The 56206-nt window shown below is 41.7% G+C and overlaps 2 protein-coding genes across 3 annotated transcripts; one reads left to right on the top strand and one right to left on the bottom strand.

The window, feature by feature from the left end:
* Positions 1-847: 847 nt before the first annotated feature.
* LOC124128275 (histone acetyltransferase KAT8-like) lies at positions 848-2852 on the bottom strand. Its single transcript, XM_046491654.2, has one exon. It carries the CDS (start codon positions 2817-2819, stop codon positions 1470-1472), a length of 1350 nt encoding a protein of 449 aa, XP_046347610.1. The 5' UTR covers positions 2820-2852; the 3' UTR covers positions 848-1469.
* A 244-nt stretch (positions 2853-3096) lies between these two features.
* LOC124127862 lies at positions 3097-40715 on the top strand. Of its 2 annotated transcripts, none has more exons than XM_048399777.1 (17): positions 3097-3370; positions 4521-4656; positions 13939-14140; positions 14710-14865; positions 16599-16686; positions 17506-17630; positions 18810-18868; positions 22286-22358; positions 27728-27812; positions 29017-29092; positions 31870-31950; positions 32837-32977; positions 34694-34863; positions 35026-35176; positions 35673-35746; positions 37396-37500; positions 37965-40715. In XM_048399777.1, exons 1-17 carry the CDS (start codon positions 3116-3118, stop codon positions 38085-38087), a joined length of 2100 nt encoding a protein of 699 aa, XP_048255734.1. In that variant the 5' UTR covers positions 3097-3115; the 3' UTR covers positions 38088-40715. The 2 variants fall into 2 exon arrangements, with proteins under 2 accessions (XP_048255734.1, XP_048255733.1); XM_048399776.1 differs by having other exon boundaries at positions 32834-32977.
* Positions 40716-56206: the final 15491 nt, after the last annotated feature.

Below are 56206 nucleotides of genomic sequence, written 5' to 3'. Positions count from 1 at the left end.
TAAGAAACAGTGAAAAAATTGAAAATTTATATGACCGGCGTGAAGGGAATTTTTATTTGACAGTACACCTGAACTTTATACATTGGTATACATTGTGTATCTTCCAAATTACAAAGTAAGATGTAAACCTGGTTGGCAAATTGGGAAGAAATTGTAATGTTCAAAATTGGATTTTTGTTTTTATTAAAGCTCTTATCATCATGATCATAACTGAAGCCTCATCCTCCTTATTGTTCCAATTATAAGTGAAATTCAAGTCACACCAGCCAAGACATCACATTTGTGATCACAACCATATTAACATGGGAAATGTTTAATTCCCACCTGGAACTTTGTCCTGACCGTGACATTTGCTACAGACTTAGGGCAGAATATTGTTCTCTGAACAGGTCCAGATCTAACTAGTGATATTTGATATCCATGTTTGACCACAGATGTACCTAGTTTAGATTTGTCTTTGAAATAAGGAGTTTGGTTTAAAATGTAATCGGTAAAGCTGACAGCATCCATTAGTTGACAGTATTGGAGATGGTCAGTATGTTGAACTTCTAGAGGGAGAAGCTAAAAGACCATGCAAAGTATTTATATCATGGCCTGATATTAATATTACCCACAATCATAGACTTTTTGTGTGACCAAGGGATGCATCTCAGCACATCCAATGTGTGGCACCTTAGACAACTTGGACACCTGTTCCCCCTCACTACCTAGTCTTGAAGTTGATAGTCTTCACCTTAAGGACAACTTTGGTGCTTTTTTGTGTGACTTGGAAGTGAGCAACACCATCCCCAGAGGAACCAAGAGTTTGTAATCCCTGTGTCTTATGTTTGAGAAATAACAAATATCGGACATTTTATACATATTTATTTAATCTTATTTGTAACAAAACAAAACAGAAATCATGAACCCACAGTGTTGTGATAATACCTCTCCTTAAGACATGATCTAAAATGTTTTAGAAGCCATGCTAGTAGTTCAAATATTCCACATTAATAGAACTACAGCATGACAATTTCAATATGGAACATTTTGAATGTGCCGTGTTAATGTTACCATGATTACTGTAATAATCATGCTTGGACAAAACTGACATTGTTTACATCAATTTCAAACAATAAAACTGATGAATCATGCATTAACATCATAAACACAGTTAACATTTTTAGATGATAACATCAGTCATTCTATAAATTGTTACAAATACCACAGGATTATTGGACTGTCAATAAACATGTAACAATCTGGAGAACCAAAGAGAACATTTTTAATAGCCTCTTGATAATATTCAGTTGTCCAGAAGATTTGAATAGTGTAATTCTCAAAAAGGCACAAGATCCATTCTCTATTCTGTCTTTCGTGAATCTGCCAGTGTCCAATAAGAGAAATTGAAACTCTAACATAAATATCTACATCAATTCATTTACTCAATTCTTACACAACTGAGCTTTATCATGATTTATTGATTATGTTCACTTTTTGGCAACTTTAGCAATTTTACGGGGAGGTTCCCAACGTAAACATGGTGCTTCTATTGTAATCGGAGGACGTTTGTACTGGGCACTCTTTAAATGCTCTTCTACTAGCTTGGGTGTCACACAAATCACATGCTGCCCTTTCCAGTACTTCACCATGTTGAGTGACTGCAATGTGCTGATAATGTCATTCTGGGTGATGCTTGTCATGCGACTCAAGTCACGAATTGAAAGGGTTCCACGGAAATCTCGCAAAATCTCCAACAATACCCATGACCAGTAACTTCGGTAACTCAACTTTCCAAGATCTGACAGGGGCTTTTCCGGTGAACCAACTGTCCCTTCCAGTTTTGACAACTCATAGCTGAAAGCAATCAGAAACTTTCCATACCCTTTCCGTTGGAATGGTGGAAGGGTGAGTATACAGGCAACATTGTTACCATCAGGAGATTCTTTTTCTTTGGAGAAGTATCCCACAAGATGACACCCTTGTCGATCAACTTCTGTCAAGATGTAGAAAAGGAAGGGTTCTACATCAAAATACAGAGTTTTGTGATCAAGAAACATCTTAGCAAGAAGGCAAAGGTTCTGGCAGTAGATTTTGGCATCTTTTCCGTCAACCTCAAACAACGACACTGTGCCTTTTCTGTAGATTTCCTTTCCAGGAGGATAGCGCCACGTGCACTGGGTTTGATGGTATCGGTATGTTTTCTCAAGACGCATATATTTCAAACAGTATTCACAAATCCATAATTTTGACTGCTTTCCATACTCTTCTGGGTAAGGTGAAAAGTACCAGGCATCGATTTCATATTTCCCAATTTGAACTTTATCGATATATTTCACTTTCGTGATTGCTTCGTGTTCCTTTTCTAAAGCCGCCGTTGTTGGGTCCATTTCTGCGTACGTTTTCTGGACATGGTTGATCTCATCATGCTTTCTTTTCTGATTTCTCGTGATCTTTCGATCGGTCCCGTCGCTCAAATCAGTCAGGTTAATCGTAAGATCTTTCACCTTACTTTGCTGGTCGTCAATTTTATGAGACAAATCAAACTTGTCTAATTCCACCCATTCATCTAAACGACGATTGAAACCGTCGTAGTGAACATAGAATTCCTTACCGCCAACATCAGTAAGTCTTGTTTGAATTATTTCCGCAACATGCCAAGAATTGTCCGATCGTTGCACTAGAAAATGATCTCCAATATCGGGATTAATCTCTTCAGTATGATTGCTATCCTTCCGTTCGTCTCTAGCCATACCTGGTGTGTTTTTAGCATTCGTATGGTTAGAATTTAACTGAGAAGACGCCATTTCATACAAAGCTTTCTTCTCAATATCCGCCATGATGGGTAACCTACTTTGATGTATACTACTTAGGGCACAACTAACAATATTTTTATTAGTGAAATGATAAGAAAATGTGATTATATATTTCTCTAAGATACAGAAGACTATAAACAAAAATATATGACAATTAATTCTAAATATTATGTACATGATTATACGATACTGACACGTATTATTTCATAAACAACAGATATTATGTCCCCGACCTGTATGGCGGATACGCATAGCAGTATCCTTCTAAAAATAGATTACATGCCTGGCGATTCACTGCGGACTTAGGCTTTGTTGACAACATGGCGGAAAATGGACTAGACGATAAGCTGTTACAGAAAACAGCGGTCGACATGAAGGCGTCAGGCGACATATTACAAACACGGTTACCTGATTTATATTCTCACCATCTAGATCTGCAAGGCCGACCTGGATCGCAGTTGAGCGATAGATTGACGTTCACTGATAAGAAAGGCAATTCCGTCTCTGCTTATCCAGTGATTGTTGATCTCCGACGGCTAATGCAACTAGGCACAACTGAATCAATGATCAAAGGGGTAGGGTACAACATGAACGCTTTCTTTTCTGGACTTGGCAGTATTATTTATGTTTTCTTTAACTCTTTTGAATGATTGCTTTAAACTGTTATGTCAGTCTACCAAAATACATTTTCTCCCTAGGTTTTATGTATCCTTTATTCGATTCCTGCCAGTTGAAGTATTTGTTTGTTTGTTGATTAACGCTTCAGTGAGCAATATTCTACCTATATGACAGCGGTCTGTAAATAACTGAGTCTGGACCAGTGATTGATATCATGAGCATCGACCCTTGCAATTGAGATACAATGACATGCATCAACCAAGTTAGCGAGCCTGACCACCTGATCCGGTTAGTCACTGCTTACAAGCATGGGTTGCAGAAGACCTATTCTAACCTGAATGAGTTAACTGCTGAAGTAGCTGAATAATTATTATCTCATGCTTATCTATCAATGATTGCCACTATTTTTTCCACACTGGAATATTGTAGGAAGTAGGGGGCAAACTGTGAACATCATTTTGCTTTTACTTTTGTGGTTTAGTAAGCATCTACCAACAATCATCTTCCCGAGGCAAGGGCGTTAACTGACTATTAAAGTCCAGTTTCCACCCTTGCTGAATAGTCTGGAATTCTGGAGTTACATTTTGGCTGGGCTAAATTTAATTAGTCTAGGCACAGTCCAATCAAAATCACATGATGAACTAGACATCCGTTTCGCAAGCACCATGGATTTCAACATGCAGGTTTCAGTTGAATGCAGGATTTGTAAAGGATGTGTACCGCCAACTGATATTTTGCAAATCTTTTCATGTTTTTAATCAAGTTATTTTAATGCACTTTGCAATGTTAGACCCGTTCTATTGCAATATAGATTTTGATTATTGATCAGGTCGTCTTTGACTGGACGCCACCATTTTGTTTGAAGCAACAGCAAGTAATATGAGAAGGGGAATCTGATTGGTCAATAGGAGGGACATAGAAGGGACAATAGCCAGTAGAATTGAGCCTGGCAGTTCCAGCTTAGTTCGGCAAGGGTAGAAACTGGACTTTTACTGTCAGTTAACATCCTTGCCTTTGGAAGATGGCCAACAATAGATAATGTCACTTGTTCCATAGCAAGTCTGATTAACATTATCCAAAATACATTATATAATTATTGTGTTTCAGGTTTCCAACAAAGACCTCTTGCATGCTGTTGTAGCTCTGTATGATGTGTCCCTGTCGGAGATGACACCAGATGTGTTGTATGCAACTGTTTGTGACAAGTGGGCCCGCACAGTTGTACTTGTCAGGGATATCAAAGGTGGATTTAAAAGCTTAATAATGCTAAATATCAGTAATAAGCTATAATCTCTTGCAAACTTCATGTCCATTATTCCATCATGTAACAGGTTTCCTTTTGGATGCAAGTACTGACCAGTGGTGATTAAAGTTACTATTGTGCTCATGAACATATGGTTTCCAGTTACCTTGACAATTGAGGGTCATGCAGACTTCATTATTATTTTTTATCTTTTCCTGCATTACTACCTTAATGCCACTTCTGCTGTTCTTTGACTAGGACTTAGGAGACACAGCTGTGAGAGGTCCTGGCTACAGAAATTGTTGTACCCACCAGTTGTGTGGCTTACTTCCTCCCGCAGCCACCATCACATATAACCACATCACTACTGGTCATTGGACTGTACAGACGTTTAAGAATAAAGCTCCCCAGTTTGAAGGACCAGACAGAATTCTTTCCTTATCCCTGATAACTGATACATTCTCAGTTGTATATATAATAGCCTACCTTAGCGTATATCTCGGCTGATTTTGGCTCTTTCCTGGGCTTACATTGCGCATGTGTTATCCGCCATCTTGTTTTGCCATGTTGTCACGTTTGCATGTCTTGTGCCTTCATAGTTCAATGTGTCTATCTCAGCTTATGACGACATCTGTTACTCTGGCGCTATCTGCGACCACAGCAGTTTCAAACATTAGATAATCAGTATACCTCTGGTGCCCCCGGCTTGCTCTCCTGTGCTAAAAGCACCTGATACATAGCATATGCATACGCCTCTGTTGCCAATAACTACTACTACCTCACGTCCGTCCAGGGCTCCTTTGGAGGACGCCTTAACACCTTTGCAGCCTCATACACATGCCTCTATCTCTCCCACGTCTTCTTCCTGTCATACTTCCAGATCCTCACACTCTAGACGTTGCCGATTCGTCTTACGAGTCAACTGCGATGGAGTTAGACACACACATGGGACTTAACCAAGTGCCGGATTGGATGGCGGACTGGTTGGCTTCGGTCGCTCCCTCCCCGGCTCCAGATGTTGACACAATTTGGTCCTCCCCTAAATCCATCCCATTGGATCCCATGCTCACAGATTTGATATCAGCCTTGGATGATGATTTCTCCAAACTGTCCCTCACTTTGGCTTTTAAGGCACCTCGTTACAAGAAGCTAGACTGGAATTCGGTGGTTGCTCAAGCCCTTATCTGTCTTGGCCTCGTCTGCCAGAACCATTGATCAGGATCTCATTGAGGACAATCCTAATCTGGTCTATTTTTTACGTACTATGATGTCATTTCAACAACGTCAAATCGACCATCTACGTAATCATATCCGCATGGCTTTGACGGAGATCATCACCACCAGGTACCTTGGTTATCTCGCCTTAAGGGTTTGGGATTCTGAGGTCAAGAGGCCTTGGAGTGCATCCTCACTATTCAATTGCGCTATCTCTGAAACCCCAAACGTGTCTCCAGCTTTGCCTGTGATGGTGTTCCAGCGTTTCGGCCTGCCACATATCAACCTATTCGCCACCAGCCAGAATGATCAACTCTGGACCTTCATCTCCCCGTTCCCTCTGGCTTGGGCGTTCACACATTTAGCATTCACTGGGTGCTTTTCCGCCACCTGTACTAATTACCAGGGTTCTGCAGAAGACTAAAAACACACTGAATCTATCACTGCTTTTGGTCATGCCTTGGAGGCTGGCATGGAATTGGTTTGTCGATCTTCAAGACATTGCCAGTCGCGACCCTCTTGAACTCCCAGGGTGGCCACATCTACTGGTCCATCCCCTCAGTCAGTTGCCACACAAGTTTTGACTCTTACACCTCGGAACTGACCCTGTGACCTCCCTGATAGTAATTACCCCGGACTTGGGGGTTTCATGTTTCCACTTATTCCAGCAGCTTGAATCAGAATTTAGAACTTGGCCAACTCACTTTTCTACTGTTCCCTTTTCCATGACTGGATTTCACACCTCCTACTCTCCCTATGGCCCTCTCTGTTCCATCTGATAAAAATGCATTAAGATGAGAAATGCAGGATAAGATAAAAAAAACTTTTTACATTTGGATACTTATCCAGCATAACTATGTCTAAGGTGCCCTCCGAAGGCTTTGCTACCTCCCCAATGAGTTTCAGATGTCCGTTACTGGCAGTGATGTGGTTATACGTGACCTCGCCACTTCTGGTCATGTGTTGGCTGTGGGAGGAAGTAAGCCACACAACTGGTTGGTACAACAACTTCTGTAGCCAGGACCTCTCACAGCTCTGTCTTCCTAGTCAAAGTACAGCAGTTGAAGATTGATTGATTGAATGATTCTGCCATGGAGTTAAAACTACAGCTGGCTTCTTGAATCACTGATAGTGATGTAGACATGGATTCTCTTTCTGATTAAATCCTCCTTGGGGCACTTATTGCACTTATTGCATTTTCCTTGCTCAAGAAAATCTATATGACATAGTTGTAACCATTTTCCTTAATAAAAAATGTTACCACACAAAAAACTTCGTTTTTGTATGATATACGACCACCCTTACGGGGCCTCACCCCCAACGGCGCCTCACGCCAGGGGGAGCAACTCTCACCCAAATCACTTTCCTTATGTCATCTGTAAGAGACAGACGTGTTGATTTTTCACACAAGACAAAAATAAGAGAAATCTATCGTTCGACAAGAACCATGGCTGACCAAACTGTATGTATGGTACATTTCTTTCTTTGCAAAGGCGTAATACCTCGCATTGTGAAGTTATAGAGTTGTAATAATACGCCACGTGCACGGTACCTTTGAATTCAAATGGCCGTAATGGCGTCCATATTGTAGTTCCACGGGCTGATACATGTAACACCAAGGCCATTAAGAAACGGCTTGGGGTTTTGTTATATCATACAGCATTGGTCTACAATTTTTTCCTTTACAAAACCCAAGGTGGTGTGTTAATTCATAAACTACACTTACCTTTTTTACGGGTTTTTACACCTTAGCGCGTAACACGCCCCTTTGGTGTTATAATTATACTACACATTGGCTATTAGTATCGCGTTACAAATCGCATTCTACATTACGCCTTTGCTTCTAGTTTCACAATTTATGCACGTTTCTTTCCGATCTTTATATCGCACTGATACACGTTGATACCCTTCCCGCCCACCTCAGAAATTACGGTCTTGTTTACAAGACCTTCAAACTGTGTACGGGTTGTTCTAAGACAGGCACGAACGCTGCCGAATATGTCTGGCGGAGGACATTGCCTTTACCCCCCGGGGCCCCCAAAAGAGACAAGTTGACTTGTTCCACTTTAAAGAGGTCTATTAAAGGCGGGGGTAGATATCAGATCTACTAAGACATCCCCCCCTCCCCATCTAAAAAGGGTAAAAAAGCTGCCGAGATTGTCTCCCCCGCTCCCTCTCCGGGGGCCGGGGGAGAAGGCTCGAGGGTCCCCGTAGTAAGCACTGCACCCTCTCCTGCACTGTCTTTGGCAGACTTTTCTGCGTTACTTAAGTCGCAGATGGCGTCGATGATGGAGGAGGTAAAGTCTCAGCTCCGAGAGGAGATGCGGACCGAGCCTTCCCCGTTGTCGTCGCCGGACGCGGCTTCGAGACCTTGTGATATGCCCGGCGTCGGCCGAGGCAGGCAACTTGGTCTCGGGGACGATCTCAGACCGGGCTTCGGCGCCGGCTCGAGGTCGCTCCCCAGCGGAGGGGTGGCGGGCGCCGGCCCGTGCACTACCGACGCACAATTTTTCCCTAGCGGAGCCAGACGCCTCTTCCGAGGCCGAGGCTTTCACTAGTGGATTCGTAGCCCGGAGCCAGGGGGGTTCCCTTGGTCTCGGGGACGATCCGAGACCGAGCTTCGGCTCCGGCTCGAGGTCGCTCCCTAGCGTAGTGGTGGCGGGCACCGGCCCGTGCACTACCGACGCACAATTTTCCCTAGCGGAGCCAGACGCCTCTTCCGAGGCCGAGGCGTCCACTAGTGGATACCTAGCCCGGAGCCAGGTTGGTTCCCTTTGTCTCGGGGACGATCCGAGACCGAGCTTCGGCTCCGGCTCGAGGTCGCTCCCCAGCGTAGTGGTGGCGGGCACCGGCCCGTGCACTACCGACGCACAATTTTCCCTAGCGGAGCCAGACGCCTCTTCCGAGGCCGAGGCGTCCACTAGTGGATACCTAGCCCGGAGCCAGGTTGGTTCCCTTTGTCTCGGGGACGATCCGAGACCGAGCTTCGGCTCCGGCTCGAGGTCGCTCCCCAGCGTAGTGGTGGCGGGCACCGGCCCGTGCACTACCGACGCACAATTTACCCTAGCGGAGCCAGACGCCTCTTCCGAGGCCAAGGCTTTCACTAGTGGATACCTAGCCCAGTGCCAGGTGGGTTCCCTTGAACCTCCGGCACCTCGGCACCGGGACTCGGCCTCGGGCCGGGTGCAGAGACACGTGCGGGACAGGATTGTCCATGTACTGCCTCAGGTTGCTGCGCCCATGCCAGAGTCGGAGACACCCAACTTGACTAAGGTCAAGCAGGGCCGGCGGTTGCCACCCCTTTCCCGTGTGCGGTGCGGAGTTGAAGGCTGCTTACATATGCTTCGAGGAGCAATATCATAATGCATGCCAACAGCTCCGTGTGTCCGTACACTCCGCGTATCTGTCGGCTGTACAGAGGGAGTTAGCGGGAGAGGGGCCGGCCGACTCTTCGGAGTTGGCCGCGCAACTAACATTATCTTGCGCGGGACGCTATTCGTAGCTGTGCATCGCAGATGATGTGCGCTGTTATGTGCATGCGCAGGCGGTGGATGTCGGTATCTAAATACTCGACTTACACACGCCAAGACCTACTTGCTTTGCCGTATAAGAGGGTGCCACCCTCTTCCCTGGGGCTCAGCAGGCGGTCCGAGAGGCTGCTCAATTGTATACTTCCATCAAAGACTCATAAGGCCTTGTTGGAGGTACCAAGCGTTAAAACCGCGTAAGCGGGCCTCTCCAATTGTCCCCTCCTACGCTAACGCACGGGTCAGACGTCCACACCTGCTTGGAAGCCGCCGCTTCCTTCAGGTATAAGGGCGCCGTGAGGAGCAAGAGAGGCACGGGCCGGGGCAAGGCAGCTGGTCGAGGCCAACAGCTTTTTCGCGGGGCTGGGAACGATGGGTTCCCATTAGCGCCCGAAGAGCCCCGGGTGAACCCATAGTCGCAAGTTATCGGGAAAACTCATCCGCTCCTCCACTTTTCCGGGATAAAGCACACACCGGTGCCTGCTACCCGAGAGAAGGCGGAATTCCTCCGTGCCGAGGTCGACGCACTTCTTATGAAAGCTGCGATCGAACCGGGTCCCGAGGGACAGGAAAGCGAGGGCTTCTACTCGACTTGTTTCCTAGTCACCAAACAGTGATCTCAACTGTCGAGACAGGAGAATGGCTAACGTCAATAGACTTAAAATACGCCTATCTCCACATACCAATACATCCAGAGTTCAAGAAATACCTGAGGTTTTCTTTCGACGGGAGGTGTTATCAGTTCAGGGTTCTACCATTCGGGATCTCCACGGCCCCGAGGGTGTTCACCAAGCTGATGTTGATTCCCGCCCAAGTGGCCAGGTCAAAAGGTCGGTTCTGCCATCCGTACCTCGACGACTAGGTTACTAAGAGCTCTATTGCAATCCCTGAGTCAGATAGCTACACAACAAGTGATAGATATTCTGATCACTCTAGGGTGGATGGTCAATCTCAAGAAGTCAGATCTGAGCCCCACTCAGAATCTAGTCTTCCTAGTGGCTAATTTCAACACGGTGAGAGGACGTGTATCTCTGTCACAAGATATCAAGTCCCTTAAGCGCAAGTCACACTGCTCGTACATGGCTCCAGTTACTGGACAACATGGCGGCGACAGTGGATTTGGTCTGGCGGGCGCGCTTGAGAATGAGTCCCATTCAACAAGCACTCCGTCGACTTTGGGCGAACTCGGAAGATCTCGAGACTGTGCTCGAGACTCCGTAGTGGCTCATTACACACCTCCAGTGGTGGACCGAGGTCGGGAATCACTCCCGTTCCGTCTCTCACAGTTCAAACAGACGCGTCACTCTCCGGCTGGGGAGGCGTTCTGAATGATCACACTGCCTCGGGACTATGGTCCCAGCAGGAGATCAAACTGCATATCAATGTGCTAGAACTGAGAGCGGTCAGGTTGGTGTTCCAACGCTTCCCGGATCTGCTTCGTGGCCAAGTGGTTCGTCTAGAAATGGACAACCAAACGGCGATGACTTACATCCGGAAGCAGGGGGGAACGGCGTCTCCGTCGCTTCGACGAAAGACGTGGCAGTTCCTACTATAGTGCGACTCTCACGATATCAGGGTGCTACCTGTTTATCTCCCGGGGGTGGACAACGTCCGTGCGGACGCTCTGTCTTGCCGGATCCTCGCTCCTCACGAGTGGAGGCTCGACCCGGGGATATTCGGGATTTTCTCCCTGTTATACAGGTCGTTACAGGTGGATCTGTTTGCGTCTGGGTTAAATAACCAGACACCAACGTTCTACTCCCGAGTCCACGACCCGAGGTCGGTGGCACCGGACGCCTTTCAGCTAGATTGGACGGACAGTTCTGTGGGCATTCTCCCCAGTACCTCTGATTTCCAAGGTCCTGTCTCAGCTAGGCACTCAGCCTGCGCGACTAATTGTGCTCCTGGCACCTCTTTAGTCGGCGCAGAGTGGGTTTCCAGTAATACTCAGGTTTCTGGCTCAGCCTCCTGTTATATTACCTTTACGACCGGACCTCCTATCCCAGAACGGGGCCCTCCACCCGAATCTCAGGATTCAATGGGTGGCTTGGCCACTGTCAGGAATCGCCTCCAGAAGAGCGGTATTCCTGCACGAGTTGCAGACACAATACTGGCTTCGCGGAGGGATTCGACAAACGTTCAGTACGATAGATAGGCCTGCTATGCGCCCAGGTGTGTCGATAGAGGGATTGCAGATCTTTTTTCTGCAGATCTCGTATCCGTGCTTGAGTTTCTCCAGTCGCGACTAGATGACGGCCTGGCCGCATCAACAGTCCGAGGGTACTCTACAGCTATCGCAGCTTTTCACGTCCCTGTCGACGGGGCACTTCTGGGTGCACACCCATTAGTGCAGCGCTTTTTAGCAGGTGTGGACAGGATCCGACCGCCAGTCCGGCGGATCAGTCCCCCTTGGGACTTGTCAATCATTCTAGATTGGCTGTCCGGTCCTTCCTTTCGGGATCTGTCGTCTCTCTCTCTTCAGCTGTTGAGCTGGGAGACGGCGTTCCTTGTGGTGGTAACGTCCGGCAGACGGGTAGGCGACATTCGTGTTATGTCAGCCGATCCCAAAATAACTGTCTTCCATGGGGTCGATAAATATCACCGGGACAGTCAGTTTTCGTCTACCGGACTATTACCGTCCTAGGGTCGCACACGATTCCACGTGAACGGCTCCTATTGAGCTACCCGCTCTTTCACAGCCTTCCTCGTCGGGGACCACTGCAAGACATGCTCATGTCTTGGATGTCTGCACGACTCTCAAGGCCTATATCAGCAGAAATATGGGTGTCCGTAAGGATAACCAACTATTTTGCTGTTACTGCGGTAGGAAGGTTGGCTCACCTGCGAGTAAACAATCTATCTCGAGGTGGATAGTTTCAAACATTTGTACAGCGTATACGCTTACAGGCAGGGACCCCCCTACCAGGTTGTAGGCTCATTAGGTTAGAGCAGTGGCTGCGTCAAAAGCGTACGCCGCGGCTCTGCCCATTGAGCAGATCTGCTCCGCGGCTATTTGGAGCCAGCCGAGCACGATTCATCAAACCTTACCAACTCGACAAACACTCAAGCGAGCGTACTCGGTTTGGTCAGTCAGTTCTCCGAACTGGGCAAAGTTCTAATCTCTAGCTGATTGAGCATTCGAGATTTTAGACAGTCTTCCGGTTATACTGCTCAGTAATGGTCCGGATTTTATCTTCTGCGGTCGATAAATATCAGTCGTTACTACTCGATAATACTCGTATTTTGCGCACGCACTCCTTCGATCCTCGGGGACCCTCTGGCCTAGCTCAGCGCTGGTTATGGTCTCTCGTGATCTACGCCCTTATATCACTTGTTCAAAAAAGTGTGGGGGGGTGGGAGGTGTTTCGAGTTCTCAACTTATGACAAGCCGCAAAAACAGGCTTTATCATAATATATGGTCGACCACGCCCTGTCTCTAGCCCCCGCCTTTCGACGGTGGTGCCTCACGATAAGGTTGGTTCCATTTATTGAACTCAATATTTTATTCTGTTGAATAATCAAATACGATGTATTTATTTACGCCTGTTGCTGACGGATGCCACTTCCTAGATTATCTTTGGGAGTCTGTCTTGATGCAATAAGTGCCCCAAGGAGGATTTAATCAGAAAGAGAATTTTACAAACCTGTAGAGGTTATGAATTCTCTGATGAAATCCTCCTTGGGGCACGGCCACCCACCTCCCCACATTCCGTCAGCATTTGACATATGGAAAGTGATTTGGGTGAGAGTTGCTCCCCCTGGCGTGAGGCGCCGTTGGGGGTGAGGCCCCGTAAGGGTGGTCGTATATCATACAAAAACGAAGTTTTTTGTGTGGTAACATTTTTTATTAAGGAAAATGGTTACAACTATGTCATATAGATTTTCTTGAGCAAGGAAAATGCAATAAGTGCAATAAGTGCCCCAAGGAGGATTTCATCAGAGAATTCATAACCTCTACAGGTTTGTAAAAATTTATATATAACATTTTATATTGTATCAGAGGGTCTCTATTACTGGCGGGAGACAAAATAAACAAAAGTTTTTATGTTTAATTTATTTCTTGGAGTGGCTGCTGTTCAGTAGGGATGACAGGCCTAAACATTTTGTTAGTTATATAGTCAAAAGTCATAAGAAGTATATTGTACAAAAGGCCTCCGGCCGATATACACAAGAGAAAGTTAGGCATATAAATATATTCATAAATGTTACACATAGGGATGGATATACATGTTGTTTAATTTGTTCATTTCTTTGGCCAATGCATGTTTAGTATAATGAGCGAGAGAAAAATATGTAGTGATGTTTTTTCATTTATTCATTTTATTGTTGTTTAAGCTTCAGGACACTTGTTCTATTCTATTCCTATAATTAATGGGCATATGCTGGACCTGGTCATTTGATCTACCGGGTAGTCAGTCTCTATTGAGCTTGTGACAAACTAAGGTTGAGTTTTATACTCATTACACCTAGCATGCCTAGTGGACATTGGTCCGGTCTGCAGCAGCTTCTTCACGGGAATTCATCTTCTCTCTTTCACTAGAGACAGAGGAAAGTCTGAATACAGCTAAACAGAGTGGAGAGAAAGACAGAAAGGTATCTGAGGCTGATGGAGACAAGGATGCTGACAAGTCTCATGTGATAGATGAAGAAACAGACACCTATGAGGGGGAAGATGCCACGACCAGTGTATTTGCTGACATCTTTAGTGACAGTGAAGAGGAAGAGGAGGAAGAAGAGGAGAGGTGAGAAAAATACTTTTTTTGTAGTAAACCTGTATACACATTCAATCATCTCCATTACATCTTTTATCATATGACATGTAGACATATATATACCAATCAGTTAATTACTCTCAGAGGTCTGCAGACTAGACATTGTTTAACTGGAACTTCACTACAGCACATGGCAGTATGAATGTTGAGTGTTTCTGCAGATGATATTTAATGATAAGTGTGAATTGAGAAGTTAGTTTTTATATAACAAATAGGACCTAAGTTCAAATTCCTTCATCTCCAATTTGTTCTGAAGGAGAATTTAATAAAATGCGTTGACACTGGTGACTATTTCTTTGAATATGTTTCTTTTCTTTGATCACTTGAAGAATATAGTTAACACCTGAATGTGGCTTTGTTTTATGAGTGATTTTCCTGACACTTCATATAATGTACAGTTAAAAGTTACAGTATGTCCTGGGATCCTTGAGGATTTCTGCAACAGTACTTTAATCTAGGATCCCCAAATGTTATGACTTTGATTGCCATTCTTTATTTCAAACATGGCAAACAATAGACCCTTGATAAAACTGTTGCAGTGATGAAGAAGACTTCTCCAAAGGCATTGGTACTTTCATAAAGACAGTGTCTGAGAGGAGAAAGAAGCGGAGGACACAAAATAGCCGAATAGAGTCGGGTCAGATTGGTATTGAGAACAGACTACTGGCATGTGCCACATTTGAGAAGAAATTTGTGTAAGAGTATTTATTATTTGTGTATATGTTACAGTCAATAGCTATAATCAGGCAATATGTATATTGACTAAAGATTTCTGTCAATATGTATCTTGACTAATTCAGTCAGGCAATGTACATTTTGAAAGAAATTTTCAGTCAATATGCATGTTCCCTGAAAAATGAGACTGGATTTTAGACAGATTGACTGAAATAAATTAGACTCCCTAATTTAATCTCCTTATTTTAATTTGGATCTATTTTTATCTAAAATGATCAAAGTAACTTCACTAAGTATGCAGTTTACACAATATATTCAAGGCAATCATATGTCATCTTCCCGAGGCAAGGGAGTTAACTGACTATAAAAAGCCCAGTTTCAGGAACAAACAAGGCTGGAATTTGGGGTGGGTTTAGTCAAGGGAGGAAACTGAACTTTTCGTTTTATCAAAATCAATCATCAAAATAGCTTAAAGAGCCTTGAATTTGTACAAAATGACACATACTTTTTAATCAAAGTGAGATTTATCACAGTGATATATTTGTGTGCCAAACACCCTGAAGAATTCATGATAGGCTTAATTTATTTTTTTGTTGGATGAAAAATATGTCTTGCTGGAAAATGTGTGATGGTCATACTGCTTTTTAGGTGTTAAGACCAATAGTTAGTGTGCTTGATTTAATACAATACTGACAGACTAAGGCTAATGGCCGAACTAAAAAAGCCTTAAAGATTACAGTTGGCAGCCTTGAAAAGGTCCTGAAGTTTAGTGTTCCATATCTGTATGATCATGGAAGATGTCTGATGTTAACAAATGTTAACACATCACTAATTATGTTGTGTATTTTTAATTAATAAGAAGTAAATCTGATAAGAGCTAATGGGTTAATTATTCAAATAATTAGCAGTGACCTAAAACAGTCTTCTCATCATATTCAAATAAGCTGATTAGAATACAGATGGTTACAATAGTTCACGTCAAAGCCATAGGTGACAGAGACCTACAAAATCATGTGGACAGTAATATTATACCATTGCTCTGTCTACTTTTGCAACGGCTACCTCAGAATTCATATCTTTATATCAAGGATATGTTTGCCATCATTAAGTAAGGTCATGTTTCAACTGGTCATGGTAGTCGTGACAAAATGTTGAAAGCATTGACTAAATATGCTAATATAAATCGGGAGATAGTAGAACAGTACGACATTGAATGTCAGAAGACACGTAAACAAAGTACAACAAAAGGCATAGTTGTTAAACCCATCCTGTCCAAGGACTTTGGATCTCAACTTCAAAAGCTTGTTCCCTCCAATGAGGGGGTGGTCGGGTAGCCTAGTGGTTAAAGTGTTCGCTCGTCACACCGAAGACCCGGGTTTGATTCCCGACATGGGTACAATGTGTGAAGCCCATTTCTGGTGTCCCCCGCCGTGATATTGCTGGAATATTGCTAAAAGCGGCGTAAAACCATACTCACTCACTCCCTCCAAGGAGGACACCCCAGTTTGCTCCAGAGGATTGAATCCGGTTTTCAATATGACCTCCTACAGCAACCTTTGTTAAGTGGCTACCTTTGGTGAAATTTGTAACTGTAAACTACACTACATGGTGAGCTACAGTGCCGTGACACTATGTTATATAGTTACAGCACAAAGTTCGTATTGACAGCGTACAAGGTCATAGATAGATATAATATAGTCTAAAACAGGCAATAACATTCTGCTTTTGTTTCATGATGCAAATTGTCTTTCAGTCGCCATAAAGATCGAGTTATACATTTGACTTTGATAAGCGTCAGACCTACCTACCGTGGCTTTGGCTTAGGAAAGTCCCTCATGTCTGTAAGTAGTTCACTCCTCAGTGACCCTGTACACTGGTGTAATTGTGCAGTTTAGTTTCATTTCTTTTCTTCTTGTCCAAGTGTAAGCCTACAGTGTGTTCTTACTAGGAGTGATACCTATAGGGTCCTCTGTGTAATGCCAGAGACAAAGTGTAAAAATGACAAATCACAGTACATTGCATTTCAGAATGCAATATCTACACTGTCTTTTAATCCTGAGGTTTGCTTCGATGTTTATTTAGCTCTATATACTGATGGACATGAATAAGGGCACACTCAGTTTTAGACACAGTAAAATGATGTGCTCTCATGGGTTGCCAGGCTAGTCTACCTTGTCAAGCTTATTTCTCTATATTTTTCATTGTTGCCTTGTTTGTTTCCATCAGTTTATGTTATGTATACATATGCTTCTATCATTTTGTATCGGTGCATGACATCATGGTACTTGTATCACAGCTCACAGTATGCTGATCCAATTGATCATCAGTGAATTGCAAAACCCTGAGACATATGTTATTAATTAACACTTTCAAACACAAAAACAATGCTTAAAGGTGTGTGTTGATGATAACATGAGTGTTTCATATCACAAGACCGACATCCTTTTGTATTTAACTCAAGTGTAATATATGGAGGGCTAGTTTCGTTCATGTAGTCACAGGCAATGCTAAACATGTTTTCCTCTTCAGTGTCAGAATTGACTAAGTATTAAATTAAGCATGACTACACAAGACCTTTCCTTTTGAATTACCTCAAATCTGTGCAGTATTTTCCACAGTGCACTGTATCATGTTTATACGCCGTGATCCTAATGTTGCAGCAAGTCGTGGACCCTACAGTGGTAGGCAACTATGAGGCTGTAGTTGTTCATGCTGATAATTCTGCTGTAGAGTTCTTCCAGAAGTTTGGCTTCTCTGATGACACTGTCCTCAACAGCAGATGGAGGTAGGTACAACCACAGCCACATGGATGGAAGGAAGCCATTGTGAATGTGTTCCTGAAACCAGGCTTCCCTAACTTTAAACATGAGTGGAAATCAGTTGATGAACCCCATGGAGGCTGTCAAAGTATTACTATTTGAAGGATATCGGCTGGTAGTTGAGGATATATGCTCGTAGTTAATGATATCGGCTGGTAGTTAATCATATCGGCTGGTAGTTAATGATATCGGCTGGTAGTTAATTATATCGGCTGGTAGTTAAGGATATTTTCTGGTAGTTAAGGATATCGGCTGGTAGTTAATGATATCTTCTGGTAGTTAATGATATCTGCTGGTAGTTAATGATATCGTCTGGTAGTAAAGGATATTGACTGGTAGTTAATGATATCGGCTGGTAGTTAATGATATTGGCTGGTAGTAAAGGATATCGTCTGGTAGTTAATGATATCGTCTGGTAGTTAATGATATCGGCTGGTAGTTAATGATATCAGCTGGTAGTAAAGGATATCGGCTGGTAGTTAATGATATCAGCTGGTAGTTAATGATATTGGCTGGTAGTAAAGGATATGGGCTGGTAGTTAATGATAACGGCTGGTAGTTGATGATATCCCTCTGTAGTTAATGATATCGGCTGGTAGTTAATGCTAACTTCTGGTAGTTAATGATATCTGCTGGTAGTTAATAATATCATCTGGTAGTAAAGGATATGGGCTGGTAGTTAAGGATATCGGCTGGTAGTTAAGGATATCGTCTGGTAGTTAATGATATCGGCTGGTAGTTAATGATATCAGCTGGTAGTAAAGGATATCGGCTGGTAGTTAATGATATCAGCTGGTAGTAAAGGATATCGGCTGGTAGTTAATGATATCAGCTGGTAGTAAAGGATATCGGCTGGTAGTAAAGGATATCGGCTGGTAGTTAGTGATATCGGCTGGTAGTTAATGATATCTTCTGGTAGTTAATGATATCTGCTGGTAGTTAATGATATCGTCTGGTAGTAAAGGATATTGGCTGGTAGTTGAGGATAGCTGCTGGTATTAAAGGATGGCTGTTGGTGTATCAGCAATAGATTTACATTCATAACAAGTACTAACATGAGTTCAACTCTGTTGCAATTGGCAGGTTGGTAGGCATGATTAATGTCTCTATCATGTCTTATCAACTAACTCAGTATTTTATTTCAGTGAACTTGCTGAGCAGTTTACCAACTGTACCTTGATGTGCTTCCTGCCTGGATTCACAGGTGGGTGACTTACTGCTTTAACTGTCTAGTACAACATACACCAACTGAGTGTCCTGCCTGGGTGACTTACTACTTTAACTGTGTCTAGTACAACATACACCTACTGAGTGTCCTGCCTGGGTGACTTACTACTTTAACTGTCTAGTACAACATACACCAACTGAGTGTCCTGCCTGGCTGACTTACTGCTTTAACTGTGTCTAGTACAACATACACCAACTAAGTCTCCTGCCTGGGTGACTTACTACTTTAACTGTGTCTAGTACAACATACACCAACTAAGTGTCCGGCCTGGGTGACTTACTGCTTTAACTGTGTCTAGTACAACATACACCAACTAAGTGTCCTGCCTGGGTGACTTACTGCTTTAACTGTGTCTAGTACAACATACACCAACTAAGTGTCCTGCCTGGGTGACTTACTGCTTTAACTGTGTCTAGTACAACATACACCAACTAAGTGTCCTACCTTGGTGACTTACTACTTTAACTGTGTCTAGTACAACATACACTAAATGAGTGTCCTCCCTGGGTGACCTACTGCTTTAACTGTGTCTAGTACAACATACACCAACTGAGTGTCCTACCTGGGTGACTTACTACTTTAACTGTGTCTAGTACAACATACACCAACTGAGTGTCCTACCTGGGTGACTTACTACTTTAACTGTGTCTAGTACAACATACACTAAATGAGTGTCCTCCCTGGGTGACTTACTGCTTTAACTGTGTCTAGTACAACATACACCAACTAAGTGTCCTGCCTGGGTGACTTACTGCTTTAACTGTGTCTAGTACAACATACACCAACTAAGTGTCCTACCTTGGTGACTTACTACTTTAACTGTGTCTAGTACAACATACACTAAATGAGTGTCCTCCCTGGGTGACTTACTGCTTTAACTGTGTCTAGTACAACATACACCAACTGAGTGTCCTACCTGGGTGACTTACTACTTTAACTGTGTCTAGTACAACATACACCAACTGAGTGTCCTACCTGGGGGACTTACTGCTTTAACTGTGTCTAGTACAACATACACCAACTAAGTGTCCTACCTTGGTGACTTACTACTTTAACTGTGTCTAGTACAACATACACTAAATGAGTGTCCTCCCTGGGTGACTTACTGCTTTAACTGTGTCTAGTACAACATACACCAACTGAGTGTCCTACCTGGGTGACTTACTACTTTAACTGTGTCTAGTACAACATACACCAACTGAGTGTCCTACCTGGGTGACTTACTACTTTAACTGTCTAGTACAACATACACCAACTAAGTGTCCTACCTGGGTGACTTACTGCTTTAACTCTGTCTAGTACAACATACACCAACTGAGTGTCCTCCCTGGGTGACTTACTACTTTTACTGTCTAGTACAACATACACCAACTAAGTGTCCTACCTGGGTGACTTACTGCTTTAACTGTGTCTAGTACAACATACACCAACTAAGTGTCCTACCTGGGTGACTTACTACTTTAACTGTCTAGTACAACATACACCAACTGAGTGTCCGGCCTGGGTGACTTACTACTTTAACTGTCTAGTACAACATATACCAACTAAGTGTCCTACCTTGGTGACTTACTGCTTTAACTGTGTCTAGTACAACATACACCAACTGAGTGTCCTACCTGGGTGACTTACTACTTTAACTGTCTAGTACAACATACACCAACTAAGTGTCCTGCCCGGGTGACTTACTGCTTTAACTGTCTAGTACAACATACACCAACTGAGTGTCCTACCCGGGTGACTTACTGCTTTAACTGTGTCTAGTACAACATACACCAACTGAGTGTCCTGCCTGGGTGACTTACTGCTTTAACTGCGTCTAGTACAACATACACCAACCGAGTGTCCTACCCGGGTGACTTACTGCTTTAACTGTAATTAGTGATTTCAGCTACACTCACTCAGCATTTTCAAGCTCATCTGGACTGTTTGTTTAAGTTTGCTTAGCTCATGGTGTCTTGTCCATTTTGATTGGTCTTCCAGTCATTTTGCCATGTTTACATTTTCAAATACCTGGTGAAATCACAATGGCTAGTTTGTCTGGATTTTCCACTCCGCTCTATCTAAATGTATCCTAGTTATCATGTGAAGTTCTATATGCAGTCAGTATGTGGTGTGTGTAGTTCTATATGCAGTTAGTGTGTGGTGTGTGTAGTTCTATATGTAGTCAGTACGTGGTGTGTGTAGTTCTATATGCAGTCAGTACGTGGTGTGTGTAGTTCTATATGCAGTCAGTACGTGGTGTGTGTAGTTCTATATGCAGTCAGTACGTGGTGTGTGTAGTTCTATATGCAGTCAGTACGTGGTGTGTGTAGTTCTATATGCAGTCAGTACGTGGTGTGTGTAGTTCTATATGCAGTCAGTACGTGGTGTGTGTAGTTCTATATGCAGTCAGTACGTGGTGTGTGTAGTTCTATATGCAGTCAGTACGTGGTGTGTGTAGTTCTATATGCAGTCAGTACGTGGTGTGTGTAGTTCTATATGCAGTCAGTACGTGGTGTGTGTAGTTCTATATGCAGTCAGTACGTGGTGTGTGTAGTTCTATATGCAGTCAGTACGTGGTGTGTGTAGTTCTATATGCAGACATACACATCACACATTTGCCCTAGGAAGCTGAACCTTTATGAGACTATGTAGAACCACAATGTGACTTGTGGGTTTATTGAAAATGGTTTATCAATATATTCTAAGAGACCATTGGTCCACATGATATTGTGGAAGACTATGAGGCACTACAATGGAAGTCAGATTTAATCGGGTCATTGAAACATGTAAAATATATTCATGTTATTCAACTTTGTAGTCAAAACGTTTTCCTAAAAATAAAATAAATAAATAAATACATTTAAAAAACTTTGGAGTCAAATCTGTAAACTAATTCACTGAATTCTCTTAAAAGGTCAATATTTGTATTGTATTAAAAACATTATTTGAGTATCTAGACTTTGGACACTTTTTCGATCTTGTAGTTATGTCCAATTAAACCACTACTTTTACATCCCCACGGGATCGGGTGGTCAGGCTCGCTGACTTGGTTGATGCAGATCATTGATCCCAATTGCGTGGATCGATGCTCATGATGTCAATAACTGGATTGTCTGGTCCAGACTCGGTTATTTTACAGACAGCTGTCATATAGCTGGAATACTGCTGAGTGCAGCGTAAAACAACAAACCAAACCAAACCATTTTACATCTCCTCTAAAACCTCAGAGATGATGGAGCCGAACTTTGTGTGCTGACTTCAAATTGAATCTTTTCTCAACAAGGACCCAGTTGTTATCATGTTGAAAAGGGATTCTGTCCCACTACTCAGACGGGATTGTTATGTTCTGAATACTGTCAGATGAACTGTAATGAATCTCTGTAATGATGTGGCTCCTGGTCGGTGTTTCAGGCTTGTCTCTGCTCAACACATCCAAGGCCATGGGGACCGAGGTGATCGAGATGGAGCAGGAGTTCAACATGTGGTCAGTACTGGTAGCATACACACAGTGGTCAGTACTGGTAGCATACACACAGTGGTCAGTACTGATAGCATACACACAGTGGTCAGTACTGATAGCATACACACACAGTGGTCAGTACTGATAGCATACATACAGTGGTCAGTACTGATAGCATACACACACAGTGGTCAGTACTGATAGCATACACACACAGTGGTCAGTACTGATAGCATACATACAGTGGTCAGTACTGATAGCATACACACACAGTGGTCAGTACTGATAGCATACATACAGTCGTCAGTATTGATAGCATACACACACAGTGGTCAGTACTGTTAGCATACACACACAGTGGTCAGTACTGATAGCATACACACACAGTGGTCAGTACTGATAGCATACATACAGTGGTCAGTACTGATAGCATACACACACAGTGGTCAGTACTGATAGCATACACACACAGTGGTCAGTACTGATAGCATACACACACAGTGGTCAGTACTGATAGCATACACACACAGTGGTCAGTACTGATAGCATACACACAGTGGTCAGTACTGGTAGCATACACACAGTGGTCAGTACTGATAGCATACACACACAGTGGTCAGTACTGATAGCATACACACACAGTGGTCAGTACTGATAGCATATACACACAGTGGTCAGTACTGATAGCATACACACACAGTGGTCAGTACTGATAGCATACACACACAGTGGTCAGTACTGATAGCATACATACAGTGGTCAGTACTGATAGCATACACACACAGTGGTCAGTACTGATAGCATACACACACAGTGGTCAGTACTGATAGCATACATACAGTGGTCAGTACTGATAGCATACACACACAGTGGTCAGTACTGATAGCATACACACACAGTGGTCAGTACTGATAGCATACACACACAGTGGTCAGTACTGATAGCATACACACAGTGGTCAGTACTGGTAGCATACACACAGTGGTCAGTACTGATAGCATACACACACAGTGGTCAGTACTGATAGCATACACACACAGTGGTCAGTACTGATAGCATATACACACAGTGGTCAGTACTGATAGCATACACACACAGTGGTCAGTACTGATAGCATACACACACAGTGGTCAGTACTGATAGCATACATACAGTGGTCAGTACTGATAGCATACACACACAGTGGTCAGTACTGTTAGCATACACACACAGTGGTCAGTACTGATAGCATACATACAGTGGTCAGTACTGATAGCATACACACACAGTGGTCAGTACTGATAGCATACACACACAGTGGTCAGTACTGATAGCATACACACACAGTGGTCAGTACTGATAGCATACATACAGTGGTCAGTACTGATAGCATACACACACAGTGGTCAGTACTGATAGCATACATACACACAGTGGTCAGTACTGATAGCATACACACACAGTGGTCAGTACTGATAGCATACACACACAGTGGTCAGTACTGATAGCATACAGACAGTGGTCAGTACTGATAGCATACACACACAATGGTCAGTACTGATAGCATACACACACAGTGGTCAGTACTGATAGCATATACACACAGTGGCCAGTACTGATAGCATACACACACAGTGGTCAGTACTGATAGCATACATACAGTGGTCAGTATTGATAGCATACACACACAGTGGTCAGTACTGTTAGCATACACACACAGTGGTCAGTACTGATAGCATATACACACAGTGGTCAGTACTGATAGCATACACACACAGTGGTCAGTACTGATAGCATACACACACAATGGTCAGTACTAATAGCTTACAGAGTGGTCTATACATGTAACATACAGTGGTCTGTGCATGTAACACAGTGGTCTGTGCATGTAACATACAGTGGTCTGTACAGGTAAGATACAGTGGTCTACACATGTAACATACAGTGGTCTGTACATGTAACACAGTGGTCTGTGCATGTAACATACAGTGGTCTGTGCATGTAACATACAGAGTGGTCTGTGCATGTAACATACAGTGGTCTGTACATGTGACATACAGAGTGGTCTGTACATGTAACATACAGTGGTCTGTGCATGTAACATACAGAGTGGTCTGTACATATAATATACAGAGTGGTCTGTACATGTTACATACAGTGGTCTGTACAAGTAACATACATAGTGGTCTGTACATGAATCATACAGTGGTCTGTGCATGTAACATACAGTGGTCTGTACATGTAACATACAGAGTGGTCTTTACATGTAATATACAGAGTGGTCTGTACATGTAACATACAGTGGTCTGTACAAGTAACATAAGGAGTGGTTTGTGCATGTAACATACAGTGGTCTGTGCATGTAACATACAGTGGTCTACACATGTAACATACAGAGTGGTTTGTGCATGTAACATACAGAGTGGTCTGTGCATGTTACAGAGTGGTCTGTACATGTAACATACAGTGGTCTGTGCATGTAAGATACAGTGGTCTGTACATGTAACATACAGAGTGGTCTGTACATGTAATATACAGAGTGGTCTGTACATGTAACATACAGTGGTCTGTACAAGTAACATACAGTGGTCTGTACATGTAACATACAGTGGTCTGTACATGAATCATACAGTGGTCTGTACATGTAACATACAGAGTGGTCTGTACATGTAACATACAGTGGTCTATACATGTAACAGACAGAGTGGTCTTTGCATGTAAGATACAGTGGTCTGTACATGTAACATACAGAGTGGTCTGTACATGTAAAATACAGAGTGGTCTGTACATGTAACATACAGTGGTCTGTACAAGTAACATACAGTGGTCTGTACATGTAACATACAGTGGTCTGTACATGAATCATACAGTGGTCTGTACATGTAACATACAGAGTGGTCTGTACATGTAACATACAGTGGTCTATACATGTAACAGACAGAGTGGTCTTTGCATGTAACATACAGTGGTCTGTGTATGTAACATACAGTGGTCTGTACATGTAACATACAGAGTGGTCTGTACATGTAACATACAGAGTGGTCTGTACATGAAACATACAGTGGTCTGTACATGTAACATACAGAGTGGTCTTTGCATGTAACAGAGTGGTCTGTGCATGTAACATACAGTGGTCTGTACATGTAACATACAGAGTGGTCTCTGCATGTAACAGAGTGGTCTGTACATGTAACATACAGTGGTCTACACATGTAACAGAGTGGTCTGTACATGTAACATACAGTGGTCTGTGCATGTAATGTACAGTGGTCTTTACATGTAATATACAGAGTGGTCTGTACATGTAACATACAGTGGTCTGTACAAGTAACATAAGGAGTGGTCTTTGCATGTAACAGAGTGGTCTGTACATGTAACATACAGTGGTCTGTGTATGTAACATACAGTGGTCTGTACATGTAACAGAGTGGTCTGTACATGTAACATACAGTGGTATGTGCATGTAATATACAGTGGTCTATACATGTAACATACAGTGGTCTGTACATGTAACATACAGAGTGGTCTGTGTTTGTAACATACAGTGGTCTGTGCATGTAACATACAGTGGTCTGTGTATGTCACATACAGTGGTCTGTACATGTAACATACAGTGGTCTATACATATAACATACAGTGGTCTGTACATGTAAGATACAGTGGTCTGTACATGTAACAGAGTGGTCTGTACATGTAACATACAGAGTGGTCTTTGCATGTAACAGAGTGGTCTCTACATGTAACATACAGTGGTCTGTACATGTAAGATACAGTGGTCTGTACATGTAACAGAGTGGTCTGTACATGTAACATACAGTGGTATGTGCATGTAATATACAGTGGTCTATACATGTAACATACAGTGGTCTGTACATGTAACATACAGAGTGGTCTGTGTTTGTAACATACAGTGGTCTGTGCATGTAACATACAGTGGTCTGTGTATGTCACATACAGTGGTCTGTACAAGTAACATACAGTGGTCTGTACATGTAACATACAGTGGTCTGTACATGAATCATACAGTGGTCTGTACATGTAACATACAGAGTGGTCTGTACATGTAACATACAGTGGTCTATACATGTAACAGACAGAGTGGTCTTTGCATGTAAGATACAGTGGTCTGTACATGTAACATACAGAGTGGTCTGTACATGTAATATACAGAGTGGTCTGTACATGTAACATACAGTGGTCTGTACAAGTAACATACAGTGGTCTGTACATGTAACATACAGTGGTCTGTACATGAATCATACAGTGGTCTGTACATGTAACATACAGAGTGGTCTGTACATGTAACATACAGTGGTCTATACATGTAACAGACAGAGTGGTCTTTGCATGTAACATACAGTGGTCTGTGTATGTAACATACAGTTTTTCTGTACATGTAACATACAGAGTGGTCTGTACATGTAACATACAGAGTGGTCTGTACATGAAACATACAGTGGTCTGTACATGTAACATACAGAGTGGTCTTTGCATGTAACAGAGTGGTCTGTGCATGTAACATACAGTGGTCTGTACATGTAACATACAGAGTGGTCTCTGCATGTAACAGAGTGGTCTGTACATGTAACATACAGTGGTCTACACATGTAACAGAGTGGTCTGTACATGTAACATACAGTGGTCTGTGCATGTAACGTACAGTGGTCTTTACATGTAATATACAGAGTGGTCTGTACATGTAACATACAGTGGTCTGTACATGTAACATAAGGAGTCGTCTTTGCATGTAACAGAGTGGTCTGTACATGTAACATACAGTGGTCTGTGTATGTAACATACAGTGGTCTGTACATGTAACAGAGTGGTCTGTACATGTAACATACAGTGGTATGTGCATGTAATATACAGTGGTCTATACATGTAACATACAGTGGTCTGTACATGTAACATACAGAGTGGTCTGTGTTTGTAACATACAGTGGTCTGTGCATGTAACATACAGTGGTCTGTGTATGTCACATACAGTGGTCTGTACATGTAACATACAGTGGTCTATACATATAACATACAGTGGTCTGTACATGTAAGATACAGTGGTCTGTACATGTAACAGAGTGGTCTGTACATGTAACATACAGAGTGGTCTTTGCATGTAACAGAGTGGTCTCTACATGTAACATACAGTGGTCTGTACATGTAAGATACAGTGGTCTGTACATGTAACATACAGAGTGGTCTGTACATGTAACATACAGAGTGGTCTCTACTTGTAACATACAGTGGTCTGTACATGTAAGATACAGTGGTCTGTACATGTAACATACAGAGTGGTCTGTACATGTAACATACAGAGTGGTCTTTGCATGTAACATACAGAGTGGTCTTTGCATGTAACATACAGTGGGCTGTACATGTAACATACAGTGTAATGAGTACATGTAACATTGTTGTAGGAAGGACAAGACATTGGTGGCCTATCAAGCCCAGGTCAGTTGTGTCATGAGGATGAAACATGAGATTCTGCAACTCAAGGCAATTGTAAGTAGGAGTTGTCTAGCGAGGGCTGACTGACAGGTTCTGAGATTCACATAGAAGGACCTGGATAATAGTGAAATCATGTGTTGTGGACTTTATATGTCATAGAGCTCTCTGCAAGAACTTGAGTCAACTGAGTAAACTGCTTCACTGTGACAAGTCAGTAAACAAGCAGGGGTCTGTTGTCTTTGGAAATGGTGTAACTAGAGGAACGTACAGTCATCAAGAAGAAAAGAGGCTCAACACCAAAGTCCATCCATGAAGAGATATGAGTAGAAAACTTTGGAAGGATGCCTCTTCTAATACCACACTAAAGAGGTGGGCAGCAGAGTTTAAACATCACAGGGAGAGCCTTAAAGACCACCTGCAGTCATCGAAGCCTGTCAACATTATCACAGAAACCTTTTCAGAACTCACTTTTTCCTGATCTGGCTCCATCTGACTTCCACTTGTTCCAAAGCATAAAGAAAACTCTCGCCGAACCAATGTTGACTTAAACAGTGCCACCATAGCAGGTGTGGAGAACCTATTGGATAGCCAAGAGAAGATCTTTTATGAGACTGGGAAAAGACCCTCCAACATCATTTGAAAAAATGTATCAGTGTGAAAGGGGATTATGTTTAAAAATAAATCATTTAATGTCTTTAGGTCAAGTCTTTCTATGTGAGGCTCAGAACATAGTATATCACCCTTGTACATAATGTTTGTAAACAGTGCCTTCTCAGCATACTATACGGCATAACAATGATGAAAGCATATGTGACCATAAAAAACATCAACATTCCTTGTATATATGTATGTTTCACATTTCTTGTAGATATATATGCTTCACATTTCTTGTAGCTATATATGTATGTTTCACATTTCTTGTAGATATATATGCTTCACATTTCTTGTAGCTATATATATATGCTTCACATTTCTTGTAGCTATATATATATGCTTCACATTTCTTGTAGCTATATATATGCTTCACATTTCTTGTAGATATATATGCTTCACATTTCTTGTAGATATATATGCTTCACATTTCTTGTAGATATATATGCTTCACATTTCTTGTAGATATATATGCTTCACATTTCTTGTAGATATTTATGCTTCACATTTCTTGTAGATATATATGCTTCACATTTCTTGTAGATATATGTGCTTCACATTTCTTGTAGATATATGTGCTTCACACTTCTTGTAAATTTATTTTCAGGTGAAGTCTCAGTCGGACCTGATGACCAAATTAGCAATGGAAAATGATAAACTGCAAAAAGAAAAGGCTACTGTAGGTCAGTCAAACTTCAAGTTCGGTAGTTTTTTATCCCAAAGTTTTTCAAAAAGATTTCTGAACTGAAACTGCTGAATATTTCTTATAATAACATTCTATACAGATCAGGCTAGGCATGAATTGATGATTTGGTATTTTTATTTTTTGTATTATTTTTGTCATGATGACAAGGTTGACTTTATACTGAACATGAGAGTAGTGCTGGTTTCCGGAGCAGAACTCCAAACCAGTTGAATATTTCTAGATCAAACTTGGTATGCAGATCAGTCTAGTGTTGAACTGGTGCCTTTTGATAATTTGGGATTTTTATTGTTTTCATTTTTGTATGTTTTCGTGATGACAAGTTGGACTTATACTGAAAAAGAGGTAATTCGTAGTGCTCATTTCCACAGCAAAACTCCAAACCGTTGAATATTTATAGATGAAACTTGCTATTACAGATCAGTATAGTGGTGAAGTGGTGCCTTTGTTGATTTGGGATGTTGTAACTTACTGAACAGCATTATTTCTTCACTGAACTGAAGGTATCCAATGGAAATAGATATAAGTATATAAGTAGCCTTATAAACCTCAGAGTGTTCATTTGTATTGATCGTTAGGTTTCTTCAAACTTGAGAAAGACCCACATGAGGTTTTACTTGCGTAGAAAACCCGGGACTTACTGTGGAAGACCCGGGGACTTGATTTTCATCGTTATAAAAAGTTACATATTTCAGATCAAGTCCCTGGGTCTTCCACAGTAAGGCCCCAGGACTTCCATACCCTTTATTTTTTTAAAAAAAACCCGCAATACTAGATTTTCTTCACTTTAATTGAAGTTGACATTTACAACGATACACAAATTCATCTTCATCGGGCCGTTCTTCGTCACAGTCATCTGCATTTTTAGGTTTCATTGTGTGAGAAATAAATCGTCAACTTCCTCTCTCTCCCACATCTTGCCACTAAATGAAACTCGACTGTAAGCTGTCCACATTATGACGGAGACGCTCACGGGCAATGCGTGCGTGCATGACCAGCACATGCATGACACCTGTAGTCGTCACTCAACATAGCTCAGGGATGCGTTTATAGTCTCGTTATATCGCATATATAGATCCTCGTTATTGCGTATCTCAATTAGAATTAACTTTGTCGGTTTATAAGTCAGATAAAACACTTATCCTCGGTTTTGGTTGAAAATGTAAACCCGCCTGGTCGGAAAGAAATGATGATTTGGTATTTTTATTTTTTGTATTATTTTTGTCATGATGACAAGGTTGACTTTATACTGAACATGAGAGTAGTGCTGGTTTCCGGAGCAGAACTCCAAACCAGTTGAATATTTCTAGATCAAACTTGGTATGCAGATCAGTCTAGTGTTGAACTGGTGCCTTTTGATAATTTGGGATTTTTATTGTTTTCATTTTTGTATGTTTTCGTGATGACAAGTTGGACTTATACTGAAAAAGAGGTAATTCGTAGTGCTCATTTCCACAGCAAAACTCCAAACCGTTGAATATTTATAGATGAAACTTGCTATTACAGATCAGTATAGTGGTGAAGTGGTGCCTTTGTTGATTTGGGATGTTGTAACTTACTGAACAGCATTATTTCTTCACTGAACTGAAGGTATCCAATGGAAATAGATATAAGTATATAAGTAGCCTTATAAACCTCAGAGTGTTCATTTGTATTGATCGTTAGGTTTCTTCAAACTTGAGAAAGACCCACATGAGGTTTTACTTGCGTAGAAAACCCGGGACTTACTGTGGAAGACCCGGGGACTTGATTTTCATCGTTATAAAAAGTTACATATTTCAGATCAAGTCCCTGGGTCTTCCACAGTAAGGCCCCAGGACTTCCATACCCTTAATTTTTAAAAAACAAACCGCAATACTAGATTTTCTTCACTTTAATTGAAGTTGACATTTACAACGATACACAAATTCATCTTCATCGGGCCGTTCTTCGTCACAGTCATCTGCATTTTTAGGTTTCATTGTGTGAGAAATAAATCGTCAACTTCCTCTCTCTCCCACATCTTGCCACTAAATGAAACTCGACTGTAAGCTGTCCACATTATGACGGAGACGCTCACGGGCAATGCGTGCGTGCATGACCAGCACATGCATGACACCTGTAGTCGTCACTCAACATAGCTCAGGGATGCGTTTATAGTCTCGTTATATCGCATATATAGATCCTCGTTATTGCGTATCTCAATTAGAATTAACTTTGTCGGTTTATAAGTCAGATAAAACACTTATCCTCGGTTTTGGTTGAAAATGTAAACCCGCCTGGTCGGAAAGATCCTGCGGGCCTTCAGCCCTTAGGATCTTCCCTCCAAGGCGGGTTTACATTTTCAACCAAAACCTCGGAACGTGTTTTATCCTTCACAAATTCCATTTCGGAGTTGCAGCAGAATGAGAGGTGAAATTTCCTGATGACTCTTGTTTACTTTGCATTAGGAAATATGTAACAATTGCACTTGATGGCTATGACACAGTTATTTATGTTACAGAGAAGGACTTCAATCCGGACATCCTGTCTAAACCTGTCACTGACTGTAACATCACCATGTAACATGTTTCAGTTGAAATAATGACCAATGACCTCGGCATTAGCTGTGATGACCTGTCGAACACATGCACGAAACAGGTTATCACAGCTAATGTCAAGGTCATTGTATAACCCACCTTTTGTTACTGAGAAAGACTTTTTGCGTACTATCTATCCAGACCTATCACTGAGTGTAAGGTCACTATATAACCTATGACTTGCCGGGGTATGTTACAGAGAAGGACTTCATTGCATACCGCCTCTCTACTGCCAGAGTTGCCTTCCACACTGGTGATATGTTGACTGATGATAACCAAGGTAGGCTTCTGCTGCTCTTCATTATCTGTTGGAGGGTAGCAACATTTTCAGCCAAAATGATTAGGAAGACCATAAGCTTGAGAGAATATTTTGAATATATTCTATCAGTTTCGTCAAAATTATCAGATTACCTTTGAAAGAAGGTGTATTTGTTGACACTTTATTCTGTTTACAATATAACATATATGTAATATATATGTATATAGGTGAGCAGCACTGCTATTGCTCTATATATGTGTGAATTTGCTTTCATAATAATGATAAAAAAACTTTATCTTCAGTTTCTTTACAATTGAAAAAGTTTTATGAAGAATGTTGTTTTTTGTTTATTGTTAAAATTTAACGCCGCACTCAGCAGCAATATTCCAGCTATATGACGGCAGTCTGTAAATAATCAAGCCTGGACCAGACTATCCAGTGATTGACATCATGAGCATTGATCCACGCAACTGGGATACTATGACAAGCATCAACCAAGTCAGCAAGTCTGACCACCCAATCCCGCTATTCGCCTCTTACGACAAGAGTAGTTGTCTCTTACAGCAAGCATGGGTTACTGAAGATCAATTCAAACCCGTATCTTCACAGGTTTTATGAAGAATGTAAATTATCATGCAGACTGCTCTAATACCTGAGGGCGTCTGGGTAGTCCAGTGGTCAAAGCAATCACCATAGAATGTGTGGGGAACTTTTCTGGGGTTCCTCTCCATGATATTGTTGAAGTCGGTTTTTCAATTCATACATCAATATTTTATATTTGAATTGTAAGACCTAGGTTTTACAGTTGAATAAACAGCCTTTAAATATGCATCTAATTTTTAGTTTTGACTGATTAAACTACATATTATGCTGGGTGGTATGATGCTGTCTGATGCTGTGACAGAAGGAGATGAAGACATCTGTACGGACACACTGATACAGGGCCTGCAGCAGCAGCTGGACATGATGGATGCAAGCCTGAACAACCGCAGTCTACACATGGTCAGCCCTGAGAAGACTGGGGACAAGCACATGGTCACATCTATAGGTCAGTATTGACACCCATTCCCCCGATAAGTATTAGCACACATGCAGCTGTTGTTGTTAATTTGTTTGACGTGTTGGTCCAGGTGTTGTAGGAGTACCATCAGTATGTTTGATGTGTTGATGCAGGTGTGGTAGGACTACCATCAGTATGTTTGATGTGTTGGTCCAGGTGTGGTAGGACTACCATCAGTATGTTTGACGTGTTGGTCCAGGTGTGGTAGGACTACCATCAGTATGTTTGATGTGTTGATGCAGGTGTGGTAGGACTACCATCAGTATGTTTGATGTGTTGGTCCAGGTGTGGTAGGACTACCATCAGTATGTTTGACGTGTTGATGCAGGTGTGGTAGGACTACCATCAGTATGTTTGATGTGTTGGTCCAGGTGTGGAAGGAGTACCATCAGTATGTTTGATGTGTTGATGCAGGTGTGGTAGGACTACCATCAGTATGTTTGATGTGTTGGTCCAGGTGTGGTAGGAGTACCATCAGTATGTTTGATGTGTTGATGCAGGTGTGGTAGGACTACCATCAGTATGTTTGATGTGTTGATGCAGGTGTGGTAGGAGTACCATCAGTATGTTTGATGTGTTGATGCAGGTGTGGTAGGAGTACCATCAGTATGTTTGATGTGTTGATGCAGGTGTGGTAGGACTACCATCAGTATGTTTGATGTGTTGGTCCAGGTGTGGTAGGAGTACCATCAGTATGTTTGACGTGTTGGTCCAGGTGTGGTAGGACTACCATCAGTATGTTTGATGTTTTGGTCCAGGTGTGGTAGGAGTACCATCATTATGTTTGATGTGTTGATGCAGGTGTGGTAGGACTACCATCAGTATGTTTGATGTGTTGGTCCAGGTGTGGTAGGAGTACCATCAGTATGTTTGACGTGTTGGTCCAGGTGTGGTAGAACTACCATCAGTATGTTTGACGTGTTGGTCCAGGTGTGGTAGGACTACCATCAGTATGTTTGATTTGTTGGTCCAGGTGTGGTAGGAGTACCATCAGTATGTTTGATGTGTTGGTCCAGGTGTGGTAGGAGTACCATCAGTATGTTTGACGAGTTGGTCCAGGTGTGGTAGGAGTACCATCAGTATGTTTGACTTGTTGGTCCAGGTGTGGTAGGAGTACCATCAGTATGTTTGATGTGTTGGTCCAGGTGTGGTAGGAGTACCATCAGTATGTTTGATGTGTTGATGCAGGTGTGGTAGGAGTACCATCAGCATGTTTGATGTGTTGGTCCAGGTGTGGTAGAACTACCATCAGTATGTTTGATGTGTTGGTCCAGGTGTGGTAGGAGTACCATCAGTATGTTTGATGTGTTGATGCAGGTGTGGTAGGAGTACATTCAGCATGTTTGATGTGTTGGTCCAGGTGTGGTAGAACTACCATCAGTATGTTTGATGTGTTGGTCCAGGTGTGGTAGGACTACCATCAGTATGTTTGATGTGTTGATGCAGGTGTGGTAGGAGTACCATCAGCATGTTTGATGTGTTGGTCCAGGTGTGGTAGAACTACCATCAGTATGTTTGATGTGTTGGTCCAGGTGTGGTAGGACTACCATCAGTATGTTTGATGTGTTGGTCCAGGTGTGGTAGGACTACCATCAGTATGTTTGATGTGTTGGTCCAGGTGTGGTAGAACTACCATCAGTATGTTAGATGTGTTGATGCAGGTGTGGTAGGACTACCATCAGTATGTTTGATGTGTTGATGCAGGTGACAGCTCCTACCTTTCCTTCCCCTGTCCCCGTGTGCGGAGCCAGCAGGATCCCAATAACCACAGTAAGGATTCCACCATGTTCTGTGATGTAACACAACAGTTCCAGGAAGGAATGAAGGCAGACAAGACTATCAGGAATACTTATGAGGTCACCTCTATAACTAAGGTAAGACTTTACACTTACTGTAGGCATTCGTTCTGCCATTGTCCTTACAAAACACATTAAAAGTTATTATTGAATCAAAATGTCAGTCATAGACACATTGCCATACAGTAGTAATGCTAGCCCAAACTGCTCATGTCACAATCCTGGAATGTATGTACACAGGCTGTGCTTCCTGATTTGGTAAAAAAGGCATACCAGTCGCGTCGTGACCACCTTGGTGATGGCAGCATGGTGACTGAACTATACTACTGTGGATCTCTGCAGAGACCTGAACGGATACAGGAGATACTGGACTCCGGCTTCTCGGATGCAGGTAGGTCGGCCATGTCGATGTGTCACAGGATTTTGCCAGGTCCCTACCATCAGGAGACATGGGCCCTGAAACAGTGCATTGTTCCTCATGCTATCCTTGCAGAAGGGTTCCATTGTATAGGGTACTACAGGCATGCCGACATGTCCATTCTAAAGTGCACAAAACCAGTTAGGAAGTCTAGATTACACAAATCTGCAAAGGAACCAGGTTCATGCATTGTGGAATAGGCTCGTCCTGGCTACAGTGAGGTACATTGCCAAGCTATTTTGGTTAGTCTTTAAGAGGCATGATCAGACCAAGAGTGCATACCCGGTATAATATTTTCATTTGAGATATTTTAAATACAGGCATTAAAAAGCTTTTGCTTGTTGTACTTTTTGCTCCTAATAATTGTCTTACAGTTCACCCAGTTCTGTCAGTTTTATTCGCTGATAGATTCAGTAAACTGCAGGTAAGCTTCAGATTCAAATGGCTGTATTGTCATTCTTTCTCACAGATTTCTCGTATGGAGAGTATGGGAGGGGTCTGTATTTCTCCAAGTATCCGTCCAAGGCTGCCCAATTTTCTGCTGTAAGTAATACATGTAATTCATATCCCCAGCTTCAACTAGATGCTGCATGATGAGATGTAAGTTGGTGAGGTGTGTGTTGTTTATTGTAGCCAATTGCTGCGTAATGAGATGTAAGTTGGTGAGGTGTGTATTGTTTATTGTAGCCAATTGCTGCATGATGAGATGTAAGTTGGTGAGGTGTGTGTTGTTTAGTGTAGCCAATTGCTGCGTAATGGGATGTTAGTTGGTGAGGTGTGTGTTGTTTAGTGTAGCCAATTGCTGCTTAATGAGATGTAAGTTGGTGAGGTGTGTGTTGTTTAGTGTAGCCAATTGCTGCGTAATGGGATGTAAGTTGGTGAGGTGTGTGTTGTTTAGTGAAGCCAATTGCTGCATGATGAGATGTAAGTTGGTGAGGTGTGTGTTGTTTATTGTAGCCAATTGCTGCGTAATGAGATGTAAGTTGGTGAGGTGTGTATTGTTTATTGTAGCCAATTGCTGCATGATGAGATGTAAGTTGGTGAGGTGTGTGTTGTTTAGTGTAGCCAATTGCTGCGTAATGGGATGTTAGTTGGTGAGGTGTGTGTTGTTTAGTGTAGCCAATTGCTGCGTAATGAGATGTAAGTTGGTGAGGTGTGTGTTGTTTAGTGTAGCCAATTGCTGCGTAATGGGATGTAAGTTGGTGAGGTGTGTGTTGTTTATTGGAGCCAATTGCTGCATGATGAGATGTAAGTTGGTGAGGTGTGTGTTGTTTAGTGAAGCCAATTGCTGCGTAATGGGATGTAAGTTGGTGAGGTGTGTGTTGTTTATTGGAGCCAATTGCTGCATGATGAGATGTAAGTTGGTGAGGTGTGTGTTGTTTATTGTAGCCAATTGCTGCGTAATGAGATGTAAGTTGGTGAGGTGTGTATTGTTTATTGTAGCCAATTGCTGCACGATGAGATGTAAGTTGGTGAGGTATGTGTTGTTTATTGTAGCCAATTGCTGCGTAATGAGATGTAAGTTGGTGAGGTGTGTGTTGTTTATTGTAGCCAATTGCTGCGTAATGAGATGTAAGTTGGTGAGGTGTGTGTTGTTTATTGTAGCCAATTGCTGCATGATGAGATGTAAGTTGGTGAGGTATGTGTTGTTTATTGTAGCCAATTGCTGCATGATGAGATGTAAGTTGGTGAGGTGTGTGTTGTTTATTGTAGCCAATTGCTGCATGATGAGATGTAAGTTGGTGAGGTGTGTGTTGTTTATTGTAGCCAATTGCTGCGTAATGAGATGTAAGTTGGTGAGGTGTGTGTTGTTTATTGTAGCCAATTGCTGCATGATGAGATGTAAGTTGGTGAGGTGTGTGTTGTTTATTGTAGCCAATTGCTGCGTAATGAGATGTAAGTTGGTGAGGTGTGTGTTGTTTATTGTAGCCAATTGCTGCGTAATGAGATGTAAGTTGGTGAGGTGTGTGTTGTTTATTGTAGCCAATTGCTGCGTAATGAGATGTAAGTTGGTGAGGTGTGTGTTGTTTATTGTATCCAATTGCTGCATGATGAGATGTAAGTTGGTGAGGTGTGTGTTGTTTATTGTAGCCAATTGCTGCGTAATGGGATGTAAGTTGGTGAGGTGTGTGTTGTTTAGTGTAGCCAATTGCTGCGTAATGAGATGTAAGTTGGTGAGGTGTGTGTTTCAGTTCTCCCGCCTGGTCCTGGTGGAGGTGGGGCTGGGCAAGGTGGAGACAGTCACAAAGCAGGACCGGACACGCCAACATTGCAGCCAAAACTTTGATTCTATCATAGTATGTATTTAACCGAATAAGCACATTGTGTCTAACTAACATTTCAGGCTGTCTGCACACAACTTTCCTCAGTAATTGCATGACAAGTCAGATTTTTTTTACCAGAGGATAGATGTGCATGCATCACAGTTGTTTTCACCTTGATATTCACAATGACATGCAGAAATAAATGCAGAGTTTCGTTCTTTGAGGACCATATATTTATGCACTCTTAAGGACATAAGCCTACTTTGTGTTCAATATAGATGTTTTCAATGTAGATTTCATTGTGTTGAATTGAATTTGAAAAACTGATATGCCAAATATGACAAGTAGATGTAATTCACTGTAATTCCTTCGATGAACATGTCACAGACTGGGCATGTTGTGACTGTTTAGAGGAATGGAGTTTCTCAGTAAACGTTCTATCAGTTCACAGTCTGTGGACCATCTTGATCATGCTTATCCATGGTTGTTTACTTTAGACCCCTGGCAGATTGCGGAAGGATGACTGTGACCCTGAGCCAACTCTACTCCAGGAGTATGTGGTGTTCGACCTTACCCAGGTGCTGCCACTATGTCTCATCTCCTATGAGACAGCGCTGTAAGTGTCCAAGCTGCTAGTGACATCTCAGGACTACTCAGCCCTTCAACATTACACTTGCAGTAGTGGATTCCATCCAGGCTTTCTTTCAGTGTTGTAGACAGATGCTACCTGTGATCTCTGTGTTGTCAGGTTGTGAACTCTTGTGATGTAACCAAGCATCAACCTGTGCCTCACATGTTCCTACTGTTGTTCACTTCACTGTGCCTTTGTCAACATGCGTCTACTGGCACAACATCACAAGACAAGCTTCTCAAGAAACAAGTTTCAGTTTACATCTAATCAGTATGTTTTTGTGAATACATTAGTTGATTAAACCCAATGTTACAATCATATAATTAATGCCTCTGTTTCCGAGTGGCTGGGTGTTATGCATACATCAGTACCGTATATAAAGTCATTCTCTCTGGGATGAGGAGGAGGAAGGGCTATCTTTGTCCATGACTAGATTCATGTGCTGTTTTGGGGGTATTTTCGATGGCTTCATGTTTAGGAGACATTCTAATTCCATTATGTCAGATAATTCACTTATTCAATATTCACATGAACATTTGCAGTGACATGCTTCATGTGTAAAGACACATAACACCCTCTACTGTGATATCTGTATCTTGTCATTGTCCATAAAGAGTCCCTAGACAGGTGTGATGTGTGAATTTAGTTACCCAGTAGCCGGTGCCTTCTGGTAATGTAACTGTACATGATCTAGTGTGTCCCATGATGCAGCTTTTCACTGGAAGTACAGGAATAGTCTTGTATTGTAAGGTGATAATGATGTTAAATGATGTTATAATTATCAGCTTTTCATATTACCCATTTCCGTTCATGTAATCATAGAACAGTGATCTATGTTTTTAACAGCCAAATCATGCATCTGCCCATTTCGTTGTTGGGTGTGGGTCTACTCATAGAGAGAATGTCCATCCTCGCAAGCTAGTAGTAGTACTGTGTGGTGTGTGGGTCTTCTCAGAGATCTGTATGTCCGTCCTCGCAAGCTAGTCATAGTACTGTGTGGTGTGTGGGTCTTCTCAGAGATCTGTATGTCCATCCTCGCAAGCTAGTCGTAGTACTGTGTGTTGTGGGTCTTCTCAGAGATCTGTATGTCCATCCTCGCAAGCTAGTCGTAGTACTGTGTGGTGTGGGTCTTCTTAGAGCTCTGTATGTCCATCCTCGCAAGCTGGTCGTAGTACTGTGTGGTGTGGGTCTTCTCAGAGATCTGTATGTCCATCCTCGCAAGCTAGTCGTAGTACTGTGTGGTGTGGGTCTTCTCAGAGATCTGTATGTCCATCCTCGCAAGCTAGTCGTTGTACTGTGTGGTGTGTGGGTCTTCTCAGAAATCTGTATGTCCATCCTCGCAAGCTAGTCGTAGTACTGTGTGGTGTGTGGGTCTTCTCAGAGATCTGTATGTCCATCCTCGCAAGCTAGTCGTAGTACTGTGTGGTGTGTGGGTCTTCTCAGAGATCTGTATGTCCATCCTCGCAAGCTAGTCGTAGTACTGTGTGGTGTGGGTCTTCTCAGAGATCTGTATGTCCATCCTCGCAAGCTAGTCGTAGTACTGTGTGGTGTGGGTCTTCTTAGAGATCTGTATGTCCATCCTCGCAAGCTAGTCGTGGTACTGTGAGGTGTGGGTCTTCTCAGAGATCTGTATGTCCATCCTCACAAGCTAGTCGTAGTACTGTGTGGTGTGGGTCTTCTCAGAGATCTGTATGTCCATCCTCGCAAGCTAGTCGTAGTATTGTGTGGTGTGGGTCTTCTCAGAAATCTGTATGTCCGTCCTCGCAAGCTAGCCGTAGTACTGTGTGGTGTGGGTCTTCTTAGAGATCTGTATGTCCCTCCTCGCAAGCAAGTCGTAGTACTGTGTGGTGTGGGTCTTCTTAGAGATCTGTATGTCCATCCTCTCAAGCTAAAACTGTGTGATGTGGGTCTTCTCAGAGATCTGTATGTCCGTCCTCTCAAGTTAGTACTGTGTGATGTCCGTCCTCTCGAACTAGTACTATGTGGTGTGTGGGTCTTCTTTCCTCTCAAGCTAGTACTGTGTGGTGTGTGGGTCTTCTCAGAGATCTGTATGTCCTTAGATGTCTTATAGTGCACAGCACATGCCTGTGTTCATTCTTCCAAGTGATAATACCAGTAACCAAACAATGACGATTTAGCTTGTCATGGTGTTGCTGTTGTGATTTGTGTTATCATAGTATAACTAACTCTTGCCAAATGTGATGTCTCCCTGCTAACTTATTCCATGTCTGTGAGCAGAGATTGCCACTTAATCTGTGATATTTTACTTGTCAACATTCTAGTACGTAGTAATGATGTGATCATGTTTTCCATTCTTTTATCACCTCCTATGCAGAGTGAGAAGAGGTTTGTCTGGGTAGCTGGGATACAACAGTACTTTTCTGGTTTAAAACAGGATTCAGGAGGTACACATCCACATGCACAGGCAGACAGATACTCTGCACACTGCTTACTGTTAAAACATTGGGAAATCAGTTGCAGCAGATGGTCCACTTATTTTATGCTGTTGTTACATTGTTTGTTTACAAGATTGCAGCTACCATATAAACACATTCCAAAGAGGAATAGATAGGAACTTATTCCATATTAATTTGTTAATAAAATCCTTGATTACTAAGTGTTAATTTTGTTTTATATGTGTTTCATAAGATACCAACAACTCGACCACTTATAATCACCACAAAGCCACACAAGGACTTCCCAGTTATGTGCCATAACACATGGCACCTTTGAAGCCCAGACCTGGCAACAACATGACTGCTGCTGTAACAGAATGACAGTGGATGCCTTGGGTGCCATGTGTACAAACCCTCTACCCCAATGCCCATGGACTGTGTCATCTGCTGTCACAGCTGGACAGCTGGAGTACAAATAAACACCACATTGGCATTATATGTAGCTATGTAAGGCCAGGTTAGCTTAGGTTTCATGTCAATTTTAGATACGTCAGAAATAAATAAAGCATTAGATCTCTGCATTCTTTCCATGGACATCCCTCCTGTCCATTGTGTAGTGACCTATTTTGTTCTCTTTGTTTTCAGTTCAGTATCAACCCAACCATTCACACCTAAAGTAAGTGATCTCCTCAAACATATGTGTAATCCTGCTTACAAGATATGCCTGACAGAAACCTTTAAAACTAAATACACAATAGATAGTAAGCTGACCATAGAAACTAAAGCAGAAAGATAAAAGAAACTTGTGCACAGTGCAGGCGCATGTCTGTTGTTAAATCAGGATGCAGGATGCAGGGTTAGGCTTATTTTATTGAGGGCTTGTATGACTCTTCGGGTTTGTAGTGTACTGTATGTAAAGTTAAAAGCTGAAATGAAACATCTAAAATATCTAACTAATATGGACAAATACTTGAAACTTGACTTGGTCACACAATGACTGATAATATCATTTATATATTATTAACTCTGAGTCTTTGCCCAGAATATACACATACTCCAAAAGACTCAAAAGAGTTGTTCCTGTTATTCTGCGATGCCCCCAAATGAGATTATGAGGTGTAAGTAGTATAATGTAATAACCCAGTACCCCTATCTGATGTTGAGTTGTAGTTAAAGCCAACTTGTTAGATCTGGAAATGAAACATGGTCATTACATGTATTCACTAGTGTGGGATTAGCTGACTGGTGCTTGTGTATAACCCTGTTTAAGTGAAACCTGGTTAATCTGGATATTACATTCACTGTGGTTCTGTTTTCTTCTCGACTTCTTGTGCATAGGTCTCAATGAACCATGCAGAGTTATGGCCCATAGTCATGCCAGGTTATGCTAATCCTTGAATTCAAATACAGTTCCAGATTTTGATCTTTGGTTTATCATAACTATACCCGTGTATGATTCACCAAAGTGTTAAAGCTCAACTACATTTGATATTCGTCACTTAGGTTTTCCTTCCATATTAAACACTAGCCATGAATACTGTTTACAAGGCCATGACCCGAACTCTTTCACTGTCTGTGTCTACGAAAATGATGCACTTGACACAATTATTGATGAGCTGTCTGAATGGGCTCTGTGTATAATCAAGGACGTTAACCGTATTTCAATCTGGGCTTATATGTCGCAAGATCAGATTAATCCAAAGAAAACCTAAACCATACAAAACTGTATTAGGACCCAAACGCTAAACTATTATTTGACAAAAGATATTATTTCAGTTTACATTTGATTATTGAAGTAAACAAGTCTGAGCTCCTGATTATGCAACCTTGTTCCTCATACTGTTTCCTGTACCAGCCACTATGATTGCGAATAGTGTCTTCAACTCAAACCAGTTAATTTTATAACAACACCCTTTGGAAAATAATATTGACGACCAAACACTGAAATGTCGTGAACCAGCAGACTTCAGTACAGTGCCGTAATGAAATTGTTCAACTGATTGATAGAATACATATTTCATAACATAAAACAACTGTAGAGATGATCATCTAGTGACATGGATGTAGAGGCTGTGCATGATGATGACAATGAGGGCTCCTTTTTTTGGTACTCATAAACACACTTTTTAAAGTAAATAAATACATTTGGTTATCCGGTGACGCTGTTAGAATGATAATAGGCTTCTTCTTTCAGCATACACAGAAGTTCTAAAAATACCAGTACATAAATGTTTGCCTTATGTTTGTTGGTTGGTTGTTTACTGCCGCGCTCAGCAATATTCCAGCCATATGACAGCAGTCTGTAAATAATCGAGTCTGGACCAAATGATCCAGTGATTGACATCACGAGCATAGATCTACACAAATGGGATATGACAAGTACTGCCAGATCGAAAGTAAATCTTCTGCTCAGTTACACAAGCTTTGTCTCATTCTTATCAAACCACGGTACCTATGTTAACTCTGCATGCAGGTAATGATGATTTGGGCAGGTAACATTACATTTTTAAGGCGAATATTTTAACTTAAAGCTTTTCTCTATTGCCTGGTTGTTTATAGAAGGTAACCATCGTGATGTAAATGAATCTGTTTATCTGGTTACAATATGAATAGCAATTTTCATAGTTTCACTGTTCAGAAAATGTTATAGAATAGAAATACTGTTTGCTTATCTAAAATGTGGGAGGTTCCAGGACAAACAGATGGTGCTCTGTTGTCAGGAAGTCTCTTAGTGAATATGTTGAGGCATTAATCTCCAGCGTACATCATAACAAACCAGGACAACAAGTAGTGTGCAGTGAGTATGCATCATCTGTGGTAAAGAGCGTACGTTAAGCCAACATGCAAACTATACGTATCCACCATGATGTATCAGACATCAATCAAACATGGTGATGTAACTTGTACTGTGTGCCACACCATAGTACTATCAACGCGTGTCGGTCTGACGTTGATTAATGAACAATTTGCATACTCGTATATGCAAGAGGCCGACGTATGGTTCTCAGTAGGAAGTGACAACTTGGAGACGATGGCTTGCAGTATATACAGTTTTACTTTATACATGTAGATAGATACATACAAATGACACTATGTGCCAAGTCAGCACATGGTGGTAGTGGTTGGTGTCTAGGTGCCCCGGAGCACCCAGCCTAACCCTAGCTAGGCTAAGGGTAAGACCTTTTTTTCTCCTTTCTGGACCAAGGCTTATATAGCCAAGGTCACCTGACATTTAGTAAGTAATAAATATAAATGTAAACAGTAAATCATCAGTGACATACTTGCACATCCTGTTCAGGATGGCAGACAGTCGATGTACACATAAATGGGGATTAACAAATAGGATTAGCATCTATTAAATAACAGCAATTAAGTGTTTCAAGGCATATAGATGTCATGGCTCCAGGGTAATGAGCCTTTGCAATCAAATGTTCTTCAGACAATGGATGTCGTAAATCAGTCGCTATGACAGTACCAGACAGCAGAGCTCCAGATAAGCTTTTGGTGTTGTGGGTATTTTACCCATGCATTTTAAAATCATTGGGTATCAGTAGTTCTATCTGGGTATTCAAATTTCTGTTACCCACTAGTTTTTACATATGTGGGTATTTAAGTTAAATATTTAAAAACACTTCATCTAGTCCCTGCAAACTGGTGTCGTGTGGGTTCGAGAGCTTTATAGGACTCAAAAATACCACGATACTTCCACAAGAAAGTGTGATGGCAAATGATCATGATGTAACTGTCATGGTGGAGTTTGGCAAGGTTGACGGAATGTCCGTTTATAATTTCAAAATAAGTTGCTGATTTGCTAATCGAAAACGCAGGGTTACTTCACAATATTTTGATGATACGCACAAGTTTTGTTTTTGTAGCGAATCTGTAATGTCCGTTGCGTATTTGATACGCTTGGATATTATTTTACTGCGTATTTCTGCATTTTGTATGCGTATTTTACGCAGATACGCAGCTTATCTGGAGCTCTGCAGACAGTAGAAAACATGTCATCATTGGTCCCGTGAGGATTCTAGGTTAGAATTGGTCTTCAGCAATCTATGCTGGTCGCAAGGGGCGACTAACAGGATCGGGTGGTGGTGCTCACTAACTTGGTTGATGCATGTCGTCGTATCCCGTGTAAGTTGAAATGTTTAAAATGTTAAAATGTAAATATCAATACCAATGTTCAGTCCAGGTGAAGAAGATGCAACACATGGGGAGGTGCAGAGGGGTTGCTGTCCAACCTCAGTATGCCGACATCGGTGTGGCCTGTTCTCCCTGGAATGGCTGCACCCCGTCGTAGACGTTAGGGTGGCTCTTCCTGGCTAGCTGGTTAATCTTGTGTTGCAACCCTTCAAGATTGTTGTTTGTCCGATGACAAGAGTTGCCAATTTAAAGTGGTACCAGACGTCAGGGCTGAACTGCCTCCCACTTCAACCCGAGATGTTGTGACGTAGTCCATGAAGGTGATGATCTTAGGTCCTTCAGGGCTATTGGCAATCGTCTCCACCCACACAACTTCTACCTTGTCGAGTGGCACAAGGGGCAGGGCAGCAGGGGTGCAGGCTAAAACGGCACCTCAGCAAAACGTCACCGATTTCTCTGGCGAAAACGGCACCGCATTTGGCGGAAACGGCTACTATGTGACAGGCGAAAACGGCACCGCATTTGGCGGAAACGGCACCTCTATTTCTAATAATGATAAGAACGATTTATGTACAATGTAGTAGTATATCTGATTTATGTTATTTGTTACATATTATTTGATGTATTTACATGTTATTTCCAGTTGTTCACAGATAATTACATACATTCACATATATACAATATATATTTTATGGCCGCTGTCAATACACTGAGAGGAAAGGCCTTGCGAGCATGGTATAAGATCAAAAGTTCACTGAAATCAACTTCTCAACTCCCAGCAGACATTCTCATTCGCTTGTATAATGTCTTAATTGTACCCATTGCATCATATGGAGCCGAGGTATGGGGCTGCAGTCTTCTAAGACCCCCGCATGAAATGTATCATAACTGGTCTAAACAACTATGTAATGAGATCACTATCAAAATAGCAAAGCAGATTCTAGGAGTTCTTTTTGTACTGTCCAAATTATCAGAATGAAAGACAGATACTTCTTCGAAGACTAGACTTACAAAACTGCTAAAATGATAATAAAATCTTAGCAAATATCCTGAACCCCTGTCCTGAAAGAGGAAAATATGTTTCACAAATTATCTCCGACATGTTTATTAAAAGAACCTCTCTTATAGACAACATCTAGATATGACCTTATTTTACTTCAAGGCATGTTATGTTTTCACAATAATTTGAGTTGCGTATAGGCTAAGTTGGAATATAGTTGGAGTAGAGGTTAAATTCTAATGTAAACTAGTTGTAACATTTCACAATTATTGGTGTTTGCAAGCGACCATGTTAGTTTAATATCATTTATTTTATCAAGGTTAAAAAAAAATAGGGTGCCGTTTTCGCCAGGCAATAGTAGCCGTTTTCGCCTGAGGCGAGGTGACGTTTTCGCCAATCGGTGCCGTTTTCGCCAGGTGACGTTTTGCTGAGGTGCCGTTTTAGCTATAACCCGGGCAGCAGCACCCCTATCTACCTTCTGATATAGCCAGCCCTTCTTTCTACACGTCTCCAGATACATTGGGGGTAATGGAAGAAGCGGCATGAGCTGGACATAACGAGGGTTTCAGCACCCTGTTTCAAATATACTTCCTGATCAGAAACGTTCCAGGTTAATCATCTTTTGTGAGAATCCTAAGAAACTGACAATAGTAACAATTCAAATTCAATCAGAATTACAACTGGTTGTCCCCACTTTCAAACAACATCTGCATGTGCTGGATTTATTACAAACATCTAGCTATAAGACAAAACACTGTCGTAAAGGCCGACTTTAGAATTTTCCAGGGATGCCTTAGTCAGGGGATGAAGATAAAATAAGTGCAAACAAATGGTCAGAATCGTGATCTTGGTTCACGGACTCTTAAAGGGGCACTGATCTAACGCAATTCCCCGGGACTGGTTGTTGCCTTTGTTATTGTTTTTTCCCAGTGAGTACCCGGATGTATAGCAGAAATCTAGACTAGTTCGCGACCTCTGCTGCGCCATTCCTAAACGTATACGTCACTTTAATGGGTAGTAATAAGGGCGTATGGTCACACTGATCAACAAAATGAAATACAGTTTTCGAGATAATAAGGAAATGTAGGTATCTTTGTGGGTAGCATCGGTAATGGTGACGAAGTTTTGATAAGTCACTTGCTTGGTAATTTTGCGATTTTCGTTTACACTATTTTGACTTGCTACACAAAGTAAATATTTCACCTGAGCATTGCTTTTTTTATAGTGTGTATATTTTTTACTGTCAAATGTGTAACAAATTTATTAAACGTCTAAATATTCAGTTATTTTACAAAGTGACTGAAAAACATTTCCATCTGTATTATTATGATAACGAATTCCAAAAATTTTGATGTTTAATGTCATCACCAAGAGACTGAAAATGTTACGTTGAAAAGTACATTTCTATGTTGTTTGGCTTCTAATCCTACATAATAATCTGTTGTGATGTTTGTAGGCCCTTTTGATCGTCTTAATCAATCTGGACAGATTTTTTAGTCAAAATGACTGAAATATTTACACATTTTATAAATTGCCTGAGAGAATCACATTTTACAAATTGACGGTAATATATACACGGTTACAAAGGAAAAACAACATCTATCGCTAATTGAAGAATTTCCCAACCAAGACGTAGAGAAACAAGAACGAATCGGTTCAAATGAAGGAAAACAAAATGCAAATATCATAATTACAACCTACCAAATTTATGTGTATAAATTTTAGGCAGCTTCCTTGTTCGAGGAATGTATCCGTGAATATCCACACAAAGGAACAATATCCCACTCGTCTGCAGCTGTACAAAAAAAAATATTCGATGTCACGTGTCTCAGTAACAATCAAATATTTTAAAAGATATATATCGTTTCGGGATATTATAACCAGTGTTCGTTTCTCAACTGATCACCTGGATTCTTTCAAGTGTTTCACATAGGTGTCAAGTTTCAATGGTCTGCCGAGAAAGCCCACGTGACAACAATTTTCATAACGTCCACGGTTCCTAAAAAATCCATTGAGTGATGGATAACAATGATCAATCAATCAACGTATTAACAGTTAACCCTTTGAACAAAGTATTTTGTTTTTACATCGGCACTTCACGCCATGATATGAGTGTATTCCCTTTGTTTTAGTAAACCTAGACATGTAAACACTCACTCTTGACATATCCACTGTGCAAGATAACAGTGATTAATCAATCAACGTATTGTCTGTTAATCCTTTTATGACTATGAACGATCCGTTGATTTACAAAAAAAAGTAAATCAACTGATCATTCATCTCTTGCTGGGGTGCCACGTGCATATTACATAACACACATTTCACCTCACTTCAAACCTGGATTTAGATTGAATAATTACCCCAGACACAATAAATGCCAAATGGGAACTTTTGTCAGGTAATCTAAGTGGTGCTACCACTAATTGTACCTGTAATAAATTCATTAACTGAGCATCAAGTGAATGACGACAAATACACAAGGGTAGGGTTATACGAGAAAACGTGGATGACAACAAGAGAGTAGTAATCGTATTAAGGGACGCAAGCCGAAATCCGAAAATGCTTTCACTGCATGGATACTTTCTTTAGTATTTAACTATAACCATCTGGGGTATTTCCAAATGACGACATCCGATGAGCTCCGCTGTTCTTTTTGTCTGTTTGTTATGGCTGAAGAAATTAATTAACATGCGCCCTTTGTCGAAATCTTTATAGATCACAGTTAACCAATCAGTGTTTATGCAAAAACGCGTAAAACAAATATTGCCTCCAGCCTCAAAGTTTATTTAGCTGTCCTTGCAGACGGTAGCCCAGTCTCTGGTCACGCTCAGTTGCGTTGTGTATCATCCGGGTACTCACGGGGGAAAAAACAATAACAAAGGCAACAACCAGTCCGGGGAATTGCGTTAGATCAGTGCCCCTTTAATTATTCAGTCCATTTGGTTACAATATTATACAACTGAGTGAGTTATTTAAAGCTCCCGACAGTATTCTCCCTAAAGACATGCCTCGTGCGATTGTATTAAATGCGCTGCCGTTTGGTAATCTTATCCCTATTTAATTCATAGAAGGATCCCAGTCCTCCGAGGCAGCTACAAGAGGCTACAGCTTCAAAAGGATTGGTTTAAAGATATCACGTGATCCAGCGCCATGACAGTTGTCAGTGGTAATTATGACGCTATAATACTCCATCTCACTGAGTGAGGCGTGGATTGTTCACCGTCCAAAACCAAATGTCAATTTGATCTTTCACAACAATGGGTAGTGCTAGTAGTGGTCCAGCTGTAGGAGTGACCGCCAACCCGCGTGTGGTGTATAACGAGAAACTGTCAAAGAAAGAAAATAAGGTAAAGATTGGTCTCTACGAGAGTGCACGCATACTACACCAGTGATCGTTATAGTTTGTATTGTAGCATGGCAGGGCGACCGGGTGATACGTGTAGCCCCAGTTGTCTTTGCTACGAATTATACGGGTGTGGTCATCTGATTTTTCAAAAGTTCTGTTGTTCGTCTCAGCTAATTTTGTTTATTAATTACCTTTGTTAATTGTTTTTTTCCTGTGAGTACCCAGATGATATAGCAGAAATGTAGACTAGTTGGCGACCTGTGCTGTGCCATTCGTAAGCACATTTGTCACTTTTATTGATAGTTTAAGGGCATATGGTCACATTGATCAACAAAATGAAATACAGTTTTGGAAATAGTAAGGAAATGTAGGTAGGTATCTTTGTGGGTGGCATCGGTAATAGTGACGATTTTCGTTCACACTAGTTATCACTGGGTTATAGCGAAAACGGCACCTCAGCAAAACGTCACCGGGCGGCGAAAACGGCACCTCGACTCAAGCGAAAACGGCACCTCGACTCGAGCGAAAACGGCACCTTATTTTTTTTTTTACTGAATGATATTAAACTTACATTGTAACTTGCAAAGGCCAATAATTGTGAGATGTTAAAACAAGTTTACATTAGAAATTAGCCTCTGCTCCAACTATAATCCAACTTAGCTTATACCAGAGACCATATAATTATATGGTCTCTGCTTATACGCAACTCAACTTATGGTGAAAACATAACATGCTTTGACGAAAGATAATAGAAATTAAACTCACATCGTCTCTTACAAACACAAATAATTGTGAAATAAAACAAATAAGAAATTAGCCCCCTACTCCAATTTACTCACCGACTTTTATTCACTATACGCTTTGAAGTTTTAAGTACCTTTACTCAATTTAAACTGAAACTGTATTTAAGAGGCCTAACATGGTGCTGTCAGATCACAATTATTCACAATTATTCGATGTGTTGCATGCGAGAAGAATGACAGAAAAAAAATTAACATGCTAGCTGTATCATGTAATAACTGTGACCAGTGGAACCGGACTTTCTATGGCCCGTTATTTGCCGTACTGACTTCCCTTTCCGCAGTGTGAAATTCGTAGCTCCCGTCATTGAAGAGGTGATCGGTAACTTTCATGTCAGTTTCCAGTCTGAAGAAATGAGAGTACCAAACCTATCGGAAATTCACATTACGGCTTCAGATGTACTCAATACATCAAATACCATGTAAATAAACCCTATATATTACTACAAACATCGTTGTTATCGTTATTAAACATAGAGGTTCCGTTTTCGCCCGACACATAGTAGCCGTTTTTCGCCAAATGCGGTGCCGTTTTCGCCAGAGAAATCGGTGACGTTTTGCTGAGGTGCCGTTTTAGCCTGCACCCGTTATCACTTAGGCAATTTATTAAGCGCCTAAATATTCAGTTATTTTACAAATTGACTGAAAAATCGGTCCATTTGTATTATTATGATAACAAATTCAAAATATCATCACCAAGTGAAAATGTTAGGAATAAAAGAACAATTATATATTGTTTGGCTTCTAATTGTAGCATACTTAAACTATTGTGATGTCTATAAGCCCTTTTGAACGTCTTAATCATTTTTAGTCAATCTGTTGAATAAATGGACAGCTTTTTCAGTCAATTTGTAAAATGACTGAAATATTTAGACATTTTATAAATTGCCTGAGTGAATCACATTTTACACTTTGAGTGTAACATATACACGCTTACAAAGGAAAAGACTCGTGAAAACAATGTCTATCGCGCATCCCAGAACTTCCCAACCAAAAAGTAGAGGAACAAGTATGATTCTGTTCAATGCTACAGCAAATGAATGAAAACAAAATGCAAATATATTTACAACCTACCTCTGTTATAGGTATAATTTTAGACAGCTACCTTTTTCGAGGAATATATTAGTGAATATCCACATAAAGGAACAATATCCCACACGTCTGCAGCTATACAGAGAAACTTATTCAATGTCACGTGTCTGTAACAATCAAATATTTTAAAATATGTATAGTGTTTCGGGATATTATAACCCGTGTTCTCAACTGATCACTTAGTTTGCTTCAGGCGTTTCACATAGGTGTCAAGTCTTAAAGGTCAGCTGAGAAAACCCATGTGACAACTATTTGTCCACAGTTCTTTAAAAAGTCCACTGAGTTAGATAACAATGAGCACCCAATCAATGTATTATCGGTTAACCCTTTGAACAAAGTATGTTGTTTTTACATCAGCACTTCACATTGGTCTGCTTTAGTAAACCTACAGATGTAAACACTCACTTTTGACATACAGTATCCTCTGTGCAAGATGACAGTGATTAACCAATCAACGTATTCTCTGTTGATCCTTTAATGGCTAGGAATGATCCATTGAGTTACAAAAAAGTAAATCAACTGATCATTCTGACGCTTAGAATAATAACAGGCTTTCTTCCTTTAGCATACACAGAATCCATGTCTTTCTAAAATAAGTTCTAAAAATACCAGTACATAAATGTTTGCCTTATGTTTGTTGGTTGTTTGTTTACTGCCGCGCTCAGCATTATTCCAGCTATATGACAGCTGTCTGTAAATAATTGAATACTTTTCATGATCAGTAACTTTTTTTCTCAATCCCAGATTTGAATATAAATTTGCCATTTAACTGATGGATACAGAGTAAATCTATGTATCAAGTTTGGTCAATGTCTATCAGAACAACTTTCATTTATTTCTATTTATTTCCCACCTTCGGTTAACCAGATGGGCTCAGTTGCTAGGAAGCATATACATTCTCTTTTGTTACATGACAGGACCCGTGAAGATCCATGCTTGCTGTAAGAGGCGAGCATGCTTGTCATAAGAGGCGACTAACAGGTTTGGGTGGTTAGGTTCACTGACTTGGTTGATGTATGTCATTGTTTCCTAATTGCGTGGATCAATGCTCATAATGTCAATCTCTGGATTGTCTAGTTCAGACTTGATTATTTACAGACTGCCGGCATATAGCTGGAATATTGCCGAGTGTGGAGTTAAACAACAAATAAACAAACAAACAACATGGCATCATAGCATGCCAGAGTGACATAAAGTCTGTCTCACAACTGATTTTTATCATAGAGAGAGTGTCATGGAAAATTAACTGATAACTTTTGTCTTTTACAATTATATGTCAGTTTTTGAAACTGAGATGAGCACTATATAAAGTTCCAAGTTTGTTTGAGGCGTCTACCATTAGCCACTTGGTGTGTCAGCACAGTAACCATGCCCATGGGTGTCACCAAAGTGGTACTGCTTCTGACCTGTGTCATTTCTTCATAATAGGCCAGTTGGACTCATATACATTTGTGTTTCTCATCACATTCTTCTGACTGGGTAGGGACGGGGAATTTAACTATTTTTATCTATTTCTTTAGTAGGCTACTTATCTATAAAGTAAACTTGATTCTTATGTACATGTGACATATTAGGGGTTGCCTTGACATTTATTTTTACTGACATTACCCAAATACTGTGGAGTGAGTGAGTGAGATTGGTTTTACGCCACTTTTAGCAATATTTCAGCAATGTCATGGCGGGGGACACCAGAAATGGGCTTCATGCATTGTACCCATGTCTGGATTTGAACCCAGGTCTTCGGCGTGACGAGCGAACACTTTAACCACTAGGCTACCCGACCGCCCCTTTAAATACTGTGGAAAGCAGCAGTGCATCTCAGTTGACTCCCCACTCCAGCTGCTCTGTTTATCTTCCTTGTGCAGGCCTCCGTGATGGACTGCCCCGTCCTGGTGGATGTACAACATGGCACTATACGCTACCGTCGTGGCAGCTATGATGGGGAACCAGCAGACAAAACAAAAAGAATTGAACGTCCATTTGAAGGAAAGGACACAAATTTCAAACAGCAGTACTTCTACCATGCAAGACTAAATGATTTCAGTCACGGTAAGATTCTTCACCTAGTGATTCTACACAGTATTCTGTTAAATCCACTAGGGCAACAGCTTGATTATCACGAAACCCTATGACATATTATCCAGTCATGTTGAGTAAGAGTCAATGTCATTAAAATCTTTTACTCCGTTCATACCTCTCTGCATCAAGGTCTGCGGACACCTCATATAAGGTTTCATCAGGTAAATGCTGAGCGAACTTTGGCTGCCATTTTTACATGAAGGAAGCATGTGTTAATGAGCCAATCAGATGTTAGTTTTCTAAAATGAGATTTGGTTTCAATTCTTTATTGTTTAGAAATTTGATTGTAACGAAAGAAAAAACATGCAGAACGTATATATTCCTTACGTGGCACTCCCCTTTGGGTGGAGATGCCATGTCTCAGATAAGACAGAGTGAAGCAAATATCTAGTGGCATGGCTTTTATCATTTTCATTCACACCAAGCCAATTGATATTGTTTTCAAGATACAGACAGACCTGAATGCTTCACTAACTCACACCGATAATTTAGAAGCCTTGTGCTGATTGGCTGATTACACAGTTCCTGTGGAGATGTCCTCAGATCTTCACTGAGGGAGATATTGTATTGGAGTAAATCTGTTGATTGTGGAAGAGTAAGAGTATATGCCACAGCTGGATGACCAATGAACAGCTGTGTACTACCGAAGTGTTCACCTGCACTGTGAATGTGAACTGTTGCTCTGCGGGGGACAACCATCAGGGCCAGAGGACTGTACCTGTAGTAGTAGGTGTTTACAAACATAACAACCCAATATCTGCCGCTTTCACATGGTTACGCGATTCGCTGTCCAGAGTTGCATCCCTTGGGCACGCCAGAAACCTATGATTGTGGGTTCGAATCCCGGTTCGCCCCAATTATGTTTCCAGGTTTGTCAGCACCATACCCGTGCTCGTGGGTTTCACCGAAGTGGTAAACGTCTGAGACCTGCATTACTTCGGGCTTTCCTCCCACATTAAGCTGACACGCTGTGATATAACTGGCATACTGTTGAAAGCAGCGTAAAACCCAACCCACTCACTTACTCACTCTCATGGTTATATGTGCAGGATCACAAATAGGACAGTCTGTTGGGGAGGGTCTTAACAAATGGACATGGAGAGGGACAGACAAATAATATTACAAGCATTAGTTGAGGGTCAATATTTTCAGTTAATCAGTGCATTAACAACCTCTGACATCCCATGCATTATGCAGCAGATCCTTGCCACAATGTACGTGATAATTTGTGTCATGGAGTGCTTGTCCAAGAAGGAAGTAGTTGATGCACCCTTAAAATGACTTTGATTGTGCTTTGATAAGACATGCCAGTTGAGTCCTACTAGAAACTGTTATGTGCTATAGGCTACTAAACATAGTTTGAGCTAATGTCAAAAATAATTTATCAATGATGAAAGTGACCACATAGGTAATACGTGGATATTTTGGTAAGATTTGGTGATAACTTAGTAGACAGGAAGTCATTATATTCTTAATCTTTTTTACATGTGTTGAAATACATTGATTATGATATGACAATTTCAGATTCTTCATTAAGTTCATAAAATAAAAATATGCCATTTCTAATTACACTGGTACACAATAGGTGCACAGAGTAGGACACTGAGCAAGGCTCAGCCCACAATAGGTGCACAGAGTAGGACACTGAGCAAGGCTCAGTCCACAATAGGTGCACAGAGTATGATACTTGAGCAAGGCTCAGCCCACAATAGGTGCACAGAGTATGACACTGAGCAAGGCTCAGCCCACAATAGGTGCACAGAGTATGATACTTGAGCAAGGCTCAGCCCACAATAGGTGCACAGAGTATGACACTGAGCAAGGCTCAGCCCACAATAGGGGCACAGAGTATGATACTTGAGCAAGGCTCAGCCCACAATAGGTGCACATAGTATGACACTGAGCAAAGCTCAGCCCACAATAGGGGCACAGTGTATGACACTGAGCAAGGCTCAGCCCACAATAGGTGCACAGAGTATGACACTGAGCAAGGCTCAGCCCACAATAGGGGCACAGAGTATGATACTTGAGCAAGGCTCAGCCCACAATAAGTACACAGAGTATGACACTGAGCAAGGCTCAGCAAACAATAGGGGCACAGAGTATGATACTTGAGCAAGGCTCAGCCCACAATAGGTGCAAAGAGTATGACACTGAGCAAGGCTCAGCCCACAATAGGGGCACAGTGTATGATACTTGAGCAAGGCTCAGCCCACAATAGGTGCACAGAGTATGACACTGAGCAAAGCTCAGCCCACAATAGGGGCACATTGTATGACACTGAGCATGGCTCAGCCCACAATAGGTGCACAGAGTATGACACTGAGCAAGGCTCAGCCCACAATAGGGGCACAGAGTATGATACTTGAGCAAGGCTCAGCCCACAATAAGTACACAGAGTATGACACTGAGCAAGGCTCAGCCCACAATTTGGGCACAGAGTATGATACTTGAGCAAGGCTCAGCCCACAAAAGGTGCACAGAGTATGACACTGAGCAAAGCTCAGCCTACAATAGGTGCAAAGAGTATGACACTGAGCAAGGCTCAGCCCACAATAGGGGCACAGTGTATGATACTTGAGCAAGGCTCAGCCCACAATAGGGGCACAGTGTATGACACTGAGCAAGGCTCAGCCCACAATAGGTGCACAGAGTATGACACTGAGCGAGGCTCAGCCCAAAATAGGTGCACAGAGTATAATACTTGAGCAAGGCTCAGCCCACAATAGGTGCACAGAGTATGACACTGAGCAAGGCTCAGCCCACAATAGGTGCACAGTGTATGACACTGAGCAAGGCTCAGCCCACAATAGGTGCACAGAGTATGACACTGAGCGAGGCTCAGCCCAAAATAGGTGCACAGAGTATAATACTTGAGCAAGGCTCAGCCCACAATAGGTGCACAGAGTATGACACTGAGCAAGGCTCAGCCCACAATAGGTGCAAAGAGTATGACACTGAGCAAGGCTCAGCCCACAATGGGTGCACAGAGTATGACACTGAGCAAGGCTCAGCCCACAATAGGGACACAGAGTATGATACTTGAGCAAGGCTCGGCCCACAATAGGTGCACAGAGTATGATACTTGAGCAAGGGTCAGCCCACAATAAGTACACATTGTATGACACTGAGCAAGGCTCAGCCCACAATAGGGGCACAGAGTATGATACTTGAGCAAGGCTCAGCCCACAATAGGTGCACATAGTATGACACTGAGCAAAGCTCAGCCCACAATAGGTGCACAGAGTATGA

This window comes from Haliotis rufescens, unplaced genomic scaffold, assembly GCF_023055435.1.
Source record: "Haliotis rufescens isolate VD_foot unplaced genomic scaffold, xgHalRufe1.0.p SCAF_2, whole genome shotgun sequence".
NCBI classification, from domain to species: domain Eukaryota; kingdom Metazoa; phylum Mollusca; class Gastropoda; order Lepetellida; family Haliotidae; genus Haliotis; species Haliotis rufescens.
This window is presented reverse-complemented; position numbering and strand designations above follow the sequence as displayed.

Excerpts from the sequence above, each read along its gene's own strand:
- LOC124128275 (XM_046491654.2), bottom strand. The coding sequence starts at position 2,819 with ATGGCGGATATTGAGAAGAAAGCTTTGTATGAAATGGCGTCTTCTCAG.
- LOC124127862 (XM_048399776.1), top strand. The coding sequence starts at position 3,116 with ATGGCGGAAAATGGACTAGACGATAAGCTGTTACAGAAAACAGCGGTC. Across the intron at positions 4,657-13,938 it reads ACTTGTCAGGGATATCAAAG|AGACAGAGGAAAGTCTGAAT; the intron begins GTGGATTTAAAA and ends CTCTTTCACTAG. Across the intron at positions 17,631-18,809 it reads GTCCTCAACAGCAGATGGAG|TGAACTTGCTGAGCAGTTTA; the intron begins GTAGGTACAACC and ends ATTTTATTTCAG.